Raw genomic sequence first — 69,374 nt, 5'->3', positions numbered from 1 at the left:
TCAGGCCAAACACTTTGGACACGAAGCACTTTTTGGGTCCTAATTCAAGCTTGAGCCCAGAATTCAGATATGCTCCAGATATGGAGCAGTGAAGCAACACAACAGTCCTCCTCCTCTTCCTCTCCACCTCGCAATCCCCATCATCCTTAGGGGGACACATGTTCCAGCAGGCTCCTTTGGTCCCCATCCCATAAGCTGAGACACCCCCAGCCCCCCGGCAGCCCCCTCCCCTGCCCTCTCCAGCCGTGCTGTCCCTACGCACACTCTCTGCTCGCAGCAGTAGCTGCTTACTCCTTTTGGCCATTCGCTGCTGGTTCCCATCCCATACATTCCCTTCCATTTAGAGATATTGTCAGTTGAGACTCAGAGCTCAGATGTTTGTTATTTCTAATGTAATTCCAAGCCAAAATACGAGGCAGCACTGTTTAGTCTTTCCCTCTGCTCTCATCGCTGAAGTATGGCAGCTGAGTCAGCATTCTGCATTACCCATCGTGGAGCATTCCCCACGGACAGATGGCAAACAATTAACTCTTCAAGCAGCTCCTAGATATTTTTACTGCCTATTGCTTTTTCACCTCTGTTTATTTTTCGAGCTGAAATAAGCAGAGTGATGGGAAAAAGAAATCTCCTGCAGAGCATCGCATCAGAGACCAGATTCCCATAAGGATTAATTTCAGGGAAATAGCAAGACCCTCATTTTTTAGCAGAGTGAACTCAGCAAGGGCTGAGTGAGCCCTGGATCCCCCAGCACAGCAGAGCTGGTTTTCCATGCTGAGCACCTGCGGACCCTCCTTTGGTCTGGCCTCCCTGCTGACCCCTTCCTAGGTCCAGTTTCTTCTCCAAGCAGTGTGAGCTCTCACTGTCTGTGGTGTTGGCTGGAAGGTGAGTGGGGATGGATGGACCCCACTCATCTCCCCATTGCTGGGCAGCATTTGCCATCCTTCCTGCACACGGCATCTCTGCCCAAGCTGTACCCCAGCCCTCGTCCATGCCTGGTGTGGCTCCTGGCTTTGGAAGATCTTCCTTGTTTCCTCAAGACCCCAATAACATGAAGACAAGGAGAAGCTCTCCGCATCCAGCCCCGTCCTTCCACATGAACAGGCTCTGGCCACTACAAATTGCCCTACAAGCAGCAGAGCATGGGGACCAGTGAGAGCTGTTCTGGAGCAAGCTGGTTTCTTCCCTTGTGCTGCTTTGCCTTCATATAAAGCATAAGAGAGCTGCTGCCTGCAGACTGCAGAGCACTTTCCTGGAAGATAATGTAACGCTTAACAAGGAACCTTGCTTTTTTTACTATTATTATATGTGTTATGTGTCAGAAGAGCCAGGTCATCTTTGACTCACTCTAATACTCTGAGCAGTAGAACTGGCTCTTGTGACTGATGAATATTTCTTACTTAGTGCTCATATCTGTGAATGGGGTGCTAATGCTAAGTAATATCCTGCAGCAATTTGTGCATTAGGAAGATGGAGAACGTTAGCAGAAACTTCTCTACTGTTTTCTCAGGAAAGGGAAGAGCTTTGACAGGCCGGGACAGACATGAGAGCCCATTAGCCTATTTCTCTTTAACTAAGAGAGTAAAGGGGAGCTTCAGGGCCTCTTTAGTAGAGAAGAGGTAAATGTGTCAAGACACAATCAGAAGACCTTGTTGATTCAGATAATCACTAAAGATGCTTCAAGTGCAGACCATCAGATAGCCAAGAAAGCCCCATCCAAATTGTCTTAGGCTTGTTTGAGTTAGCCTGGTGCTGATCAGCCGGGTCACCCCGGGGGTTTGGGTGGCTCTGGGCAGGCAGAGCTGACCTGACAAGCTCGCGGGCACCTGGCCACGCTGCGGTACCCTTCCCCGGCCAGAGACAGGCAGACCCACAGCATCCCTCCAGGCCGGCGCTACAGGAACATTATGGGGACTTGGGAACGTATGGGGATTTCCCATCCAGCGTTTTTACTGACTTCTGGGGTGGCGTCACGTGGCCCAAAGTCAAGTTCTCCGAAATTGGGATTGCATCACCAATTCGTGTCTCCCAGCAACTCTGCTTTGTTATGTGCTGCAAAGCAAAGCCGGGGGCCCAGCAGCTATTTTTAACCCCAGGCAAACCGTGGCCATAGGATGAATTCCCAGGAACAACAAAGACCTGACGCTGCTTTTGCTGTGCCATAGCTGAAACCCACTGAAGACAGAGCAAAAGTGGAGAAATCCCAGCTGGGAGGATCTGGGGAATGAAGAAAGAGCGCAGCTAGGCAGCGGTAAGATTGTGTTACTGTTTCCACCCTTAAATCTCAGAGAAATCAGCAAGACCTTCCTGAAAACCTTTCCCCAGAAGGAAACAGGATCACAGCAAGAGATGCAGACGTGCCTTTTCTGGGGCCACATTAAAACCATCCTTTGTCTGGATTGCTCATCTGGGAAGGGAAGCTCTTATAAGAGCTGCAGTGAGGCACACAGCACGGTCCAGGGGCCCAGAGAGCTGCCGCAAACATCAGCACACAGGGCTGCACATCAGCACTGGCACAGGGGAGCTGGGGATGAGCTGCTTTAGAAATAAGCTCTTCACATCTCAACACAAAACTCCTGTTGACACACACCTGCCTCACTCCTGCCAGAAGAGAACAAGGAGCCACTTTGATCCTTCTGTGTGAGCAGGGATGATGCTGGAGCCCAGCATCAATAAATTAATGGAAAGAGAACTGCCTTTGGTTTCGAATGGAGGCACTGCAGATCTCGGCAGGCCCATCACAGCTTTCTGCTATTGCCTAAATGAATATTCAGCTAGCAGGGAAATTGCAAAGATGGGCTCTGCTGACACCCTTCTGGGACACCACGGCAGTTCTGCCCTGATTCTGCGGTGTCCCCTTTGCAATGAGCTGCCTTGAGGCTGGCCCAGAGCCGTTCTGCAGCACATGTCACGTTGGTAGAAACAACGTCCTCACCGCCCACCATGGGGACCAGACCCGGGAGTCCAGCCGGCTCCGGGCCCTCCATCATTTCATTAACACCCATCAGTGCAGCAAGCCCCTGTTGACAGCACGGACCCTGGGGCAGAAGCCGTCTTCCCAGCCTTGTGCCGTCTTCCCAGCCTCGCTCCATTCACAGGCAAAGGCTCTACCCCCTGCTTGCTCCCCAGAAGCAGTCTCCCATTGCCAGTCCCCTTTAGTGGCTTATTTAGCCTCTGGGGTAGCTGGACTCCCACAGCCGTAGGAAAAAAACGTGTCCTCTGTGCTTGGGGCCAGGGCTGTTTATTTGCATTTGAAATCCCATCCATTTGCCGGTCCACCCCAAGCCTGGGCAGCGCGGTGGGCTGTCAGGGACACAGCACGCTGCCGCCAGCAGCCCGTGACAGCCCCATGTCTCCTGGCCTGCCGACCAGGTACCACGAGACACAGCTGGGCAGCCTTCAAACCAAGTCCCAGACAAGATTCTGGGGAAATACTTTGCCCTGTCCAGCCACTGGCCTCCTCCCTGCTCACAAGCAAGACGTTTTCCCATTTGTGCTAGTTAATAGGACCTTGGCTCAAATGCCGGCAGCCTGATTGTCTAGCGATGGTGGGAAGAGGAACAAAGCAAGCTGCCTCTGACCGCAAAAGCTTACAATTAAGAAACAAAATGAGCAACTAACGGGAGGATACACCTGAGTGGCACCAAGATCCATGGGCTGAGCAGGGCTGCAGCCCTGGCAGCCAGCACAGCCAACGGGCACCGGTGGGAAGCAAGGGGAGGCAGCGGATGGCTGCGTGCAGGAGGGCTGAGGCCAGAGAAGCAGGAGAGGTGGGAAAGCAATGCCTGAAGCAGCATCCGAGTAGAAGCAAGCTGGCCCACAGCGAGTTTGTTGAGACCAAAAAAGGGATATTGCAGCAAGCAGAGGGGGATGTGATGAAAGAGCGGGTGGGAGTTTAGCTTTAGGAAAGGCTTGGCAAGGTTACGCAAGCCCTTGAGGTGGCCAGGATATGAAGACACACGAGGAGGCAGGAGATGAAGACAGCACTCAGGTTCTGGCAGAGAAGCAGCATCCTGGCATTGCTGAGCTCACGGAAACACTGAGCTGAGAAGGAGAGGTTAAACGCTCTGATTTTGCCATGTTGTGCTTGAGCGGGTGGCGAGACATTCACGAGATGTCAGAGAGCTCCTCTGAGATACGAATTTGGACAGGGAGAGGAGAGCCTGGAGTAGGGATGCATGCCTCTGAGTGAGTCATCACCATAGAGATGGTATTTGAGTGTAGCTGCAATGAGATTACCCAGAGACACAGCGCAGAAGGAGGGACACGGCTCTGTGAACTACTGGGGCAAACAAGCCTCTGGCAAAAGCCCAGCTGTTAGCCACCAAGGGGGACAACAGGTGGCCAAAACTGAGACACGCTCCAGGCAAGGCTCAGAGCCAGACCACAGCCACGGCCCTGCCTGGCCTCCAGAGCGCGATTTGGGCTCTCTTCAGAAGATGTCCGTCTCTTCTCCATTGGCCACGCAGGAAATCTAGGTCCCCAAACCATTAGACACCAAACACAAGCACTTCAAAGGGGACAGAGCTGAGCTTCAGTCCTCCCTCTGCAAAACAGGGAGAACCCCGCGCTCGCACCCCGCAGGGGAGTCACGAGGGAAAATCCCAAGACAGCGAAGTGACCACTGGGGTCAGGGTGAGGGGGCAAGAGGGACCTCAGAGCAGCGCCGAAACAGGCTGCTGTGAAGTGACACAGCAGCTCCATCGCCACTTGGCCAGGAACAGAAACCCCACGTAGAGCAGAGCTGATGGAGACTGAGACCTCTTGGCCTCCTCCTCCAGCATGTCCTCCCTGATTTCCAGGACCTGGAACAGCCATCTCTTCTCCCGCTCCAGGCAGGGGTAAGAAGAAGGGCGTGCAGGGTGCTCTGGGTATGGCACCCAAGCATTTTGCCCCCAGGCTTCATGCCCCGAGCTGTGGTTAGTCCTGGAGAGTCTGACCAGAAGGTGGCAGGCTCAACTCATCCATGGGTGATGCCTCTTCTGCTGGAGGGTCTGGCCTTGGGACAAAATCGCTGGTAACGCAGTTCTAACCCAGCAGCTCAAAAGGAAGCCAGAGCATCGAAGTGCTGGAGTAAGAGCAGAAAAAGAGACTGTCTGAGCTTCTCTGAAAAGCAACCACAACTTGGGAGAGCCGTTTCTGCTATCAAGGCCGATGCCTATCAGGGACACGGTCGTGCTCAACGCCAGGGCTAGCGTGGGGAGAATGGCCAAGCTGGTGTTGTAGAAGACTGTTTCTCTCTGCTCCCATTTCAGATAACTAACATGAATCAATGGAGCGGAGGAATACGTCTGCATTTCCAGCCATCCCTCCCCACCCCCGGCGTTCTGGTCCCTGGGAGAGCATTTGAAAAATTGCAATCGCTATAATTAGAAGTAACACTCACTTTCCAAGAGGAAACTGTGCAAAAGGTTGACTTCCTCTTTAATGCCATTTCAACTCGTTAACAGCTACATATCTGCAGCTCCAATGGTGAGGGGATTTGCTGAGCAGCAGTCTGGATCACTAACAAGAAATAAGAGTTTCCTCCCACTTTGATGGGGATTACACACTCCTGGTGCAAGACACCAGGTACTAAAATGCAGAGGAGACCATGATAATCTGTCTTCTCCCTTTGCAAAGAGCAGAGGCCAGAGGCATTTTCAGTTACTCATTATCTCGTCACTATTATGCATTGCCCCCCAAGGCTAATTAACACTGCTGCATGCAGCACTGGTTTGGGAATGCCAAAGACATCAGGAACTTCATTGCTAGAGCTTTCAACAGAGCTACAAGTCACAAGCAAGCTCCTTGTGATTCCATACAAGGAAATATTCACAACATACAATAAAAATAGCCTCCATCACTACACGTTATAATCACATCAGGGAGTTTCCAATCTCTGCAGTAATAAATGATGCCCTCCCTCCTCACCAAAGCATTCACCCAGCACGCTCTGCAAACACTGATTAACCCTCCCGACACCCAAGGATGGGCACAGACCACAGTCAGCAAAAAAGCACGGCAGGGAGTCAGTAGCAAAGCCTGGACAGTAATGACCATTTTCTCTTCTCTGATAATCTCAGTAACACAAGGCAAGTTTACAGTGTATCTTGCCCTTTCCAACCTTTCTGAGACCTTAAGGCCAAAAGAAACTGCTACATTTTCTCCCTCTTCAGAGTTATTTTTGTGCTGAGCCCAGGAACTTGTGATGGATAAAAGCACCTCCAGAAGGGTGGTCAGCCTTAACTCAGAATTATCAGGAGGTAAAGAAACTCCCCACTCCCCTTGGCAGAGTGCTCCAGTGGTTAAATCTCTTGCTATTCAAAATGTTTGCCTTATTTCTAATTTGAACTTATCTGCATTTTGCATCCAGATGTTGGTCCTTACTAAGCCCTACTCTGTCACATTATAGAGCTTCCTACTCCTGTGCAACGTTATTCAAGCACCACAATCAAATCTTTCTGATAAGCTAATGGCAAAGGGCACTTTCATCTCTCATTGCAGAAAGATACCAGACCAGTTACTGGAAATGCTCCTCCGGCCATAGCAGCTCACGATGACTGAGCCTTGGGAATTTCTGCAACAAACTTTCTTGCTCAGAGCCCCTCAGCCCCTCATTAAATTCACCACATAAACTCAGGATCTCTTTCAAACCACCACTGACATGAAGGGCATTTCAGCACTCAGCCCCAAGATGGTTTTCTTAAGACAGAATTAGGCTCAGTTCATTTATCTACAAAAATCCCTTAAGATAATTTTCCCAAACTTTTTCAGACAACTTATCCGACCACATTTTTTTCACTCATGTAAATCCAGCCTCAGAAGTCAGATGTGCCATCCCCATGTCATTCGTTGCCTTTGACCTCCTCTGCAATGCCAGAATTAGATGTGTGTGTGTCAGCCCAAGCTGCCGATTCCTCCTGCGTCCCCCAAAAACATCTGCAAGGCAGTGAGCGGGTTTCTATGAAAGCCGTGGCTCCCATACAAGGCAACTTGCTTCCCGGCCAGCAAAGGACAGCTGGAAAGGCTTGACCAAGTAAGAGATATACTTGGCTGAGCATCACTTAATTCTCTACAATGGAGGGGAAGCAAAATACAATCGGGTCACCTAAAAAACCAAAATATCATCCTGCGTTGCTTGTTCCCAAAGGGCGCTTGAGTTTCTGCAAATGTCATGCTCATCCCCAGACAAGTAGGGAAGAAAGTCTATCTGGTAGTGAGTTAAATATCTTCCCTTCTCCCACTCACTTCAGAGGGAAGAGTGCCTTGGATGGATAAGTCCTCCACCAAATCTGCGGGTGTTTGTTTCATGGGTTGTACCCTCTCTTAGAGCAAGCCTGCATCACCAGGTATAGGCAGGTACAGGCTCCTCTGCAGCAAGGCTGAGCATCAGCTCGTACCCATTGTTGGGCTGCGGCTGGCAGGCAGCATGCAGGACTCTGGGGAAGCTCAGGTCACTCCACACGCGCCTGTGCAGACCTGGCCTCGTAGCGTTTTGAAAGAGAAAGGCGATTGCACATGTCAGGCAGATTAGAAGGTGATAGATAGACAGACAAGCAGACAGGCTGCCTTTTAGATAGTCTTCATATTTTTCCCATGACATCTGTCTACAAGAGTTTAAATTATGATTCTTACTTACAGCTTTGAAAGGATTTAAAATGCTTAAATCTCTGTTAAAAACTAAACTACCAGAGCCTGGCTGGATACTACATTTTTTAATCCACAATGAAAATAGTGCGCTGGATTTTAAGGGCTGCAGAGCTCTCGTGGAAATACCCTGCGAACACTGAGTTCCTCCTAATGATCAAGTTGCTATAAAAGTGATTTGGTGCCAGATTCAGATCCCAGCTATATCACAGCTGTGCTGAAGTGAGTCCACCGAAACTCCCCCCTCCTTCTGGGTGACAGATCAGAGTCTGGATGTGCAGTTCGTCCTGTTTTGAGACACTACACAAGCAATAACTTTGACATAGAGGGCCCAGATGCTGGCAGGGATATGACAGAAGTCATTTAGCTGCCTCTCACCCCAGTGAGTGCAGGGAGAGAGCAGCAAGTCCCAGAGCTAAATGCTTTCAGCAGGACAAGCTGCTGCTGCCCCCCAAGCAAAACAGCCATACATCCTATGTGCTCTGCTTCCCCTACACCTAACTGCGGCAGCATGGGGCTCCTGCGGTGCCTGGCAGCCTGCTAACATGGCCCGGCACTGTTGGGATGCTGTCCAGCTGCAGCTGGGTCCAGAGGGTCTCTGTCTGAGCGGGAGGCAGGAGGGTCTGCAGAGGGGTCCTCAGCTCCCCAAGCCGGAGTAGCCCTGCCAGTCCCCCCATGCCCAGACACAAGGGGGACGTTGAAGGTGAGGCAGGTTCCCAAGGGCATCACTAGCCCAAGCCTTTGGAAAAGCCCATTCGTAGCATAAACAACAGACGATAAAGTCTGAGGGGAGACCTTCAGTTCCCATTAGTCTTTATTTATCATCCTCTTTTAAGACAGCCGGTGTAACTTCCACCTTCCCATGCTGAGCACAGCCTGCTGTCTGCAGGAACTGCACTGCTTCCAGGCCAGCCCCAAACTTCCCAGCTTCTGGCCAAAAACTGGAGCATAGCCAGAGCATGAGCAAGCACGACACCCCATCAGCCCTGAGACCATCACCCTGCCCACTGCCTGTACTTGTGCCCTTCACTTGGTCTCCTGCTGCACCGTAGGAGAGGAAGCTCCATTCTGGTTTATCTAAAACTGTTGTGCTCTGATGGGGAATTACAGAGGTGGATCTACCAAGGAGGGTGAAAAAAGGGACAGGGGTCCACCGCCTTCAGCAGCAGTGCGCTGTGATATACACGGGGACATCCTCGCCATGGGGACTTCCCCGCCAGAGGAACATGATCACTGCCAGATGCAGTGCCTGTTCCCCATCCAGCCTGCAGCTGGATCTCATTGCCGGGGAAAGGCTTTTGACTTCTGACTATTCTGTTTATTCTGCTAAAGACCATAATCATTCTGCTAATTGTTTGGGTTTGCTTGGGTTTTTTTAGCAAGCTCCTATTTTTGTGAGCCCATGTGCTGCACTCCCTCTGCTGGCAGGCTCACTTCGGCTGGAGGAGAGGCTGCTGGGGAAGGGGAAAAACAAATCCCTGCTCCAACTGCCTGCAAAATGTCACACCACAAACCCTCCCCAGGCTCTGGCTTCGCTAAATGTGAGTGTTAAGACCTGAGAGTGGCATTCTTCTGCCAGCTTTATTCCTCAGGCCTGGTTATGCTGAGTCTTGTCAATAAAAAAAAAAAAAAATGGGTGGCTTGGTAAAATTCAGGTAATCTTTGCTTTAGATGGAGAAACTCTTACACTTGAAAGTCATGTCCACAGCAAAGGGACGGGCTTGATGATTGTTTTGAGCTGTGGTGTTCAAAGGAAGACCCTCAGCATGAGTAATTACACCCATGACAAATTGTGAGCAAAAACATGAAAGCAGATCTTGAAAATCTTGATTATAGAAAACCTCCTAAAGGGCAGAAAGCATCTCCCAAGGAGACACAAGGGGATGCTTCAGAAAGGCGCCTTCCCAAGCCCCGTGTCAGGAAACACACTTCACAGCAGAATCTCAATGGCATGTTCTCCTACTTCAGGCTGCATTTTTGTTTCATACGTGTGACAGACAACCATTAAACACACCACAACACAGCGGCTGTGACACACCTTGTACTTCTCTGTCCCATCACACGGCAGAAGTGTTGCCGACCCTTACAGCCCAGCACCACAACTCACGTCCATCTCAGACAGCAGCTCGAAGCAACACCCATGGGAAGTGTTAAAAACTCTGCCAGTGGATTGACAGATATTTGGGGGTGGGAGCAGGACCTGGGGGTCAAACTCTTCCTCAGGACTCGATCAGCCTTAGGGGTCCCAGCATTATGCTATCCCAAAAACGACCCTACAGCATTCTGTTTTCCTGTGGGGTCCTTATATTCTTTGATGAGTTGAGCAAAGCCCAGTGCAAGAAAATCCCTTATGCTTCAGAGAGCGTTTCTCATACACGGAACTGCTATTGAGAGCCTTGGAGCCACCTCCCATTTCTGGAAAGGCGGTGAATGGGATTAAGCGCAGGGTCTTGCAGCATTTACAGTGCTACTTTCATCATCAGAGGAGTAGAGAAATCTTTTGATGGACATTAGTATAAGCCAGCAGCCAAGACATTAACTTAAGAGTAGGAGAGTTTTTCATCAACCCTATTCAGCAGCAAAGTTAGGAAATGGTAAGGGCACTCTTAAAATCAGTCAAATAAAAGGCAAGACATCCCCCCATATAACTACTTTCTTGCTAAAACTATTAATAAACATTGCATATTGCGTCAATCTCTGAAGGTCAAAGCAATCTTTTTCCCTAATGGAAGCTCTTACAGAGATTTTTGAGCTGCATTTTATGCCTAAATATGCTCTTTAATGAGTGCAATTTTACATCTGCTCAGGTAAAACACGCTCTTGTGCATTTGCTTTCTTCCATGGTTTTATTATACCTATTTGGGTGATGATGCCCAGCCAAAAGAAATGAAAGAAGCTGGGAAATAAAAATGGAGTTCCTGCAAGCATTTGTCTTCATAATAAAAAAAACCCCAAATCAGGCATATGAAGCAGCATGCTTCAGTACCTGTTTACTGAGATTTCACTGTACACCTTTTCCTAATATAAAAAAGCACTTAGCTAACATAAAAAAAAACTTAATTCTTCTGCTAGACGAGCCATTTGCTTCCAGCTATAACATGCAAAGGAAAAACAAGATGGCTGTGAACTGCCCAAAGGGACACAAAGGCTGCCTGACACAGACACCCTGCTGCAGAGCCTCTTAATGAAAGTACCCCACAGCTGGGGCTCGGAGCAGGGAGTCAAGAATATTAAATACAGCCCAGGCCTGCAAGCAGGAGCCGCTAGTGGAAACCTCTCTAAAAAACTCCAGTACACAGCAAATTAAATCATACAAAGTGGCTCTTATCTCTGCTGGCAATAAGAGGGCAGCGGAGAGAGCAATAGATGAGAAAAATTCAAATGAGTTTGCCCGTGAAAATAATGGTAATTATGAAATATTATTGCTGCTAAGCGCCAAGAGAGGGCCAACAAGAGCTGGGCCACCACACTGGGGCCTACGCAGTGCTTGACGGGCAGCCTGCCCTGCCGGAGCCCAAAAATGTTCATTATCATTATCAGGATCATGACAAAGGCTCCAGGGGAGCTCAAGGGATAAGCCCAGAGGGCCAGTGGGGTGGACCGGCTGACCAGGCCCCACAGAGAGCTAGGCCAGCCCTCGCCCCAGCACCCACCGCCATTTCCCCTCCACAGCACCGCCGCCATTTCCCCCACGCCCGTAGCAACCGCCCCCTTAGCAACGCTGAGCCACGCCCCCTCCCTGCAGCCACGCCCCCTCCCTTCAGCCACGCCCTTCTCGTCTAACCACGCCCTCGCAATCACGCCCCCTCCGTCTGTCGACGCCGCGCTCCCGCCGCGGGGCGGGGCGGGGCGGCCGCCGTCACGTGACGGCGTTGCCTAGCAGCGCCGTAGCCATGGCAGCGCCCGTACACAGGCGGCGGGAGCAGGCCGCGGCGGGTCGCGCAGGCGGGAAGGGGGACGGGTAAGAGCGGCTTTTGGGGACGGGGGGGGACCGGAGACCCCCAGCCGGCCTTGGGGGACCGGCCGGCGGGACAGAGGCCACGGTGAAGGGCGCAGAGGCCGCCCAGCCCAGCGCGCTGCCGTCGCCGAAGGCCCTGAGGCCTCCTTGCACTGCCCTGAAGTTCACGGAGGGGAGCGGGGAGGGGAGAGGAGGGAAAACCCTGACAGAAAATAACCCCTCTGCGGCCGGGAGCAGCCCGGGCCTCGCTCCCTGAGCACTGTGGTGGGCCGGCCAGGCAGGTGCTAATGCTGTTACCATGTGTAGACCTCAAAGGAAACCCCAAATCTGTGTGTGGGGAAGGCAGGGCGTGGGGAGCCGCAGCAGGCCGCGCCGTGCTGGCTGATAGGGTTCTCAGAGAGACCCTGGGGTGGGAAGGTATGGTGTGGAGGGGTGTTGCATGGAGCTGCCGTGGCATGGTCCGGGTACACCGCTAATGGGGCGACAGGTCCTGTCCCCAAAAAGGAGCTTCCTTTTTGTCTCTTTTTACATAAATGTATTGTCTGCATAATGGTGGGCAAGAGCCTCTGCAGTTATACAGAGTTTCAGCCCAACGCTGGCAGCAGGGAGATGTCCCTGTGATGCCTTTTCCCAGGACACTGAACTGTGGGATACCAGGATGTAAAAGGTAATTTCCCAACAATTTTGAACCAGGCTGTGTTCCTCAATCTGTGGCTTCTCCCAGGGCCTCCTTGGGGGGGGGATAATTTAAGAAAATATACTTCCAGCCTATTTCTTCAGTGTCCATTGGAAATTGGACTCATGGTGTTTGAACCCAAATGTCTGCTCTTGGGGTTATTCTCAGGCAGAGTTAGCACTGTCCGAGTCAACAGGCTGGCCTGTGAGGTTGCCTGTGGCTAGCTCCAGCAATGTGTTAGTTACAGCGGTTTTCTAGAGAGCTTTGCTGGGGTTTCGGGGTTGAGGTTTTTTTGAGTCTTATCATGTTTTATTTAGGAGACATACTTACTATAAAGGATTCTTGAGATAGAAAGGGCTTTTTGCTGTCAAGAGCAACATCACAAAAATTGGATATCTGCAGCTCTCTTCTCATACCCTATTCCCTTTGTCTTATTGGTAATTACATAATGTTAAAAGAACCTTAAGCAGAAGATGTAGGAAGACACAATCTCTGCTCCCAAAACCTACTGTTCCAAGTTACAGAAACAAGAGGAGTGAGTGACAGGTGGCAAATGACATGCTGGAGAGAAGGCTAAAAGAGATCGCTAATTCTATCAATTTAATGAGTTCTTTCCTTATCAGCTTCAGCCCTTGTCCAGATCTGCTAAGTAGCTTTTCTTAGAGATCGAATGACTATGAATTAGCATGTGGCAGCTCCTTTTGTTACACAACTGACCAGATTTTTGACAGTTCAATCTCTAAAGAGCTGAGCTGTTTTCAAAGCCTGGCCGCTAAAGCAAGCTTGCAGATGGCAGCTGAGCTCTTCTGAAAATCAAGCCTCATGCAGGGCCAGATTATGAGGCTATGGGGCTTCCACCCACCCAGGCAATACCCAGGGCCCCACAGGGTCCCTCTGAGAAGTTTTCACCCTGAGACTTCCCTGGGGTGGAAAGCCAGCTGGGGGAGTCAAGATAGCCACGATGCTCACAATGGGAGCCTGTGTTCAGATCGAACTTGTGTGGCTGCATCCACACCAAAGCAGCAGCAATCCAGACTGTCTTAGGAGGTATTTTGCACTAGCCTAGGAAATGTGATGCAGTGTTTTCAGGGAAATCTGTCTTCCCTTCATTTGCAAAAGTGTTTTCTGTCTGGGATTGCAGTGCACTGCAGCAATCCTTGCTCTCCACTCTTCCACCCAGGGAATGGATCTAGCTCAGGAAAGGCATCTGTGAGGATAACCTTAGCCCCAGGTCTTCCTGCTCCAGGGCTCTTTGGTAACTTTTAGAATAGTGCTGTAGAACAAGGACCTCACTTGTCTCATTTCTACCATCATGAAAACCAATCTTGTTTTACCTTGGACCACACGAATACCAGAGGCTGACCTCCTCTTGAGAAACTGGATAAGCACTAAACCTCAATGTGCAACCATTTGTAGAGCTTTAACCCACACGAAGGCCACTTCCATCAGCAAAGAGAAACCTTGAAACTAAAAAGCCAAACTGCAGGTGGACCTTGTTTATTAGGCAAGGGTACTTTTTTTTTTCAGCAGATTTGAAATTGAGTTGTGTTTTATAAATTGCAAATGTAAAACGTGACTATATTTATTCCTATTTGTCCATAATATTTTCATACTGATGCAAAAGCTTTTCCCCTCAAAGTTCTTAAGATGTTTTTTGCTTCACTACAGAAGTCAGGAAATGAAGCCACATTTTGCATGGAAGACAAAGGCACTCAGCACATTTCACGTGCACGAGGACAGGTAGGGCAGGTGCTGCTGAAGCAAGGGACCTTTTGAGCCACACATCTCAGCGGGGTTTTTGCCTCTCTGAGACTCATCCCTCTGATGCTTAGGTGACACTTAGCAGGAAAATACATTTCCATTTTGTAGCAGGAGTTGACAGAATTGATGCATTACTGCGTTTGGAGATTTAAGACACATGAACAGGCAGCTAGATCTGCACTGGCTCTGATTAAGCACTGTGGAGTCAGTCTCCTGAATTTCTGTTCGTGAGTGACAAACAGCGTGGAAGTGAAAGCCTGCATTTTGTTATAGGCTCACCAATATAATATTTTAATGAACCATTTATGAGCGAGCCTTATGAATAACTATTTTACTCTGAGTTTAGATTTATTTAAGGGCACTGATAGAAATTTAAGATTTTTCAGCTTCATATGGCTGCTGACCTGAACTTAACTGCTTAAAAGCTATATAGATTAGCCGAAAATAATCAGAGCTACATTTCCTATACAGTAAAAGAAGCATGGACATAGACTTCATGCAGAAATAGACAGGCACCTTCACTGAAAGTGTGCCAAATATATATAGAGAGAGATATATACACACATATACACAAATCTGTACACAAATTCTGTAGGTGCATCCATATGCATTATTTGTGTGTGCAATTATTTTTAGGTGTATTCAAAACTGTAGCAAATGACTAGCTAGAACTGAAACTGTTTTCATTTGCAGTTACAGTAGATGCACACGCTATCACAGCAATCACACAAGGCTGTGCACATGGCAGCCTTCTTAGAAACTGCCTCATGCAACTTCTGTTGAGGCAAAGAGGTATTGTGCTGGTGCCTTTGAACCTGTACACCACATCAAGAGTGAAAGGAAAATAACACGCCAAGGACCTCAGTAAACATGGATTATCTTGTTTACTGTAACCACTTAAAAATGGCAAAGGCAGCCTTGTGTTCTGCAGAAGTCAAATACTTTGCCCTATTTATATAATAAGGCCTTCTCATGCATTGCCGGCTCCCCACATGAAGTGTCGTGAGTCAAACAGGACTCTGAGTAGGTGGGGCCTTCACCAGACAGCTCGCTAAAACTTCAAAAGTTTCAGTTCCTGAACAGGTTTTGTAACAACACCCTGAAGCAAGAGATTACGAGACAGTTTGGCTGTGTTGAGTCATGAGCCACAGAGGCTTCAAATAGAGCTCCCCGAGTTGTTCATTGTAGTGTGCGCTGCTCCTCTGGCAGCAGAGGCAGAGAAAGCAGAAGCAGTTCATGGTATAATAAACTGGTAGAAAGACATACGCTTAGGTATGTCTGGCATCCCACTTGCAGAGTCCAATGTCATCCTTAAAACCACTTCCTCCTTCTCATCAGCAGCATCCTGTGTGATTTCCTGCGTTGTTTTGTAAGAGCAGTTCAAATGAAAGGATTCCTCATTTATAGAAAGCCATTTTCTGTCTTCAGCAGCTTTTCTTTTCAATCTACTTACAGAACCCCTCTTTAAAGCATTTTTCTAACAGGTTTTCTTTTTTCTTTTTTTTTTTCCTTTGTTTTTTTTTCCTGGAATTCAGAGTATTTCTCTCTACAGTCAAAGTCCTTTTCCTGGCTTTTTGTTAGTTTGTTTTGTGTTTTTTTTTTTTTTAAATATAGTCATTGTTCACATAGAAACCCCAAAATTCACTACTTCTTTTACAAAGTATATTTTCTGAGATACAGCACAGCAAAGTTTTTATTGCATGCACAAGAGCTAATTTTTCACTTAAATCACTTACTGATCTTAATGACTACCAACATTTTGGGCTTTATTTCAAAAAGAAGTTAATTTCCTTTCCATCCTCATCCAAAATCCACTGTGAAGAGCAAATGTATTCAGAGTAATTTGCATGCACCATGCACCATTCCTACTATTGTTAGGATATCACTCCCTCCCACAGGCACGTAAAGCTGCTTACTCAATGCTTAAGGCCAAACTCTAGTGCTACTTTGATGGATCTTAAACTGAGGTAAGTTGGCATCTTCTGGCAGCTCCTGAAACTGAGCTTTGGCAGAAATTTAACCTCCTTTACACTCAATTAAGATTCTTTTAGTCTCACTTAAGCTGCCACCCACCTTCCATTGTGTGTTATAAACCCTCCAAACACCCTAAACTTTCTTCTTTTGTGTTAATATGTAAATTAAATCAATTTACCTTCCTGCTAGTCATGTTCATCAGGGTACAAATCAATGTAAGGAGAACCCAGCTGAGGCAAAGGCAGACTGCTTATATGCCACCATATCCCTCTGCTCTGAACATGTTCTTCTCCGTGTCTTATTGGCTTGTCTGCTTAGAGTCAAACTAATTTACTCTATCTCCTTTGTTATTAAGAACACTGTCAATGAAATAAACCTGAGGATCTGTGTAGCATAGACAAAGTCGAAGGCTTGTTAGCGCTGTGGGGACCAAACGCATTTGTTGCTCCTGACCAGCAGCATTTCCTGTGATAAGAATAGTTTCTGGTTACCACAGGCTGTCACATATTTATGCACAAATTCCAGTTTCTGAGAACTAAACGAGTATGTCTCGGGCTGCCCTTCGTGTGAAACTTGACAGGTTTGGTTCACACGGCCTGGTGAAAAACAATCTTGGCTCCCATAGTTTGTCCATGGGTTTGTACTCATTTTCCCCGGGTCTTTCAGCTCTGGCAGGCACCTCTCCACACTTCAGCCATAATACTGTGTTTAATCCACCTTTAGTATAATTTTTACTTGCAGTCATTGGCCACCTTGTGCTAATCTGCAGTCAGCTATGTTTTACACTGAGGGTTGAAACCAGGAGCTAGGCTTCAGGTTTTATTCTAGAATACTGGTATGACTGCAAGGAACCTGTTTTGGTAGCAACAAGCTAAATTCAACAGTAGTTTCTATTTTATACTGACTGTTTTCAGAAGTTGTTGACCTAAACCTGCCTGTCTAGGCTTCTCTGTCGTGATGACATCCTAAATGTGAGACCCCTGTGTTTGTGTGGCAGTCATTTATTCAAGAGCTGTGGTTTCTCAACGTTGGGATTCTGGCCAGTGCTCCCCAGCTGCAGTGTGTGCTGCAGGTACATGGCAGCAGCAGCAAGTGATGAGCATAAGACCTCTCCAAGTCCCAATTTGAATATGGGTGCTGATGTTTGCAGTCTTTAGTCAGCTAATTACCCTTTGTGGTGTCAGTAAAATGAGGATGGTGCTACTTGGGATCTTCCCAGGCCTCTTATAAGGATCAGTTGGTTAATGTATGTGGAAGGTTAGAATATATATGATGCTTTCTGAACAACAGATGTATTGAGACTTCTTGATCACCTGAGTATTTGATGTCCAGTGCCTTGTACCTTCTTCATTCTCTCAGCCAGAAGTAATCAGCACAGGCAAGGCAGTACCTAGCATCTTTGCGCTTTTTATACTTGGCAAGGTCGTCACAGCCTTTTGTGGCTTTGACTCATGCCCTCAGCTCATGCTGCAGCTGGGATGGCCACTGGTAACCTCGGCATTTGGACTGAGATTGAACCACAGTTCCAGGAACGCTGCCTGGCCCGGCTTCCCTGCTGATGTGAACTGTGGAGCTGCACTGACTTACTCTGGCCAGTGCCTGGCCGCCTAGTTCCTTCCTTAGATTTTGGGTTGGTTTAGGTCACAGACTGCCTTGGAATTGAGGAAGGCCATAAATCTCTCAAGATACACTTAACAAGCTGACATGGTCTGAGCTACTAAAACAAAACACAAGCCATAGAAGACTTTCCATGTGATCCCTGAACATTTACAGTCTTCCTGGTTTACTGTGCAGGTGAAATTATTCCCTGTTAAATTGTGTTTCTGCTGCAGGTATTCTGCTTCCATCCAGAGACAGCTTTTCTCAGAACTTGAAAACATCGTTCTTTAATCAACTGAATTGGACTTTGAATCTCATGAAGTGGCAGAGACTAAGTACACTGTGTCTATAATGGCCCATCTGTCTTCTGTGAAGCTGTACAGAGCACAGCCAGAGGACCTTTGGGCTCAACTAAAAACGTTACACTCGAATGCAACCTGAACTAAAAATAGTAATTACTGGAAAACAAAGGGGACAACCTGACCCCACAGTTGGCAGTCTTAGTACAACAGCAGTGATATGTAATTGTCTGCATATTTCTAAACTACACTTGGGAACAGCTTCCAGGAGCTTCCAAGTAGAGATGCACGCACAGCTCTGGCAGATGGTTTCTCCTTGTGGGAGAGAGGGGTCCTTGGACTAGCCAGGCCTCATCCCAAATACGGACCAGGCTCTTTGGCATATTGCAGCTCAACTACCTGCAAAAGCTGTCAAGTGGACCAGACCTGACTCTTTTCCCTGACAGCAGAGGATTTGAACAAAACAGTGAAGCTCTAAATAACCCTGATAAAATAAGGCTGGGTCACTGTAAGAGTGATGCCCTATGCAGTGGTAGAAATCCCAGTGTAGGTCAGGGTCCGGTATTATTAGGCAGTGAACAGATGTCCTGCAATCAAGGTGGAGAAAACAGGCATAGTATGAGAAATGACAAAGATTTGAGTTTGCTAGGGTTAAAGGACAGGTCAGCATCAAAGCCACAAGCAAGTTGCATATCTTCTGAGCCTGAAAGCAATACTTTTATTCACTGGCCATACTAAAGAAACTATTGGTACTGTAAATTAGTACTAATGTTAGTGAGATCTCTTCTAGCCACTCCCCTGGCCAGATGGCCTTTATATTTTTTCACGTAAAGTATACCAGGTAACTCATGAAACCTCTGTCCTCATACACAAATATAATTCTCCTGTCATCATCTTCTTTTTTTCCCCTTTAGGTTGCTTTGCAGTTCACAGCTGAAATAAAGATGACTTCAAAACAGAGATACTCACACACACAGAGGACTATTCCCAAACCAAAAGCATCTCTCCATTTAACACAGCCCAAGAGAGGGCAAGGTATCTGGTTTTCGCTAAATCCACTGCTGAGAAAATGAAAACTGTGCTGGCCTCCCACATCTTCATGATGGATAACAGTTACTTCAAAGAAGCCAAGCCTAGCATAGACAAAGAGCAAAAGAAAAAGGCCAGGGTCTTCAGGCTGCTCAGAGCTGCAGAAGCCCACAATCACCTCGAAACCTGAGACTCTGCTATCAGGAGTTGGGGTAAGTTAACCACCAGAGGATCTCCCAGCAGGGATCAGGCTGTAGCAGTGAGAGGCAGGGCTAATGAATGCAGTGTATCAATCAGACTTGTTCAGCCTATCCTGAAATGTCACTTTTCAGATGTTCTCTGTACGATTAGAACCAGGAAGAACAGAAGTAAAAAGTACATTTATTTTTTCTCCGTGTGTTCAAGTTTCTCCACTGCTTTTCATGGGGGGCACCCTCTAATCTGTGCTGTGAAATGGCATTAAACTGAGGGAAAACTTTTCAACAATTATCATAGACATTTGCATGTGGCAAAATTGTCTTGCCTTACATTAGAGAATACATGAAATTTGAAATGGAAGTTTGTACCACAATTCTATGGTCCTTTATACCAGGTTTGAGCACTACTGAATCATTTAGCAGAACAAATTCAATCCAGATCATGCCTGGGCACACAATTACATTTCTGTTGAATTAGCCAGAGTACATAATACGGCATTTATGCTGGCTTTATGCCGGCAGCAGGAAGAAAGACAATATCTAATCTGGCATAAAGCCTACCAATACAGACTTAATGTCATAACTTTTTGAACAATTTTGAATGGGATCAGTGCTTTGGGTTGTGTGGTCTAGCATTTTGTATCCAGGAGCCCTAGAGCCAGATTTCCAGTATCATCAACTTACGACCATTTTTGCAGCATTTAAAGTGTCTGTTTCTCCATAAAATTTTCTCTTGTTATGCCTCCTCACATGAGCCCCTTGTCCCACTTGAAGTTCTTGTTGTAGTCCATTATAGCGCTGTACTGTATGTAACATGTATTCAGGATCTCTCTCACAACAGCCTTTCACTGTTGCTCCTAAGGTCCTGCAGAATTGTACGTGCATGTAATTGTGTGTAAATTTTGTAATACAAATATCACAGTTGTTTGTTTGACTGGACCAATGGATGCATGCTAGCTGTCATTTGCTTGTGCAGTTACTATAATGTTGCCCATGCAGCCATGGGAACTGTCAGCACCAATCTCTCAATCCATCGTTCTAATGGTCATTAGTGGCATCTGATTTCTGAAGGGACCTATGCTTCTGCATGTCTCCGTAATACAGAACTTGGGTTGGAAAAGTCTATGCTTGCTGTCATTCACGGAAGGTACTGTTTTCTAAGAAAACCGACAGAGTGCCAGGCTGTCATTCACTGAGGAACTTAGAAGAATCTACCCTCTGAGCTGTTTTACCTGCTGACACTTCTCATCCAGTCAGTTTTACCAAAGTAATCCTTCTAATTTACAGCTACAGGCTGGAGTTTCTCTGTGTAGTCTTTGGGAGAAAACCCATTCTGGAGAAGTTGCTTATTTTAGAACCCACAGCTTCAAGGAAGATATTTTTCCCTAATCCTAAACTAAATGATATCATACTTGGCTAGTGCTGTAACCATGGTACTGAAGTTATTTATGACTCTGAAATTAATGCTATAGTTAGCAACACTGGAACAGGGTTTCTTCTATGCTACTGTCCAACTGCCTCCCGCTCCCAGCCCAAGGCTACACTGGAAAGCAAGACAGAGTGTCTCCAGAGGGTCTTTAATTTGCAGTAAACAATGTCAGCCTTTGCTGATTTCAAAAACTTGGCAACACACAAGTGGGTATGCACAAAGATGCATCTTCTAAGGAAAACAAAGCACTTGGCTATGTTTTTATTGATCTTATTTTGTTAGGAGATTTATTTGTTTTTGTTTATTTTAGTTCTTAAAGTAAATGCTAATTTCCGTGAAAGGACCTGGAACTGCAGTGTGCAGAGCCAGGACTGGCAGGAGGAGGGAGAGCTCGGTTGTACACTACTCATCAGCTCTAACATCAGGGAATCACTGCGGGGGCAAAGAGGAGAGGTCAGCTTTTATGCCTGGGACACTCTGCGAAAGTCGCCTCATAGAAATGGATAGCCTGTGTATACAAGATATCTGGGGACCAAACCAACATTATTCCAGTCTGATCCCTCTGCAAAGATCCCAGAGAAGGTTGGGAAGAATCCAGCAAAGTAGAGAACAGAAGAAACACAGAAAACCACACAATGCTGAATCCCTCCTGGTCAAAGATCAGGCGGCTCCCTGCTTCCACAGGGCAGACCGCTGAGAGAAAAGCTCACGGCCACATCCTGAGGCTCAGATGGCAGCCTAGTGACCCAGGCACCTCTCTGCTCTTCCAGGGGACTCGCGCCAGCAGCAGGAGCTTCTGCATGCCTTACACAGCAGATCACCTCTCAAGTCAGGGAATGAAGAGAATCGTAAAACACCACTGCAATAAAAGCTTTGCAAATAGAAAAATAAAGGGCAAAACACAAAAAGAAGAAAGTGGAGGAGGAGAAAGGAGAGACCAGAGAGAGCCAAGAAGTGTGAGAATTGGTGTAATACTGCACTGGGATGCAAGGGTACAAGGGCAGCCCATCCGCTGATCCACGACAAAGGGCAGTTTGTGTGAATTTAGACAGCTCATGTCACAAAGTAGGCAAGCCTGTCTCCATCCTCAGTGCCTGCTTTCAGATAGCAGACTGGCAGCGTAGCATTTTTGGTGGCTCATGCCACTACCATGCTTCCATTTGATATAAGTCTGTCTTCGTGTCAGTTCTGCTACTTAAATTAACCTTTTTATGCTGCCTTTGAACACCAGTTGACACAGCAGTCTAATTCTGGTCACCCCAAGAATAATGAGAAGCCAAATAGTTACCCCCTGCTTTAGGGCTTTTCAGATACTCTGGGCTTGGGCCCAATCTGATTTACAGCTCAAGCTGATGGAAGAAAGTCTTAAGGCCTTCACTGAGAGGTAGATAAGGCATTCTGGGAAAATGTACTGGGGGAGAATACAGCATTTATTTGGGGTTTCAGTTTTATTTTGGTTTACAGTCTAAACTTCTAATTCCCAGAGCCACAATTCTCCCATTGCTTTCATGGGATTTATATTGGAGTCACTTGACCGGGTTTTGCTATGTCTAACATAATTGCCTTCTTTATTTTTTGCTTTTTTTTATTTTTTCTCCTTTTGACCACAGGCGAAGGAAATAAATCATCCAATACCCTGCCAGCAAACTGCCATAGGCGCTTTGAGACGGGAGGCGTTTCTCCAGCCCTGAAAGAGCATTAAAAAAGAACTGGCTGATAACTTGGACAGGGTTCAGGTATGTTTGTGCACATACCAGCAGTTAAACTGATTTCTTCTACTATCTTATCTGTCCATTTCTGGTTTTAAAGAGGAGGAAGTTTGGCAGGCAAGTTACTCTTGGAATGCACTCAGTAAACCATGGGCAAGAGAAGTGAAGAGCATAAATAGAAATAACCATAGGTACAGCAGCTGGGAGCCTGACTGCTGGCTTCTATTCCTAGCTTTACCCATGACTCACTTGGTGACCTTAGAAAGCCACTTCACCTCTCCATGCTCCAGCTTTCTCACAGGCAAAATCACCCATTTCACAGGTTACCCCAGGTAGAGGGACCCTGTCTCTCCCAGCTGGGTGTCTTTGGAGGAAAAGCCTCACCCTTCTCCCTCTGCCAGCCCTGGGCCATTCCACCGCGCAGGAACAGGGCATTGCAGACGTGGTGCCTTGCTCCCAGAGGGGAGCTGGCAACTTTAACCGAGTGCATTTTGTGAAGCTTTTTGGGATCCTTCAAGGAAAGGAAAAGCACTATAACAAAATGTTGCTAATTATAGCATGACAGCATACAACACATTCCTGCTCCGGACAGAACTCTGATATCAGCCAACTTAATTATACATTACCTTTGCCCAGTTCCCTCCTTATTAACTGTAGCCAAAGCACTGAGCAAAGCCAATTTGCTGCTTGCTCTCCATTTCTCCTTACTCAAGACCAATTCCTTGACAGCGACAGCTAGACCGTGAGACTGTTACACTGGGCTGTGTCTGCTCCCCTGCCTGCACTCCCCCCTCCTCGCCCTAGCAGTTGTAAACATGTCTCTTGACTTTATTCCTGCCCGCCTGGAGCAGATTCCTGGGATGTTAATGGCAGATGCAGCCCTGGCCTTGGACAGGCAGTCCCATGGCTGGAGCAGGATGGAGCTGCACTACTGCATCGGGAACCTGCAAACACCCTGGAATGGGTCACTGGAAAAGGAGACCCCATTTTCGCAGGCAAAGCTTGTTAGTGGTGCTTGAGAGCCTCCTGCACCAGTCAGAGGGGCGACCCTCCATACATCTCAACCCCGAGGCTCTAGCCATGGTGCAGTGCAGGGAGGGTCAAAGGCCTGGTGCTAGCAGCAAGCAGGAAAGCTGCAGTAAAAGCCACAGAGCTCACGTACACTGTTAGCCCCTCTGCGTGCATCAGGACCAGCAGCAGCACAAAGGCATCCTGGATCAATCTAATTTCTGTATAAAAACAGGAAACTGCCCCTCCCTTCGCCAAAACAGAGGAAGAGCTTCATGGCCTATATCTGTGTCACCGAGAAAAGGGGCAGGGGAAGGAGCAAATGGCTCCCTTCATCTTATCCAGGAGCGTGTCAGAAAAAGGATACCTCGGTCAATTTGTTCTAGGGATACTTTTAAGTCTGTCCCCAGCACAGGTCTTGGAAAACAGAAAGTGAGAACATCTCTGCTCCAACAGGGTTCAGACCAGACAGGCTCAGACCTCTCCTAACACCCGTTTCCAGTAGGAGAAGCAGACAGGGGTTTTGCTGCAAGCAGCAGGGCAGGGGTGCCTCCCCGAGACACCCTGGGCTGCAGGCATTTCATATGGGGCCTCTGGTTCAAATTCAGTTTGGGCTCGTGGCAGCTGAACCCTAGTGCTACCTGATGGTTGTTCGGTGAGCTGGAGGAAATGAATCCTCACACACAAGCTTGCCAGCCCTCCCCTCCTCCTCCAGCAGTCACAGCAGGGAAAGCCGAGACTGATTCAAGACTGAGAAAAAATAAACCCTTTCCCTTCAGAAACAGCACCTCCCACAAGGTGCTGGACCAAGCATTTTAAGGCAGGGGGACAGGTTCTTATTTTTGACACTTCTGTAATGAAAAACATCTTAAGAGTGCAGGCATGTCAAATAATACCTTCCCTCTGTCCCACATCCATTACAGAAAGAAGAGGGAAAAGTGAGAAAACATCTGTATTCCTACTTCTTTTCTTTATTCCCCTGGACTGAGGCGAATCTACCAGCAACAGATACAGCTTGGGAACTAGCATCTGAGCCAACGTTTCCTCAGTGCACAGCACCCTGCTCTCCTTTACATCATCAGCTCACACCACTTTTGTATTACAGAGGAGTCACATAAGGCAATACTAGATGATGAAAGAAGTGGAGTATTTATTAGAAGACCCTAAAACTTTGAGGAACTCTTTAGAATAATTCAAGACAGCTGATGAATTGGGATGGGGGACAAGGAATAGCCAGATGTTTCAGCTACCGAGTTAAATAATTGTTTCCTAACCTGTGCAACAGCTTCAGCTACAGTAGATGGGCCTTCAGCGCTTGCAGTGTGGAAGAGCTAGAGGAACAGGCAGGTTGGCCACACAAGTTAGCCCAGGATCTTACTAATGTAAGATGTAAATGTAAATGTAAATCCTGCAACTTGATTGCATTTGCTCTGGAATTGCACACACATAAATCAGGCCATAATCCAAGCTTCAGCCATTTCAGTGTCACCTGATCAATCAGAAATAGGGATTGTATGGTGTTAAACCAAAAACCACATACAAAAATTGTTGTGCTTATAGAAGTTGTTCTCAGCTTAGCATATAAGTGAGAAACCTCAAAGTCATGAGCAGTTTTTCCTGACAGTGAGTCCTGGACCTTGCTGTCTTAAAACAGAAATATCAGAATGATACTTGTTCACGCAGTCATAACCATCATTTTCTTTGTCTGCTGTCTTGTAGCCAGCAGGTCATGTACACTTGTGTTTAGATGTGTCCACAGAGGAATCCAACCTGCAAATAAAGAGCTGCAACAGAAGTTGTGGTTTTGTTATTACTGCTCAAGACTGAGATTGTGTGAGAAAAACACTTTCCAGTTCAGGTGGAGGAAATGGAAAGCACAAAGATTCATTACTTTGCTATTCAACAGAGCAGATTTCTAATGAACTCTCTCTGCCAAACAATTTAGAGCCGAGGAAGTGATAGAGAGATGCTTTTCATACAAGTAGAATAAAAATCAGAGAATATAGTTCTTGGACTAGATTATGCAACCAAGAATATCTTTACCTTCCCCTCTTGTTCAAAGTATTTTCTTTTCATTATAGACACTTGACCTTGACCTCTCAAGCCTTCCCCTCAAACATGCTCTTCCCATCTCTAATCATCTACATCACCTTCCCCCTGCAGCCAAAGAGCAGAGACTTTCCACTAGTTCTCCAACATACCTGCAGGAGCTCTTCCACCTGCCTGTGGACCTTTGTACAGAGACCAGACCAAACCGTGCTCATTTTTACTTGTGGAAGATCTCCAAAGTGTCTTTCAAATCCTACATTTTCAAAAGTCAGAGCTGCTTTTGAACTATCACAGCAGACATAGGTTGGAGCAGACTGGATTTGGTCCAAATTTTTCCACTGTCCATCTTGTGATCAAGGAAAGGGCACAGCTGTCTAGATCTCCTCTGCCTACCTTAATTTCAGCCAAAAGTAGCCAGAAGAGTCCAGCCACCTCAGTTTTGTCATTATTGTCACCACTTCCAACTTCTGTCTGACATACTTCATAACAACTGTTCAGCCATCTCTCGAACAGTGATGAGAGTTTGAGAGAAAGTCTGTAGATCACTGAGAGGCTCAGATGAAAACCGTAGTGGTAATACAGATTAGTGCCCCCAAGGTCCTGCCAGCTTGTACCACCCGGCAGCAGAGCTGATAATTTGCAGCGATTCCTTCAAGAAGGACATCTCTACAATACCAAAGGTAGGCTTTGGGGCTGCAGTGCCTGTGCTGCTCTTAGTCCTATCCTCGAGGACCAGCACTAGCCCTTTTGGCTAAGACTTCTGCTAAGCTCCTTCTCCCTGCCTGCCCCCTCCCAGCTTGGCACTAAAAAGCAAACAAACAGCTCTGTGAGCTGCAGAATTTGCAGAGTCTGGCTTTCAACAGGCTGGCGTCTCTTGAGGGACTGACCTGGGTGCCTGAGAGGGCACAAACTCTGACTGAAGCTTTTCCCACGGTTTGGGCATCAATCAAATGTCGGAGCTGTGCAGATTCTCTAGTGTCTAATAAGGTCTGACAGCATGTGTTGGTCTTTCTCACAGTTGCAGCCCTGGCAGGGTCATTCTTTACCCAGCTGTTTGTAAATGCAGGAACTGAGCTCTATACCTCTGTCAGTTTTGGATAAAACTGCCAAAGGGTTAAAAAGTTTTTAAAGAGAAGAATTTGGAAGAATATGAGTGCACTGATATACAATGTGATTGCATAAGCTCTGTTACATTAGGAAATCAAAATAACCGACCCTTTTCCCTCTAAATGTGATAGAATTTATAGTTGTGTTGCTCCTGGTAGTGCAAAATTCCCTTTTAAACTTTGCTCTACAACCTGCGGAGAGCCACACTCCAGAACTTCAAGTTGTTGCTTTATCTTCAAGCTCGAGAGACAATCTTTACACTTCAGGCTCCTGTGGGAAAAGCCTGACCCCAACCAGAATGACTCTTAAGTCAGCATGTGAGCAGTCACGGGGAGCCATGGAGATACGTGGGTTTGTAGCACACCTGATAGCTAAGGTAGAGATCAGTATGGGAAATGCGGCTCTGACATTCCTCAGGAAGCTCTGGAGCCTTAAAAGAGCAAAAAAAGGCTATAAAGGGTGCACAGGTATTTCTCAAAAGGCAATAATTTAGCTGTGATGGGACTGCAGAGCCCAAACCAGGTATTCTGCAGAGACAGCTCTGCGACTGAGACACACAGCGTGGATTTACGCCCCGGAGCAGGGTTGGTCTCCAGGGCAGCTCTGCCTCCCGCACCCACACGTGCCAGCTCCTTGCACCCACGGCCTGTGAGGTGAGCATCACCTCGCTGCGTCCTCGGGCTGCCCTCGTCAGACAGGAGATGCATATTCAGGGACAGGATGAACATGACCTTTACAATCTCAGCTCTGACAAGCGCTTCCTGAGTGGTGACAGCTGAGTTGCTTCTCCTGTAACTCCCACTTGGGCTGTAGTAGCTCAAGTACTGTTGTTTCCTCCGAGCTCCAGGCCCAGGTGCATCTTTTCTGGTCATCTTTTTCTGGTCACTCCAGTCAAACTACCCTCCGCTGCTTAGAAAGCTTTAAAAGGCCCAGGTAGCTGGTGGGAGAAAGAGGCTTTTCTAAAGCAAAACATCTCAGCAGCCTTCATACATCCTCTTTCATTACCTGCCAGCCTCTCTCGAGGAGCACACAAGCTGGAAACACCCTGGGAGGGATCAGCCCATTCTGTCGCGCCAGCGACGCTGATGCTGCGGAGTGCTTTGGAGATGGGTGTTGAGCAACTGTTGACAGGATTTCTCCATCAAATGCTGCTTTGCAGACCCATCGGGAGCCTCGCTGTATCTCAGTCGTGACACAGGCCGACTCCTCTCAGGTACTCAGCAGAAGAGGCTTCCCTGGTCCTAGCATCCAGCCTGGAGTTACCAGACTTCTCTGTGAGGAGGAAAATAAGCTTTGCAGGTGCTTACTTTGGGCTATATTCTCTCCAGGCAGAGGTCACCTCTGCTCACACAGCACTGTCTTACAGCAACACCATCAGAAAAGTTAGAGAAAACACCCACCCAAGGCCCCGCTCTCCGCTTTCCGGAGCTTTCGGAAATGCCTATCGGGTACCAAAGGGAGGCTGCCCAAGTGCACCTGGGCTGGAGCTTCTCTGCAACACTCGGTAAAAGTCTCCGCTCTCTGTCCCGCAGAACGCCTTTCTTCTCCCCACCGGCCGAGTGGCCGGGGGCTGGCGAGGGGGGGACACCGAGCCGGGGCTGCGGGGCCCCGCCGAGCCGCTGCCGGCGGAGTCGGGCGGCACCTGCGGGCGGGTCCCGCTACTGCAGCGCCGGGAGCCGGGGACGGGGAGAGGGGTTGGAAACCCGCCGGAGAGGGAAAAGGCCGGGAAGGATTTGGGTGGGAGAGAGAGCCTGGGGATGCGGTAACAGCGTGGGGTGCAGACGGAGAGGTTGGTGCGGGACTCTGCCACCGACTCGTCATCGTTGAGCGCAGAAACGGTTTAAGGGAGGCTGCCGTGTCCTTTCTCGGTACCTCTGAGCGCGGGCAGGACGCTGCCTGTTCTCCCCAGGAGCTCCTGCTCCCATCCCTGCTTCACAGCCCAGGCTGGCACTGGGGGGGAAGCAGCTTTCCAAACTCCAAGCTGAATTGGAGCGGTGTCCCTGGTTATTTATCGGAGCGTTTGCAATTGCTGGAAAAGATGCGTTTCCCTCCCCACTGCGTGTGTGTACTTGTGTGTGTATTTAAAGAGGAGGAGGCTAGGCCCGGCTGTGGCACTGTGAGCGCAAACTGCAAACTGCGCTGAGTTTGGCTATTCATTGAACAGACTACTTTGCAGGTGATTTGGGAGCTCCAAACATTTTCTCCCAATCCACACTTTCTTTTTAACAAGGTAACTTCTTTTAAACCAAACACTAGTGGTCTTTCCACCATCCGAAGGGACAGACTGGCTCGAGAATCACAAGCCCAAATGTTCATGGGGATTTCTAAAAATCCCAAACACACACTACAAAGCAGTTCCAGAAGATGTGGGAGCCTTTATGGGCATTTGTGAGCTTCCAGTCAAATGAACCGCTAAAGCAAATTGGGAGGGCTGGTGGCCGGGTCGCACGGCAGGAGGGAGCAGCCTGGCAGCCCTGGCTCCGCACTGGAGCTGCTCCGAAGATTTGGAAAAGTTGCAATCAGAGAAAGGAGCCTGCTTTGTCCGCAAAGGTCCTTAGGTAGATCCTCCCTGGGCAAATGCTCTGTAGCTCCCACTGGTGTGAGCCGGATGGGTAAAAAGAGGAAAATCCAGAGTATTGGATTGAAATGGCGGGAGGCGCAGGGGGTGCCGTGTGATGCCGCCTGGATCAGCTTGGAGATGCTGCTCACATGGGCAGGGGGTCGGGGTTGGTGTTTTCAGCTGAGCTGTCACACATAGGGGCCTATTTTAAACACATTCCCAATGTAGCAGAGTGAACGTCTCGAGGATTGAAATAGACAGTGGTTTGATCATTGTCTCTCCCAGGGAAATGGGTTTTAATGAGGTTTTAAATAATAAAGTGGGATAATTTCCCTGGCTGGCAAGATCATGAAATTTTTATGCCTCCTTTCTCTCCCAAAGTTTTATCACCCTTTATTTTTAGCGATGCATAATCCCCCCTTTTGAAAAAAAAAAAAGCAAGCAGAGAAACCACTGATTTAGGGAAAGCCGCTCCTTGGAAGGGACCCTTAGCTGGCAAGCAGTCCCGGGGGCAAATCCACAGGCAGCCTTGCCCCACACTCTGGGGATGGGCAAGGACCCCGCAGGGGCAGAGGGGACCTCCAGTGCCGGTGCATAGTGCCAGTACTGGGTGCTGATGCAGGATGCCAGTATTGGGTACTGGGTGCCAATACTGGGTGCATAGTGCTGGTACTGGATGCCAGTATTGGATAGCTGGTGCTGGTGCGGCGTGTCAATACTGGGTGCATAGTGCTGGTACTGGATGCCAGTATTGGGTGCATGGTGCTGGTGCAAGGTGCATGCAGTAGGTGCTGAGCGCATGGTGCCAGTACTGGATGCCAGTATTGGACGGCTGGTGCTGGTGCAGCGTGCCAGTACTGGGTGCATAGTGCTGGTACTGGATGCCAGTATTGGGAGCATGATGCTGATGCATGGTGCCAGTACTGGATGCCAGTACTGGGTGCATAGTGCTGGTGCAGGGTGCCAGTACTGGGTGCATGGTGCTGGTTCAGGGTGCCAGTACTGGATGCCAGTATTGGGTGCATGGTGCTGGTGCAAGGTGCATGCAGTAGGTGCTGAGCGCGTGGTGCCAGTACTGGATGCCAGTATTGGACGGCTGGTGCTGGTGCAGCGTGCCAGTACTGGGTGCATAGTGCTGGTACTGGATGCCAGTATTGGGAGCATGATGCTGATGCATGGTGCCAGTACTGGATGCCAGTACTGGGTGCATAGCGCTGGTGCAGGGTGCCAGTACTGGGTGCATGGTGCTGGTGCAGGGTGCCAGTACTGGGTGCATGGTGCTGGTTCAGGGTGCCAGTACTGGATGCCAGTATTGGGTGGCTGGTGCTGGTGCGGCATGGCAGTACTGGGTGCATAGCGCTGGTACTGGGTGCCAGTACTGGGTGCATGGCGCTGGTGCAGGTTGCCAGTACCGGGTTACATGTTGCTGGTACTGGATGCCAGTATTGGGCGCAGGGTGCCAGCACTGGGTGCATGATTCCAGTGCCGGGTGCGTGCAGTAAGTACCGGTGCTGGGTGCCCATACTGGGTGCCGGTGCTGGGTGTGCGTGTGTGTGTGTGTGTGTGTTTTGACGTGAGGAAGTGCCAAAGCTGCAATTGCTTTAGGAAGTCAATCGCAGGGGCCGGGGGACGCGTGCGCAGTGCAGCCGCTCCTCTCCGCTCCGCTCCCGCTGCCTCTCCTTCTCCCTCCGGTGCCGAGCCCGGAGGCAGCGCAGAGGCGGCGGCCGCGGAGGGAGGGGGGGGGGGGCACCGGCGGCCGCGGACGGCGGCAGCAGCGCGGATGCCCGACCCGTGAGTACCCCGCGCCCCGGCCCGGGGCCGCCGCCGCCGCCCGTGGGATGCCACGGGGCGGGGCGGGTTGGCTGGAGGGGGGGGGGGACCACGACGACGGGGACACACGGGCCCATCGCCCCCTCCCTCACCCGGTACCCAACCCAGGCTGCCTCCCCGAGGGCTGCGGGGGGACCCCGCTTGCCCCGGGTGGACCCCGCTTTGCACGTTGTGTCGTGTGTGTGTGTGTGTCCCCTCTCCCCCCCCTTTGCACGCTCCCCTCTGCGTGTGCCCCCCGCCCCAGGCATCCTCCCTTTTACACGTTCCCCCCCCCACTCCCTCCCCTTCCCGGCCACGCACCGAGCACCGCGGAGCGCCGGGGTTGATGGCGAGGTCGGGCTGTGTGTGTGTCTGTCTGTCTGTCCGGCTGCTGCCTGTCACCGGCCCCATGTGCGAGGGCTGGGGGGGGTGTGGGGGGGTGGAGGGCAGCGGGATGCTCCGTGGGGACCCGCGGGGTTGGGGGGACCCCGAGCAGCGAGCAGGGAGGGGGCCCTCCCCGCCGCATCACCCCGGGGGAGGGCAGGGCTCCTGCGAGGAGAAGGAGGATGGAGGAGGAAGGAGGGGGGCACCCTCCAGCCGCAGGGCCGGCTGCACCGGGGTTTGCCCGGCCCGGGGGGGGAGCTTGCAGGGAGGATCTCCCCCCCTCCCCGGCCCAGGGCTGCCCCGGCCCTCCCTGCACCCACAGGTGGGTGCCAGGGTGGTGCTGGAGCATCCACGCACTGGCTCGGCCAAGCAGGCTCCCTCCCTGTGCAGCTCCCTGTGCCCCTGATGCAGAGGGGTGCCATGCCTCATCACGCAGAGCAGTAGCCGTCGGGAGCCCTGACCCGGCCGGCCGGGGCAGAGGGAAGCACCGAGGTTCGGGGAGGTTGGCTGAGGTCAGGGCGACGGCGGGCTCCGGTCCCCGACGGGTCCTCCAGCAGCGGCATGGCCAAAATGTTGGGCAGAGGGACTTGGCTGGATGGTGTCTGGGACGCGGCTTTCCCCCGTAGGGATGTGACATCCGACCGTCGCCCAACACGATCCCATCGTGTGGGCAGCGTCGTGGGATGCCGCGACTCGGCGTCGCGTCCCCGCGGCCGAGGGATGGAGAGGGCCAGGCGCGGCTGTCGGAGCTGCTCTGCGTGTGGATCACGGTGCGTCTCTGGGCACAGAGAGGTTCCCCCGGGAACCTCCCTCTCCCCGCCGCTTCGATGAGGCTGCTCTGGCGCAGATCCATGGCCTTATTTAAGAAACTAAACAAAAAGTGTTAAGTGAGTGGGAGGGATTTCCCTGCTGCGAGGGGAGTTCATTCCCCTCTGGATGCGTCTCCACCATCCCCGTCGATAGAGACGCTCGTCCTGTGTCATGCTGGATGAGCGGAGCTCGTGGCGTTTGCTGGCCTGGCGGGTATCTGTTTCTTTGGGAAAACGGGTCGCCCCAGTGGGCACATATTTCAGAATATCTCCCAAGGGAGAGCGCCACATCAGATTTCCCTACAAGGATTTTAGCTCCTCCGCGTCAGCCCTTCCCCACAAATGACTCAAGCCGCTAATCAAAATACAGTCGTGTTCTTCAGCAATTAAACAAACTCCACCTCATAAGATTATAGTGGAGAAGCAGGAATTTAGTGACACGAATATATCTCAATCAGGGTGCGGGTGCCCATTTTGGTATTGTTATTAAAAAAAAAATGAACTGAAGGCAGATAATCAGATAATGCAACTCAAACCCAGAGAGGGTAAGGGAGAAAAATACCTTGGCAGAGTAATTAATGCTGAGTCTGCCTGAGGTGCGGGAGCAGCACATCTCTGCCGCCTGCCAAAGTGCATCCTCTCCCGTCTTTGCTTATCTTTGGTTGTAGTCTCACTTTTAGGCTGAACTTGGGCTACAGCATCTTGAGTTTCAGCTGGGCTCGTGCAAAGGAGGTGGGTGAGCTCAGGGCTCAGGGCTCTTCCCTGCGAGCAACAGGTCCGGAGTGGCAAAGCGGCCGCTGCGCCGCTCCTCGACCTCTGCAGAGCATGAGCTCAACCTGCCGTGGCTTTTCCTCTTTTTTTTCCAAATTTTTATCCTCTGGATAAAATTATTTTGGAAAGTCAGCTCAAGAGGAGGTTAAGAGCCACGCTCGGTGCCGGCGCCGCTCCTTAGCCATCCCGCGGGGTGCCCTGCCTTTCCCTTCCAGCTCCTCCTGCTCCTCAGGCTGGTTTCTTGTACCAACCCCCTGGCCATGCCCGAGCACCCCAAAAGCAGAGCAGCCACGGCAGAGGGAGGCCGGCGGGCATCGCCGCCTTTGTGCCACTGTGCCACGCGCTCTCGGGGTTCGGTGCTTCGGGCTCTTGCCTGGAATAACAGCGGCTTCCGGGTGAGCCGGTGCCCACGGCCTTCGCCGAGACTTCCTATTACTCAGTTCCTTATTCGTCTCTGCACATCTCTCTATGCATTTCCATTACAAAAGCTTTTCAGAGCAGGGTGGATCTAAGCCAGTTGTTTATATACATTATTTCATAGCTACCTCTTAATTTGGGGGGAAGAAAAGGTACTGGACTTTAGCACTAGTTATTTTCATGCCCCAATGTGTTACAACATAGTTTTCACCCGTGGAGGGGACAGGGTGGGGGAAGAGCGTCCGATATCTTCTGTGGTGTAAGAGGGGAAGAAACTGAACTCGCTGGCTCACAAGGACTCCAGCAGCCCTGTCGCAGACTGGGAAGCTGCTCTGCGGTGGCCACCACCGCCCCTGCTCCAGCTGGCTCAGGGAATGGGCATCCAGCCCCACAAGCATCTCCCTTTTCATACCATCCTGCACCCAGCACTGCGTGAGCTTCCTCCAGCTCGTTTCCATCAGTACTGGGCTTGGCCAGCCCTTTTCTTTCCCCAGCTGCTCTGCCACAGCTTGCCCCACGCAGCACAGGGAGGGTGACCTGCAGAAAGTCCTGAATCCGTATTGCCGCGGCCATGCAACGGTAGCATTGAGCCGCAGCGTTGCTTGCGGCAAATAACTCCACTGGCCGGCTCTCCCCACCGCACCCACGGGTTTCGGGACACCCATAACTTTTTGCAGGGATTGGATGCCTTAAATCCAGCTGTGCATGGGCTGCAGGAGCTGCCGGCTCAGTGCCTTGCTGGGGGTGAGGCGTGGCCGTGCCAGTCCAAAAGTTGCGGGGTGAGTCCGTCCCCTGGCCGGGTGCTGCATGGGACCTGGGGATGCGGGAACGGGTGGCTTGGGAGTAAAACTATAGTGAAGGCAAAATCCTGGCTCTTGCTGGATCCAGAGCGCTGTGTAAAACAAAGCAGCAACCCCTGAGTTTTGATCGACCCTTCGCCCTTCTGCGAAAGCGCTCTCTGGGAGCACAGAGAATTATTTTATTTCTATTATTTTGGGCTGGAAATCCACTGGGTTCCTTCTTTGGCAGGGACTGGTGGCAGAGACCTCCCGCCTGTGACTTCCCCCCTCCCTGGCCACTGGGATGGGCACGGAGGGTGATGCTGCAGCCCACCCCATCGGCTCCTCCGGGTCCGTGGGACCTTGGCTGTCCCAGATGAGTTTACCGGGAGAGGTGGGAGCACTCTGCCACTCACCCGTCCCGCAAAACCTCCTGCTTTTGGCCGTTTTGTGGAAGCAGAGATTTAACCGGGGGGAGGGTGGAGCAGCAAGCAACAACAAAGTCCTTTGGGGTTCAGCTTTAACATTCATCTTAGACATGGAAAAAAGGGGGTTTCCTGACAGCAGGAAAATGCATGGTAGAGTTTTATAACAAGCTGCCCTTCCAGTTCTCTAACCGCTTGGGAAACAGCCTCAGTTGACCTTTTGAGGGCTCTTTGCTCAGACTGTGAAGATCCGCTGGGTTTGGGGGCCCAGCTTTGCCACGCTCCAGACTTGCTTGTCAGCACTTGCCCGCTCCGGAGGCAGAAAGGCCACGGAGGCTCCGGGACAGCAACGGGCACAGGGAGAGCGGAGCCCCCAACATCCCCATGCATGGCCGTGTCTCTGGGTGCAGGGAACAGGCTGTGGGTGCACTGGCAGCCTGCTCCGGGAGCTGGATTTACTGCTCGTTCAGTATTGAGGGGGTCAGGGAGCCAGCAAAAGGGTTTGGGGTTAAGGGTTTGGGTTTTCCAATTGCTCCCCCTCCTGCAGGCATGAACCCACCCAGGGTTAACTTAAGTAGTTTCCTCTGACAGAAGGCAAATGCCCAAGCAGCGTTTCAGTGCAAAGGGCAGGAGAAGAGCAAACAGGTACATATTGGCATTAGCGGGCAGGAACCCCGGAAAAGGAAGGGAGATCTTCAAGCTAGCCTTGGAAAACAAGAAAAAACAAGGAAAGATGCTGCCTGCAAGCCTGGTGTGGGTTTCACCACGAGGAGAGAGCTCGCAAAGGGGATTTAGAGCCAGGGAAACGTATTGCCGTGACAGTGGTGGCAGGCAAGCTCCTGTGTCCTCCGATGGTGCAGCCGAGCCCTGCAGCATCCCGGGGGCTCGGCAAAGGGCATCACCGCAGCCTGTCACATCGGGGTTCTCGCTGAGATCCCCAGCGAGGCCCACGACCACGATCTGAGCCCAGAATGCCTGTGATGGGCATCCATCCATGGCCAGGCTCCTGCCGCCCCGGCCATCTCCCACAGCCCTGTCTGGGCAGCAGCGTGCCCGGCCGGAGCGGGATGGAGCGGGATGCAGCGGCTGTGGCTGACTGGCACTGTCCTGGGGCTGGGGGCCACCTCTGTGGCACAGGGGCCACGCAGGGTGACAGCGTTTCCTTCCTCCCCCCGCTGCCAGCTCCTCTCCAGGGATGGCTGAGCCAAACCCCACCGTCTTTCTTCCCCTTTGGTCGGGTTTTAAATAACCAGCACGGCCGGTCTCCGAGGACACGAGTTGCTCGCAGAGCTCTCTGTTGCTTGTCATGGCTGGGGCAGGGCAGAGCATCACTGCTGCCCCGGCGCCCGTGAGGCTGCGGTGACAGCACAGGGATCACCTATGTCCCTTGGGATGCTCCGGAGCTGGGAAAGGGCGTTGTGTCACCAAATCCCCCTTGCCCTGGGTATTTGCCTGCAGGACAATCTCCTGGGGAACTCCTTCTGCAGTGTGTCACTGTCTTAACATAGGACCAAAGTCTGATGTGGGAGGAAGTTTTCTTACTGGTACAAGCAACAGCTCACCTCTGCAAGCTCTGGTCCAGGGACCCGTGGTGGCACTGGGTCTGAAGCCGGGGGGACATCCCAGCCCTGGGCGCTCACCAGCGAGATGTGACATCTGCCTGAAGCCAGACCTCGAAAAACATCTGTCAGGACTGGCAGCGTGCAGGCAGTGGGGCCCACAGCTGCCCGGGTGAATAAAAAGCTGTGGGCAAATATCCCCAGGGTGCAGCATTTGGGGGTGGTCCCCCTTGTCCCCAGCCATCGTGCTGGTGTAACCCCAGCCCGGCCGGTCCCACCGCTGGTTGAGCCGGCTGCCAGGCTCAGCCCTGCCCTGACCACATCAATGCCACGCGGGGCCACGTTTTGGGCAGGGAGCGTGGCTGGAGAGCAGGGCCAGACCTGTCCTCGGCGCAGCTGGACCCACCTCCCGCCTGCGCCGGTGCAGGCTCCCAAATCTCCTCCCTGTGCCCGGCTGGCGGTTCCCGTGCTGGTGCGGGTCTCCGGATGCAGCCGGCGGGGTTTGGTCTCGTGCCGAGGCTGGGGAGAAAAATCGCCCGTCAGCCACGTCGGGGAGCGCTCGGAGCCGCGGTAAGCGACCCCTTTGATCCAGCATTTCCCTGTGATGCAGGGTCCCTCCTTTTCATCCCATTCCTGGCTTGATTCTCTGTCTGGTTCCTCATTTCCTCAGAAAGGGCAATTCCTCGGATCCTCCTAGCATCCCTATCCCCCAAATTACCACTAATGCCCCCTCCTCTGCCCCCCGTGGTCCCTGGGGGGACTCGGTGCTGCCTGCACTGGCATGTGCTGGGATGGGGATGAGCGGGTCCTGTGCTGGAAGCACCCCGTGGACAAGGAGCACCCTGCCACCCACCCGGCTCAGCTCTTACCCTGGCCATGCTGATGCCCTATCCCTCCTTTTCCTCTTCCCTTCCGTCAGCCGCTGGGCTCCGTCCGTGTGGTGTAGCCCCTGCTGAGTATCGATTACCGTGATCTTTCTTGTCCTTTCACATAGATCATTACCAAACGCCTTAAAAACGCCGCGATACCTCTACTAATAGAAACATAATTGTCAGTGCTTGCCTTATTAAATCCCCCGGCTGATTGTCGTGGGTGCTATTTTTACGCTATGAAACTATTAACTCCATTTCAGTGCAAGAGCCGGGGCCGGAGGGGCGGGTGCCGGCAATGCTGCACCCATCGTGCCACCCAGCAGCCTGCGGTGGCCGTCTCGGCCGCGGTGGCCGTGCCAGGACAGAGCCGCAGGTCCGCTCACCTCTTTCCAGCAGGTGCTGGAGAGGTTCATGTGGTCCTTTCGGGAAGGCTCGTGGTGGGATTTGGCTCGGAGGATGCTCGGTGCAGAAATAGACCCCGGCTACAGTCGAGGAGAGGGGCAGGGAGCAGAGGATACGGCTGGTCCGGAGAAGGACCCCGGCATCACCCTCATACTGGCAGGAGAGGTGCCCACGGGGCTGTCGGCCCTCACGGTGTGAAGGACCGGGGAGATGTTGGGACACGCTGTGGTATCTCCTGGTTCCCATCGCCAGGACCTGCTTTTCCAGTCTCGAGGGATGGCAGAAAAATCACGGCCGGGCAAAGGAACTCCCCCAAAGGCATCCGCTCACCGCCGCCTCCGCCACGTGCGCGGGCACATCTGCTGGCGTTATCAGCAACACGCGCTCGGCGGGGACGTGGCCATGTGAGCATCGCCACCCCCTCGTCCTGGCACGACCCGGGGATCCCGACCCGGCCGGTGCCCGGGACCGCTGGCACCTCGATGCCGGTAGTATCGGGGTTAGCCCAACCCTGTCCTCGCAGAGTCGGGAGGCTTGAGCCTCGCCTCTTTAGTCTTTTTTTAATAGATTGCTAAAGCGGGGTGGAGAGGGGGGGGAAAGCTGGGTCTAAAAATAGCTCCCAAAACTTCCTGTGCCGCTGGCAGGTGGCTGGGGCAGGCTGCGGGGGCGGCCGGCAGCTGTGGGGCTCGGTGACGGTGCCTGCCCATGGGGTAACCCTGGCAGAGGGGGGCCCGCGGGGTGCCGGCCCCCCCATCACCTCCCCGGGCCGCCCGCGGGGCTGGCTCGTGTCTGGTTGCGCTCAGTGGCCGGTTTCAGCCAAATTTGGCAGAGGTCGGAGGTGCTGGGTCCCTCCCGGGAGAAAGGCAGGGAGGAGGCGGGGAAGCTGCAGGCTGGGCTGAACCCTTATTAGACACTAGAGAATCCAGCAGCAGGTAGCCGGGGCAGCCAAGATCTGCTCGTACTGATCCAGCATGGCCGGTCTCGCAGGCGACGGGTGTTTTCCAGCTCCTCCGAGGCACGGAGAGGGGCCCGATCCGGTGCTGCTCCCCACCAAGGCATCGCTGGTGTGTAGCGGGGGGGCTCAGCCGTGCCGGCAGCTTGGCCGGGGATGGTGTCTTCGCCGGCACCGGGGGGATTTGTGCATCGCCCCCGGCTGAGCAATCCCCGCGGGGGTCTGTGATGAGCAGCAAAGCTGCCCTCCAGGTTTTGACCCATAAAATACGAAGGGAAGGTCTCTCCTGGGGTGGAGAGCTCATACCGTGACTGGAGGTGGCCAGAGAATAAAAATATCCTCCGTGTCGGTGGGTGCCCCACGGCCAGCGAGCTGGGGGTGCTGGGGGGTCCTCCGTGGGAGCGTGGCTGCATCCTGGCAGCCTCCAGCTCTCGGAGCTGGCCCTGCCCGGCAGCGGCAAAGAGAATCCTGGAAAACCATCTGGAAAATAAATGAGGTTCAGGTGACTAGAGAAACAGAGCCCCACTGAGCGCCCGTGAGGACAGCAGCGATGGCGGGGTGGGTGTTGGCAGAAAAAGGAGCTGCCGAAGCGGAGGGTGATTTTTGGGTGATGGGGGGGTTTCCATCTGGACGGGGTGGAGTTGAGGACGGCGGCGGTGTGACCGCGTTGGTTTTTGGGTGCCGGGGTACGCGCTGTTGGAAAGAGAGGAGATAACAGCTCGGCATCCCCCGGGAAGGCGAGGGAAGCGGCTGCGCCGAGTGAGATGCTGGGCCGGGCTGATAACGGGCACGTGCCACAACCGGGCGCCTGGCCCAGCCCCGCGGCCCCATGGGAGCACGCAGGGGGTGTCAGCATCCCCCCCTCCCTCTTTTTCCCCTTTTCTCCCCTTTTCCACCTGCGGCGAGCCCGTGCGAGCGAGGGGCAGCCGCTGGCAGAGACCACAAACCAGTTTCGGTCGCTGGTGTGGTGCCAGGGCCGGAGCCCCCCTCTGCCCGCAGCGGTGCCGAGGGCACATTAAATCAAGGAAACAGAGGTTGGTCGTCTGATTTCTCTCTCTCTCTCTCTCTTTTTTTTTTTCTCAAGAAGAAAAAAACCGACCAACTTTGTTTGTGAGTCACTCTTGGCCGAGGGAGCCGGTGCTTCGCTCTGCACGGCAGGCAGACTGGCACATCCCTGCATGGCAGGGACGATGCTGCCGGGAGGCACCGCGGGAGGCTCTGACTCAGCCCACCCTCGGCCACCGGCCCCCTTCCCTCATTGCCCACCTCGCTGCCGAGCCGGCATCCTCACCCCACGGGCAGCACCGGAGCCCCAGGGACGCCTGGGGCACGGTGTGGTGGAAAGCACCCTCGCTTCCAAGCAGCTTCAGCTGGGTACCAGGAACCGGCCCGTGCCCACCCTGGGGACGTATCCTGCCCGTCAGTCCTCGGCAAAGCCGATTCCTTGGCCGTGGGGTTGTTCCAGTGCCGGCGTGCCCGGGCTATCTCCGAGATGCCTGGCTGCAGCTGGCATGGGGGGGTCAGTGCCAGTCCTGGTCGGGGAGCCCCAGCTCAGCTGCCCTCGTGCCTGCGGCAGCCGCTGGATCCGGCCGAGGGGTGGGAATCGGGAGGATGACCTGGCTCAGCCACCGGCGGGACTCGCTCTGTCCCGCTCCTGCCCCGTCGGGGCGGCTGGCCCCGCGGTGGAGCAGCGAGGAGAGCAGCCGGGCCCTGCCGGGGCTTTCCCAAAAAAGGTCTGAACTCTTCGGTTGAGTTTGCCACTTCCCTTACCACTCCCTTTCCTGTGAGAGGATGTGTTCGGCCGCTTTTCTTTTCTCTTTCTCTCTTCTTTTCTCTCCCATCTCCCTGCCCTCAGACCCGGCGGTTCCGGCGATGCCGCGCACCCCCTGAGCCGGCCGGGGTCACCCTGGCTGGCACCCACCGCCGCAGCGCGATGGCCAGGCTGCAGGTACGGACACACCGCTGCTGGGTCCCCCCCGGGTCCTCCCAGCAGCCACGGCACGGGGTCGGGTGGGCACGCCGGGGCCTCGGCGCAGGCTGCGCCGGGGGTGGGCACTGGTTTGTGCCCTGCTTTGCAGAGGCGGGGGTGGCCGGAGGGGGATGCCACGGCGCTCAGGGCATCGTCCCCGGCCGGGGCACTGGGGGCAAGTTGGGTGCATGGAGCGGTGTCATTCCCGTGGCCAGTATTTAGCATCGCCTTGGGTTTTGCCCATGTGGGCACCCCGATGCCACGGCTCCCACCGCAGCTGGCACGGGGCTGTTTTGGTGACTGCTTTGGCTGGGGTTAAGCCGGGCACAGGGCGCTTCGCGCGCGGCTGCGTGGGATCGAGCTGACCCAGCGCCCCAGCACAAGGAGCAGCCAGGTGGAAGGGGAGGTTTCCCTTCGAAAGTCATTTTAGGGAGCACTCATCTTGTCCGGTTGCGTGGGGGGTCCCCCCTCTCCCGTTTGGGGAGAGGACGGGGCGGTGCCAGGCTCGGCAGGGACGTCACGGCCGCGTGAGCTGGCGCGGTCCCGGGGAAGCCCAGCACATGGGGACTCCCAGCCCGGGTGCCGCAGGCACCAGGCGATGATGGCAAAAGCTCCTGGGGGGCTCCCGGAGCTCCCAGGGTTGGGGCGAGGGCAACTTTTGGGGCGTTTCTTCTCTCCGCTGGGGAAACGTCCCCTTTTTGTCATCCTTCCTCTTTTCACAGCCTCACGCGCGCGCCCTCGCCTTCTCTCCGGCGCTCATAGGCTTCCACCGACCGCCGGCACTTCCTTATCCGCCAGCCCCGGCGCAGACGGAAACGGCCCCGCGGCACGCGGCCCCCCCGCCAGCGCGGTGGGCTGGGGGGCTACGGGGGTGTTTAGGGGTGCATGGGGCTGGGAAACCGGCCCTGCAAATCCAGAGCGCGATGGCATCGCCCTTCAGCGCCAATCCGGAGCGCGCCGGCGTTGCCTTTCGGTGCCGTGAGCCGGGGGGGGGGCCTTCGCAGCCCCACGCCTCCCTTCTCTTCCCCGGCCCCCTTGGCGCAGCCCACGCAGCTGAGGTGGGTGCCACAGCACCCGGGATGAGCAGCGAGCCGATCCTGCATCTGGCCGGGTGCTGAGAGCACCCCATGGACATGGGGAGGGGATGCTCCTTGCTGGGGGATGCCGCTCCATCCCACGGCCTCTCCGGGGTGTTTTGGCTCAGCCGCTTGCGGGTCTGCTCTGGCCAAGGTGGAGCGCCAGCTGCAGAAGCAAAATGCCTGGAAGTCCCCCTGGAGCAATGCCACGCACTGTCCCCATGTCCCTGTCCCTCGCCCGCTCGACATCCCAGGGCCATGGCAGAGCCAGGGCTGCCTTTGCTTTGGGGTGGGCTGGGAGGAAGCAGGGTTTTCCCAGCCTTCGGGTTTTCCTCGTGCTTGCCCCGTTTCCCACAACCTCGTCACCGGTTGCTGTAATTAGTGCTGTGGCCCCGCTGGGAGCCGTGCCCTGAGCCTGGCTACCCCCGCACCACTGTGGGGCTGCAGCCCCCCCAGCAGCACTGGGCACCGTGGGGTGAGCGGGCTCGGAAGCGGGATGTCACCCTGGGTGGGCAGGGAGAAGAGCGGGTGCCGGGAGGAGAAGATGGTCGGGCCAGGGAAAGCAAAGGAAAAGGAAAAAAGTGGGGGGTTAAATGGACCTGAGGGCAGCGCGGTGCGAGAGGGAGCTGAGCCTGCTGCCAAGCCGGGTGACAAGGTCACAGCTGTCCTGCCAGCACTGGGAGCTATAAATAGGGACAATTGGGAGCGAAACACAGACTCTCTCCTTTTTCGTTCCTGCGGGAGCGATGGGAGCCGGCGGGAGGGTTTGCAAGGGCCCAGGCGAGGAGCTGATGGGAAGCGCTGCCAGGTGATGGCGATGCTGGGGAATTGATGAGACCTGGGGCAGCTCGAGACAGGGATGCTGGGGTCGAGGCGGCCGGGGGCTCTCCCTGCCCGCTGCCCCCCTCTCCCGTTCCTTCCTTCTGGCAGAAGAAGGACCATGATTGCTGCCCACCACCCTCAGAGGGGCACAGGGAGGCAGAGCCGGCTGTGACCGCATCCTTACCACCACCTGCATGGAGGTGGGTGCTCAGCACCCAGCACCGCTTCTGCCCAGGAGCATCCCTGCTCCAGGCTGGGCCGGCAGTGCAGGCAGGCAGGGACAGGCAGGCCTGCGGGCACAGGGGAATTATTCTGCAGCAACGGTGCAGAGCGCCGGACTTGGCCAACGCTTGGCATGGGGCGAGTTTTGGTTTAGTGCTGGGAGCTGTGAAAACTACCCCCCCCCGCCCCACACACACACCCCGTTTCCTTCCACTCACATGATGCCGTGGAGCGGGTCTGACTTCCCCATCCCAGCTCTGAACACACCAGGGGGGGTCCGGCTTCGCTTCCCCACGGCACGGGGTACGGCCGGGGGTGCACGAGGCCGGCACTGACCCCCACAACCTGCCCGGCCCCGCTGGTGTCTGTGGGGCTCGGTAGCACTGCCAAAGCGTGGGAAGGGGGGGTCCTGGGCGAAGCGTGGGGCTGGCAGAGCCTCTGCAGCCGTGTTTCCCCTCCTCCTTTCCTTCTCACTTCCTATTCTTGCACGCTTTTCTGTCTGCCTGCCATGCCACAGCTTGCCACCTGCAAAAGGGCTTTCCCCAGCATGGAGCAGCCCCCTCCCCGAGCCGCTCAAAGCCGGGGGGGGGGTCCCTCTGCGAAGGTAACATGAGTACCGCTCCTCTCCCTCCCCGCAGGCTCCGTCCAGGAGGCGGCAGGGACATTAGCCGGGGGGTCTTGGCGGCACGGCTCACCCGTGGACTGGGAGGAGCGGAGAGCAGCAGAAGAGCCCCCGAAGCACGACCCAACCCCGTCCACCGTGTATGAGGCTGGGACGCAGGTGAGGTGATGACCAGCTCGAGGCTGGCCGGTGGCCGGGATGGCAAATGGGAGCCAAAACTAAATCCCAGCGAGTCACTGCACGGGGGGTCCCTCGTTTCCCTGGGGCTGCTTGCGTGTGGTGGGAGATAATCGTTCGCTCACCCGCTCCCTGCCCTCCTGCCTTTCAGTACGCAGGACCCGCGTCCGCAGAGACACCCCTTCCGATGTCCCGGCATGAGACTTCTCCGACAACGGTGCAACCCGCCAGCAACCACCGCCCCAACGCCTGCTGCTTCTGCTGGTGCTGCTGCTGCAGTTGCTCGTGGTACGTCCCACCACCCGCCCCGGCCCGAGGGTCCCGCAGGGCGGCGAGCATCACCCGCCCAATATCGTCGTTTCATATTCAAGGGTCCCATAAGCAGGGGAGACGCGATGGTCGCCCGCGTGTTGCTGGGTCGCTCCGTGCTTTGTGCGGCACCAAGCACTTGGATACGGCTGCTGCCAGAGCAGGCAGATGGGGTTCCCGAGGGAGATGGGGTCCCGCAGCAGCCCCCACCCCTGGGTGCTCTGCAGCCCTTTGGTGCAGCTCGCGGTGCCCGCCAGGCAGTGGGTGCGGGAGGGCGGCTGGGATGGAGCCAGTCCCGCTCACCGAGCCGAGCCTCCGGGCCGCTTGTGTGCTTGGGTTGGGAATTGAGAGCGAATTGGGTGCTGTGGTTAGAAAAGGTGTAAATGGTGTTTTGGAGCAGATGGGCATCGGTGGTGCTGCGGCGTGTTGCTCTCCCCCTGACGCGGAGCCTGGTGAGCCCGAGCCTCGCCTCGCTGCACCGTGACTCCTGCCCGTCGGCCAAATCTTTTAAAATATATAGAGCAGAAAGCAGCACCGGGAACCCCTCTCTTAGCGCTTAGCCGAGCTGCCCAACCTCTGCCTCCCCAGCCCACCCTCCCAGGGCACCCGGCTGTGCCCGGGCAGGGTGACGAGGCTGGGCAGCAGGACCCCTGGGTGCAGCACTGTGCAGACAGGATTTTGCTGCCTGTTTCAGGCAGGTCAGGTCAGGAGGAGAGCTAGGTTTCCTTGCCCAGCATCACGCTGCCTTCTCGCAGCTGCAGTGTGCTGCCCGAGGTGGACCCCCCCTCGTCCGTGGGAGCCCTCCTGTGTAGCTCTGCCTCAGAGCAGCAGAGTCCGGCCCTGGCCTCCCAGTGCTGCCCAAAGCCAAGGACATAAGCAGCTGCTTGCCTGCAGCTGCATCTTCCATCCTCTCCGAGGATCCCCAGCTCCTTACTCTCAGATAGCCCAGATTTTGGAGAGCCCGTCTGCTCTTCTCCATCCTCAGCGTCGGCCCTTTCTGAGATGATTGCTGACGGCTTCGGGCTTTGCAGCAGCTTTGGGCTTTACAGCCACCGACAGTGCTGAGCTTGGGGGAGCAACAAGCCCTGGAGCTGAGCTCCGTGCAAACACGCGATACATCCCCAGCACCGATATCAGCCCCGTGCAAACCCATGGCGCATCCCCAGCACTGATGCATCGGCCCCGTGCAAACCCCCGCTGCGTTCTTGGGGCCCCATCTCGCCTGATTCTGTCTCTTTTTCTTGCATTTGCAAGGCAGCGAGGGTGGCGATCGGCTCCCCTCCCAGCCTGCCCTGAACATCTTCCTCCCAGGCACTGCCCAGGGCTTGGTGGCATTCGGTTGTGGGCAGGGTGACCCTTCCCTGTGTCCCTCCTCCATCTCTGCAAGAGGCCATGAGCATAGACAGGGCAGAAATCCCTCCCATATCCCGCTCCCGGAGCAAGCAGTGGCCGGTGCCAACCATTTTGGGGCTCAAGCGTGCCAGGCAGCGAGCGCCGGGGCTGGCGTGGGCAGGGACGTGCCTGCAGCTTTTGCCCACCACAGCCGCCCGTGCTGCCGGGGGAGAAGTTTGCACATTTAATCTTGTGCGAGCGGCGAGGGACGGTGTCGCAAGCAGGAAGCGCTGCGGTCAGTGCTGGGCACCGAAATTCGAGGGAAGTTGGCTGGAGGCCGCTCTCCCCTTGCACCACCGGCACCCCTGGGGGTGAAGGATGGGGGGACACACAGGGGATGCCGGCACCCCCAAGCCCTGGCACCTCCATCCCACGCTCGGCCTCTGGGCTGGACCGGTGCTGGGTTGTCCCGGGGGGTGCAGGGTCCGGCGCTTCGCTTTTCTCCATCTATCCCAGCCACCGGCTTCCTTGGCGAGCTGGGGCCATCACCGGCTGGAGACCGGGATAACCAGGCACGGGATCTGAGCAGACCGTGGCGCTGAGCCCCGACGGCTGCAGTCCTGGGCTCCGCAGCCGCCCCCATTTATTTATTTATTGGTGTTTATTCGTGGCGGTTCATGACAGCTTTGCCGTGGGCCGAGCCGGCACTGACCTCTGCCGGCTACTGCCACCCGGCCGCTCCGGCTTGGTCCTGGCACACGTCCCGGTGGAGCGGGTCCAGGGCCACGGCAGTGCCCGAGCGCAGGAAAGCCCCTTGCACGATGATGGCAAAAATTGCACAAGGGAGCCGGGGTGCTGCCAGCACAGCGGGTGCCAGGGCGGGCAGGGTGCTGGGGAGGATCTTGGCGGGGCGGGGGGGTGGTGCTGGTGCCCACGGAGGAGATTCGGTGGCCAGGGCCAGTTGGGGGGTCAAGGTGGGGGTCTGGGTGCATCCCCAACGCCCCTGACTACCTTTCCATCTCCCCGTTAGGAACGAGGACCGGGAGCGAGCATGGAGGGCGTCCCGGGAGACCAAACTGGAGACCATCCCAAACTGTGAAGCATGGTGAGCGCAGGGGCAGTGCCGGGGGGGGGCAGGTGGGGGGGGGACACCAGCATTGCACAGCACAGCATGTCACGGTCCCCGCTGCCACTCTCCGTGGCACCCAGCCCGACATCCTGCCTGCTGGTGCACACACGGGGAGCGGGAGCGGGGCACCAGGACTTGGGGGTTCCCGGTGCCACTTCCAGCAGCATGTCCCTGGTTCCCACGGAGAAACGGGGAGCCCGGGAGCCACGGGCTGCAGCACTCTGCAATTCTGGCCCTCGGACCCCTTGCAAAGGGAAACTGAGGCACGCAAGGACCTCAGCAGCTTTCAGGCTGTGTCCCAAGGGCAGAGCCTCGTCCTGCAAGCACCCTGCTCTGGGGATGCCCTGTACTGAGCACCCACTCCCTGGGGGATGGGTATGACCCCCCCCCCCCCCCAGCCCAGCTGTGGGTGGTCTTTGCAGTGCCTGGCACAGCAGGGTTAGGGGGTCAGACATGCTAATTAGCCACTGATAATGATTGCTCCTGCCCTGCTTTAGCAGGTGGTGACTATTTGCAGGTAATGGCTATTTGCTGGGGAGCAGCCTCCCTCCCTCCCCCAGCTGTGAGGGATGATGAACCAAGGTCAGTCTCTCTCGGGTCGGCTCAGAGCTGCTGCTCTGCAAGGGAAGGGCTTTTGCTCCTTTCTGGGTTTGTCCAAAGCCGGCACCAAAATACGCCTCAGTTTGGGAAATTCAGCTGAAACCAAACCCACGCTCCAGCCTGGCCAAGCGGAGCCGGGACAGATGCCGTGAGCGAACTCCCAAAGCCTCCGTAATAACCGGAGCCTGAGCAGGAATGGCCTCGGCATGAGCACCAGGGATGCGTTCGGGCACAGTCCCTCTGGGATGGGACCAGGGATGAGCACGGCCGAGCGGCTCGGGGAGGGATGACGCAGCGGGGAGCCCGCAGCCCCCCCGGGGCTGACCGTAACGCAGTTCCTTTGCCTTCTCCACCGGGATCCGGCAGCGTCAAACCCACTCCGGAGGAGGTGCGGGGCTGGGCACAGTCCTTCGACAAGCTGATGAAGAGCCCGGCGGGTCGCAATGTCTTTCGGGAGTTCTTGCGGACTGAGTACAGCGAGGAGAACATGCTCTTCTGGCTAGCGTGCGAGGAGCTCAAAAACGAGTGCAACAAGCACACCATCGACGAGAAGGCCAGGATGATCTACGAGGACTACATCTCCATCCTCTCGCCCAAGGAGGTATGGGGCAGAAAGCCTGGGGGGTGGCTCAGGCTAAAATGGGGGGTGGGGGGGAAATGTTTTTTTAGGGAGGCAGCTCTGTCCCAGCTGCAGCCCTGCAGCAATTTGGGGATGGGGTGGGTATTTGAGGATGGGGTGGGTGGTTGGGGGTGAGTTTGGCAGGGTAACGGGTTTGCTTCATGCTTGTGGACGGTGGAGGGGAGGCCATCCCCAGCCCCCCCAAAACCACCCTGGGAAGTGGCCGGCAGCAGGACCACGGGCCGGGTTGTGCTGTGGGGCCAAAACCTCACGAGGGCACCAGCGGGCCGAGGAGATGCTGCATCCCAGCTCAGCGCATCCCCCCAAAGTGGGGGCACCCAGGGGGGGAGCACCCCATCGCACCTCCCTCTGCCCAGCAAGGGGAAACAGGGAGGACCCGGAGACCTCTCCGCAGCTCTCTCCAAAACACCCTGGCTCCGGTGCACATATACTCCGGGGTGGAACACGCTGTGGTCTCCCCGCATCTGGCCACAGTGCCGTGTTGATACCCAATTTCCCGTGAGAGCCTGCGCAGGGGTGGGTGCTGGGACTGGGGTTTTCTCGTGGGGGATCCCTCAACCCCCCCCCCATTTCTCTCCCTGCCACCCAGGTGAGCCTGGACTCGCGGGTGCGGGAGGTCATCAACCGCAAGATGCAGGAGCCGTCCTCGCACACCTTCGACGATGCGCAGCTCCAGATCTACACGCTCATGCACAGAGACTCCTACCCTCGCTTCCTGAACTCTGCCATATACAAATCGCTGCTCCAGAGCGTCTCCCGCTCCTCCTCGGAGTCCTAAGGGCGCCCGCCGGCCACGGGGACGTCGGTGGGGACGCGGTGGCTGGCGTGGGGGGGGGAGCTCGGTGCCTCCTTCCCTCCGTCGCCCTCCCTGCCAGCCCCCTCCCCAAGTTTTTAGCTTTTTACCTATGAACCGTCACCCCGGTTTCTGGGCCGTTCTCCAGGACTGTCCCCGGGGCTGATGCCGCTGCGGCAGCACAGCCCAGGCCGGCTCGTACTACTGAACCCCTGCCCCGTCCCCGCCGCTGGCCGGAGCGAGCCGGGGAAGCTCGCGGGAGCGCGCAGAAGAGCGCCTGGGGCCTGGCTCCCCCTCCCTGGCTCCACCCGCACCCCGTTTTGAAGAGGTCACTTTATCCCCTCTCCACCACACCTGGGGACACAGCATGTCCCCGTTTCCCACCTGAGACCCAGTTGGGGACTGGGTTGGGGGTTTTTTGGGGGTGGGGGGGAGGTCAATTGTTGTTGTTTTTTTTTTTTATTTTAAATGCTTCTTTTGTTGGCTTTTATTGGGGGACTCGAGGGGTGGGAGGGGGGGTTTGGCAAGCGTCTCTGTACATATAAAAACTTGTCAGGTTTACATCACTCCTCCGTCTGTTTGAAGCGGCCGACGGCATGGGGAGCAGTGCTGCAGCCCGGCTGGATGGAGCAGAGGGCAGGCAGCACCCTGGGGCCATGGCCCCCCATCTCCAAAGCTGTCCAAGGGCCTCTGGAGGGGCCAGAAGGGACCATGGGACCACGACGATGTGCTCGGAGGGTGGGCAGAGGCTGCCCTACAGCCGCCCCCTCCACCAGTCCCCATTGCACACATCAGCACCGGTCCAGAACCGGGACACCACATGCTTGTCACCCCAAACCCAGAGCGTCCTGCACCCTCAGTTCATGGACCTCAGGGAAGGGGAAAACACGCTCGCAGGCCATGTAGGTGTTGTTTACCTTCCCGCAGAAACCCGCAGGCACCAGGACCCCCAAAAGCAAAGGCTCCTGGCTGGCCCATGCCTGCCCCGCCAGTGGGGAGAATCCCGAGGGTCTGCCCTGGTCCCTCAGGAGCAGTTTGGCACCGAGCAGCAGGCAGGCAGGGCTCCATGTGTGATGGGAAATGTCACAGGGACGATCTAAAATATCTATGTGATTTTTGTATGGCGTGAGGAATGGTTTACTGAAGCCCCAGCACCCAGAATTAAAACATTTCCGCCGGCAGCCCCTGCCCTCCACAATGAAATGAAGCCAACACCGGGGTCCTGCCACCCAGCTTGGCCACGCACCGGCTCAGCCCTGCTGCAGAAGACCAATGCTAGTCTTTGCCTTTCCTGACCCAGAGCAGCCTGTGGTTTCCTATTTATCTACCCCTTCCTCCCTTCTTCTCTCTTCATCCCTTTCAAAGAAAAAAGAAAGGGCACTCATTCTTTTTATTGAAGATATTTTTTAAACAAACAAACCAAAAAATTCACTTGGCTTTTTTGTTTCCTTCCTTCCTAGTGGCATGACTACGTGGAAATTCATGTCAGTAAAGTTAGCGTTGTTTGCCAAGCTGGAAATACAATTCAAGAAAATGTATTTTTGAGAGAGACCAGAGATAGCTCATTTGTTCAGGAATGTCGGTATTGTTATTATTTGGTTGTTATTGGCAGGTTTTCCCCTGCAAGTGCCAAGCCTGCACAGCTACAGCCCCACAGCATCCCCACCCTGTGCTGGGGAGGTTTTAGTTTTGGGTGCTTGGTTTGTTCTGTGTGTAAAGGAAATATCTTGAGGGTGGGAGGTTGAACATCCCTGAAGCCATTCTGGAGTGCAGCAGGGGTGTCAGAGCCTCTGCACACCATGGAGGTCTCAGTCCAGGGAAGACCCCGCTGCCCCCAGATAATCTAGTTTGTCTCTTGCTCCCAATCCTAGCATTAAACACCCTGTAAGCAAATCTTTACTTCTGAGACACCTCTTTATCCAGTGGCCTTCCCCTCCCTGGTGTTATCCCAGAAAATAGCACTGTAAAATGCCCTGAGACACAGTACTTTTCTCTCACTTCCAAGGGGCTCCTTCTGCCTGAGACTCTCCCTACCTAATTCAGGACTGTCAGCAAATTGTACCCAAGCTCAACTCCCCTCCTGACAGTAACACAAGAAGAAAGGCAACAGCAACTGGTAATTAGCTGGCTCCTGTTCACAGCACACAAGCCAGAATGCCTTGGCCAGCTTGGGTTTCAGATCCTGAAGCTTTTTTTAAGCATTACTGCAAGGACACTGTTCCCTACCAAGCCTGGCTTGAATAATCCCATTCGCCGCAAGACTTGTGAGGCTTAAACGAGTTGTCAGCATCTTTGAATCTTTTCCTTCTTGGGAGACTTGGCTACACCCTGTAAAGTGAAAGCCCTGAGCAAAGGATCCTCTTGGGATCCCTGCCTCCAGAGAAGCACAGCCCTCAAAGGGGCTGCGAGCACGTTTTTCCATTGCTTTCTTGTGGCTGCTCACTCCGCTCTAAACATCTCCAAGGTCTCTGTTGAATGTCTGCTGTCTGGCATGCTGAAAAGCCAGTGGAAATACTTGTTTTTCACTCTGGAACAGGGGAGCAATGCCATAAGAGATGGGACAGCAAATGCTCCTGCACTGCTTGTCAGCACAAGAGCTGCAGTGCACAGGACTGCTCCTGAGCAGCCTCAAGCTCAGAGGCCTTACTGGGGTCCCCCAAATGCTGGGTCAGCCCAGTTAAAGGCTAGGAAAAGGAAATAAGAGGGATTTTAAGTCTCAGGCTGAAAGCTGTTACAAGGACAGACAGAATTTCCCCACCAGGTTCTAGTTACCTCCCAGAAAGAGCCTGATCCTGCAGGTCCCCTTCACAAGGTCATGTTTGCAGATGTGGCACCTGAGGCTTGCTTTGCTACTAGCTCCTTTCTTTATCACTCCTTCCAAGCACTAGCTCCGAGCTCACTTCAAACCTCATCTGTTTCTAGAGCTAACAGCTCCCACCGATACCTGTAACCCCTACCTCCTCCAGGTCCAAGCCTCTGGAAAATTTCCTGTATTTGCAGCATTTCCCCCTCCTCCTGAGCCTCTCCAGCAAGTCCTTCTGAAAATTCAGGCTGCCTTTCAGCTGTCAAGCTAAGAGCAGAGCATACACAAGCAGGAAAGTACCTGGGACTCCCTTTTAACACCCCCACCGGCCAGTGGATTCCCTCCACCTCCTTCCTGTATCAACTGTTCCCAGGTTCCTTGCATGATGGCCACATCAAGGCATAGCACCAAGGAATAGCACCAAGCTGCCAGCCCCCTCCCTGCAACAGCCCTGACCTTCCCTGCTCCCAGCTGGGGAGCAAGGGAGCCCTTGGCTACAAGGGTCTCCTTCCACACGGGGATGGAATGCTAGGAAATGCTAACCTCACATGGGCCTAGCACACCTTCCTCCCTGTCCTGTTCTCCCAGATCAAGTTTGGCATTTTTTTTTTGTGGCTGGTATCACCCTGCTTTCAGTCTGTTACAACCTGGGCAGCACATTCTCATCTTCACAGCAGCCTATGCTGTTGGCATTTAAAGGCCCAAGATGACAAGGTACACATCACTACAAAAATCAAATGAATGTTGCCAAGATGGAAAGCAGCATCTGATCTGTGCCTCAAAAGCTGTGTTCCATCAACAGCTCTCCTCAGCCAGGTGAGGAAGACCAGTACTGCCCACCCAGCCACCCCAGGACTTGGCCCAGTGTTTTAGATTTCATGACTTGACTAGGAACAAGCCTTCACGCACTGAACATGTACCTACAAGTGGCTTCTCGCTTTCTGGTGGTCCACGCACTGTTCAGTCCTCATCCACCTGGACACTGACCATCTGTCAAGCTCCCATGCAGTTCCACACCACAAAAAGCAAAGAGCTGCACACACACAGTTCAAATAAAAGTCAGAAACTGACAAAAATGTTTAATATTAGTTTTGAAGAAAAAGTGACCATACTCGCTTAGATGAGAAAATAACAACTAAGTGTGTTTAGTGAGCTCTCCTGCCAACCTGTCAGCCCACAGCTGTGGCTCTCCACTGAGACCCAAGCGGAGAGGCAGGCCTCCCCGCAGCTGCTCTCTCAGCGCGTGACAATGCAAACTCACTTGGGACACAATACACAATTGCCGTGGGAGCTGGCGTATGGAGGTTGCACTCTGATCTGCGTTTGGCTGCCGCTCTCGGGCCATGGCACATATCAGCAGAACTGCAAGAGAAGGGAGTTTAAACCCCGATTAGAAAACCTCACTGCCAAGGGGAGTTGCAGGTCATGCGCGTGCTGCCTAGAAGAAGATTGGGATCCAGGTGATGGTCTTGTTTCTGAAGCTGGCCAGGGCTTGGGGATTCTGCAGAGGCAGGGCTCAGCCCCCAGATTAGGGGTCAAACAGAGCTCCCATTTCAATCTCTCAGCTGTGGCTCTTTGGCACTTGGTAGCGGTGCCATTTCTGCTCGCCTTTGACCAGGAGATTTCTGCTCACCCCCGAGCTCTGTGCGCAGTATAAAAGAGCAGTTTTAAAATCCTGAATGTCATCACCACCATCTCTCAGGGGGCAGAGGGAGCATGGAAAGCACTGTGAAGCTGATCATGGCAGAAGAGGGAATGTGAGGAGGGAGGCAGGGAATGTGAAAGTGAGACTTGACCCCAGCTGGTCTGCAGAGATGGGATGAACCCAGGAGCTCTTGCCTCTGGGCTGGGAGGAAAGATCACTTGCTAGAGCCAGTCAGCATTTGGCAAGCACCTCTGAGGGCAGCAGCTAAGCGTCTGCAGCATCGTGGGTGCAGCTACCCTAACACCCCTCAGTGCCAGTAATATCCTTGGTGCGCTACCTTCCAGCGATTCCCACACTCGTTGCACACGACGAAGGTGGTCATGGGCTCATCGGAGCTGCGGGTCTGCACCTGGAGGAGGACATGAGGGAAATGAGCACCGAGCATCACACATGACCCCGTGGCAGGTTGGGGGGGTCACAGGGAGCTCCCTGTCCCTCTGACCACCAGGGATTTGTGCTGGGGTCACACTGTCAGAAATCAATGAGAGACTGAGGCTTGGGAGGGCAAAAGGAGCTTCCCTGTAAAATGAGTCTGGTTATTGTTTTACACACATCTCATGACCTCTCTCTCCCTCCTGACACTACCCAGAGTGACATGTTTTAGGGCAGCAGATTTCCCTCCTCACCCCCTCTGCTGCCCATTCCTCGCAGGTGGCTCCGGAGGTAGACATACCCACAGCCGGTCCCTCCCTGTGCTGTCCCCAGGGGAGGGAGGCAGCCAGCAGCGAGACAACAAAACCCCCAGCCCATCCAGCACGTGCGACACATACAAAAAAACCCACTCAATTCATTCCCGTTTATAGACCCGTCCTATGTCCTGGCCTCACAGGAACATGCTGTGGGTTACCAGGTTCTGCACATTTCCAGTCTGTTTTGCATTTGAGCCATGAAGGAACTCTTGATATTTAACCCAGATGTGACTGCTGCCTCTGACAGGCTCTTGCCAGCAACACATACTTTGCTAAAAATCAGATTTTCATGGCATTTGAATACCACAAGGCAGATCTACACTGAAAATACTGGCACTCCCTGTGCAAGTCAGCAGAACTATGCCGAGGGGTAATTATGGTGATCTACATGTGTAATTACCCAATACACAAGAGTCACAGTATTCGCATGATGCAAATTAAGCATGTTTTGCAAGCATGCTGGATAGATAAATTCTGTAATTCTCACCCAACATTACTGCCTGGCTTCCAACACTTCATAAATGCCAGTTCATCTACTTGGAACTTAAAACATCTCAGCCACCAAACAGTGATTTCACTGGAAAACTAACAAAAATACAGAAAACCTTCTGATATTTCTATTTAGAAGACACTGTCATCACCTGCCCCAATTACAGGCAGCCGGACTCCAGTCCACTACAGGTGGAGACAGAGTCCCTTGTGCTGCTGAGGCGAGCGAGACAGCCCAGGCAGTGCTTCCAGCTGACTTAACTGAGATGCACTCACAGAGCGAGGTCTCTCGCCTGAGCCAGCCTGTGGGATGCAAGACTGCTGCTGAGCCAAAGGAAAATCCCTGGTCAGCTGCCTGGCTCTCATCTGCATTTGCATGTCAAGTCCAAGCATATGAAGGAGTTTCACTCGCCGCTTGCACATGCAGTTTGTGCGCACCCACTCAGTAGCAATCGCGTGGTTGCTGGTGCATTTTTGGGTATCTGTGCATTCTAAAACACTGACTCACAGCAAAGGCACATTTATCTCCAGATGCCTGGCGCGAACATGGGAACTAAAAAGCACTGGTAATGCACAAGGCTTCCAGCAGCTGTCCATGGAGAAGAAAAATCCCCTCTGCCTGTTCACATCACTGCTTCCTTTATTCCTTATGTTTCAGCTGTTTCATGTTGTTTGATTTTAAATAAATTGAGATTTGTCCAGCCACAGCTTACCTACATTCTTAATTTGCACTTTTAATACCATCAACATGCCCACCTTGGTTTCCGCAGTCTCTCTCCTCTACACTACCCACTCCTTTCTTGTCTGAGTATCCACATTCCCAGTACTGGTTTTCGATGTGCAGCTTTCCTGAGCTGCACAGCAAGCAGCACTACTCTGCTTTTGAAAGCATCCTTGGGGCTGCACAACCCCTGCTCTTGTACAAATGAGCCAAATAAAAGTTACACAAGCTCCAAGGAAATGGGTGCAAAATCATTGTGCAAAAGCAGTAGATTTTAGAGAGCATTGAGTGTACAAAAAGGTTCTCTCCATCAGTGGCAAAATTTGTGCTGTGCCGCAGGGCCTGTCATGGAGCAGTAAGAGCTCGTGACCGTGACAGATCATGTCCTGTGCAGAGGTCAACAGTGTGGAAGCTGTAAGAGCAGGAAGACTAACCTGGGTGTAGGTGCAGTTCTTCTTCTTGCATTTCCCACAGGTGAAGAGGTCAGTCTGCGTCCCTCCTGTCTTGGCCATCTGATGCTCCCGGATTGCTTCTTTCGTCATGGCTTTCCTGATCTCTTTCAGCTCGTTACTGGCCATTTCCTTTCAAAAAAGCAATAAAATCACATCTGTCCAGTTTCACCACCACACCCACTACAGTGGAAAGAGTCAACAGGACAGGATGGTCTAACAGATGGGTATAAAGACAGAAAAACTTTCATTCCCAGTTTCTGGTTCATACCTAGGCCCCCATGATGATCTGAAGTACCAACAGACTACTCTCCATGTTGCAAACCCCATTGCTAGCTCACTCCCCATGCACTCTGGCAGCAGCTGCTGAGAAATCTGCAACCCCAGCAGCCGACGAGCCCCTTGCTTCAAGCTAAACCACAGGACACATCCCCTGTAAGCAGCAAACCCTGCTCCTCAGGCTTCCTCACCTCCGAGGTCATCACCGCGATCTGCTCAGGCGTAATCGCCCCACACAACACATTCTTTTTCAGCTCAGGATTTTTGGAGTCCTTCAGATTCGAGATGCGGCTCCTCACTCGGTTTTTGTATTTCATGTCGGTGTTCTTGACATCTTGGTATATGCGTACATCGTAGTCAAGGAGTCTGCAATCAACCCAGAGACCTCTGAGCACTTTCTACACCACTCATGAACAGCAGGGAGTGTTAACTGCTGCCAGGACACAGATAAGGGTGCTGGGACCCAACAGTAGTGTCTGCTCCGGGAGGTTAATGCTGTATTTGAGAGCAGGCTTATACCATCCCAGAGTCCACAGGCTTTCAGTTCTGGCTTTTTCACTGTGCTGGAAATAATATTTATTTTCAGTTATGCTCAGGTTCTTCAACTTGCTCTTTCAGCAAGGTAGCCACAAAACCCTCCACTAAGAGAACCCAGCTGCACCTCCTACCCCACAGCCCCCCAAACCAAGCAAGTTCCTGCCTTATCTCAAATCAACATGCAGCTTGATCCTCATTGCTCCATCCTTCCCATTGCTTTTGTGTATATCAGCACACTCTCCTCCACAGGGAGGCACAGGGAAGTTGCATGTATCTGGAAGCAGAGCTGAGAGCAGGAAATATCGTGTTGATGGGAAGGACAAACTGGGAATTACAGTCCATTATGGTGCGAACAGGAAGGAAATAACCATGTCCATCACACCAGCAAGGGGTCTGCCCTGAGCTCCCAACACCACACTGGTGGTTCGTTAGTGTCCCAGGAGTCAGCCAAGCAGAGCTGGAACCAGACCCAGAACCCTGACAAGCAGAGTTGCAGCAGAACATTTATGCAAAGAAAGACTGTCCCATTTTTTCTCAGAGCACATTCATTTCATGGCCTGGAGACATGCAGGCCCTCGAGGAAGCCCCATACAGTAAGGATATATTCTTCAATCTGGGCTGCTATGTGCTCACAGTCAGCACCAATGGCAATATAGTCGTCTGTAAGACAAGAGAAACATGAGGTCAATGACTTCCAGCCACACAAGGGGTCCCAAGGCTCAGTATTTCTGAGACACAAATCTAGATAGTTTGCTATTTTGATTTACATGCTCTTTCCATCAAATGGCATCTTGGCCTTTGCTCTAGCTACCCTTTGACCCTTTTGACAAGGGCAGTGATGAAAATAGACCAGTCCAGCCAGTCTATGCCCTCTGCCTCTCTAGGAGATGGACTGCACTAGAAAAAGGTAACAAGAACCTTGGCCTCAGAACATACAGTTTTCCAATATATTCTTGGTATAGTTGAAATCAAACATATATAGGCAGGAATTAAGTCTCATCAGATATTGGTGACAATGAGAAGTAGCTCTACTCAGACCAACAATCTGTCAGGGCCCGAAAAAGCATGCAGCAACTGCATCAAGCCTTCATTTCTCTTCTTACCTCAGGACTCTGTCTGCCCCTCCCCTCTTTCACACAGCAATTAAACAGCATCATATAGAGAGCAATAACTGCTATGAGTTTGGACACCAGGTATAACCAACACCATAAAGCAGGGAAGATAGGGCAGAACAGGGCTGAGGTTAGCAAGACTCAAGGGGACTCCTTCCCAGACTTCATACGGAAAGGGTTTCTCTAAGAGTTATACAAATATTTAATGCAGCATATATAAACACATGCATGCACACAGGAAGGCTAGAAATAAAGACTTTGTGAACTTCTCCATCTGCTGTCTACATTCCTTGGCTCCAAATTAAGAAAACTCTGCAGTGCTTAGACCCCAATTTTCCAAAGGGATCAGCAATTTAGACACAAGTATGCGTTCAGCTTGAGGTATTTAAAATCTGACTTTCAGAGATACTGAGCACCTGCAGTTGCCTCTCATTTTAGATGGCATAGTCTGAGCACAAGACAGACCTGTTCCACCCCAGATCCACAGAGGAACACAGTGTTTAAGGGGCTCCAGTCTGCAAAGGCAGGGGAGTCTAAGAGCAGATGGTGACTGGCATAAGCACCATTACCAGCCAATTCCATGTATTGAGTTGAAGCTTCATTTTGTGCCCCAAGGATAAGAAGAGATGACAGCTTCACTTTACAGCCAGGTCCATGTGCAAGTGTCTAAAAATGCTGCAATACCAGCCAGTTTGTCAAAGGGATGACCAGTGGCTAGACTGAGCTGATGGCAATAATCCTTTGACAAGGCTGCTCCAGAAGAGAATATCTAAGAGGAGCTGGCACTGACCTGCCAGAATTCTGTCAGAATGCACCAGGAGCTGTGAAGCACTTTAGGCAATGCAGGGTTTCCCCCAGCACTTACCATCAGCCTGCAGAGCTGTTGTCAGCATTTCTCTGCATTTGTTGCGGACAGCATCGCAGGTGACGGGCGCTGGAGGGAAGGTGGTGATTTTGGGGGTGGTTGGAGTCTTCGGAGGCTCCTGCCTTTTGTTGGAGCTAAAAGAGAAACTTCACCTGTCAGAATGTCTCAGTTCAGGTCACTGAGAGCAGAGAAGGGATCAGCAGGTATGTGGCCAAGCATCCTGTTAATCATAATACAAAACCAGTCAGAGGCAAACAGTGCAAAGACACTTGCCCCAAATCAGCATATAGCGCAATACATCAACCAACACCACCAACCCAGATACGAGCTCTCCTGGGGACTCTGTCAGCTGTAAATGGAGGATTTAATCCATGAAGCAGGCCTGCCAACCAACTTCTGTTATTCAACATGTATCACAACTGCTGCATGATTGGGCATCAAGTGAAAATATTACAAAGCTGTTGGACACCATCAGTAACTCAGATACACTCAGGACTTCCCAAGACCATCAGGACTCTCTCAGTCTGGTAGCATAGTCCACAGATGCATGGTACTTTATTCCTCTCTTACTTAGCAGGATACCAAGTCCATAACTGCTCTCAGCAGAAAGGGAGCAGAAGTCACCACTAAGGTTAATCTCAGCTGGTTCCTCATCTCATATCCTTTACTGCCAAGATCTCAGCAGCAGGAAAGAGAACAGCTAAAAACAAAAAAGCACTCTAGCTCTCTGTAGCCAACAAGGAGTGCAGCACACTGCCTTCTGGGGCAGAAATCAGAGAAGCCTACACTAACCCCTCCAGAAGAAGGAGCTGCCATGCTAAGGAAAAGAAAGAAAATGGCTCCTTCAGCTCCAATATTAAAAAAAACCACCACAACAAAGCATAACACATAAGAGGATCTTCCTTTTTCCTGTAATCTGGACAAGACTCTTTGACTACTCATCTCACAGAAGAGCACCCCTACACAACCACACACAGCTTGCACAGGTGCCAGGCTAGCACAGGACTAATAAATACTGCTTCAATCACAAAAATAACTTCATTTCCACCTGCAAGCAATCATGGGCACAGGCAAAGGAATGCAAACACCTGCCTGCTGTGGCTGCCTCAGCCAGGTCATCTGCCAGGGGAGCTGGCTGGAGAGACTGAAGGCACAGAATCACTGCATGATGCAGGCAGGCTGAATCACCGCACAGGCTGGGCTTGCACACACTGCTGCGAGGTTTGCATGCTGGAGAAGTAACTTCACTCAGCTGGGTGTACGCCCGTAGTGTTGAGATGTCTTGCCCGTAAAGCCTAACATCTGCACATAGAGTTAGTTAGCCCTGCAAATACTGCTGGTAAAAGATTTGGGCTATTATGATTCCCAGATGATTTTATAGAGCTTTCCCCAACCCCCCTTAAATCTAGGCAGCAAAACAGCAATTTTTTCAGCAGAGATTGCTCTGACTTTGGTGTTTGGGCCATAAAATGCACTGTATTTATGGCCAATGCCTGGTAACATTAATGCAGTAAGAGACAAAGGGGAAAAAAAAAAAAGAGAAGTCCTGATATTTCACCCATGCCATACTGGCACCATGTCCTTGATGATCCAACTGGCTTGACAATTTCTGGTAAGCTGGGTCACTACTGCCAGTTCTTTGCCATCAAAAATAAATCTGTTATGAACAGGCACTTCCACTACACTGTCCTGGAAGGGATTAGTCAGCCCACAGCAAAACAGCGCTAAGCTGAAAACCTTCTGAATCTGCTGCCACACAAGCTGAGCCAGACAACTTCAGGGACTTATCCTGGGAGACCCTGCTGCTGCTAGGTTCAAATCCAGTCTGGCTCTGCAGTGCCTCAAAGCCCGTAGATCACCATTAGAGCTACTGGATTTCCACAGTTCAAAACCTCACCAGGCCCTTTTAAGAAGCATCCACCAGTGCACCTTCAGGAAATTGTTCAGCTCAAACCATAGCAAAAGATTAATTTTGTGCTCAGATGAAATAGATGCACTCTACAAGGGAGATTTTATTGCTTGTGTTTCTCTTTGACCACTAGCTGAATAAAAACATTTTTTACCAGCTAGTTTTACTGGTCAGCACTGCAGGAGGCTATTAAGGAACAGATTTGTGACCAAACAGCTCAAAACATTCAATAGGATTTACACTGCACATATTACAAAAAGAAACAACTTAGCTTGCAGATAGTTAATTAGATGATGATCTTCTCCCATCTGGGATGTACAAATTGCCATCAGGTACTTTTGTGCTTAAGCAGCTATGCACAAATCACAGGCAGCACACGTGGGGGTGTATATAGCAAAGCATACACAACTCAGGAATAACTCATCTAAAAGTCACAGCTGATCATGTTGCATAAAACAGTTTGGAAAAATGAGACTTCCCAAAGGACAAAGGCAAAAAGCCTAGAAAACATACCTACAATAAAAGGAAAGACTGAAGGAATCGGAGTGGTTTGCAGCAGGGAAGACTTAGAGGAGACAAGTCCTGAAATACTGGAAAACTTGTTACAAAGGAAGATGGTAGGAAAAATCCTCCATACTTGCTAAAGACGACAAAAGCATGAAGAAATGGTCTTAGCAAGACAGGTTTTGACAGAGAGCAAGTTTCAAATTGTAAAGGTGAGTTATGAATTAGAAGATACTGCCAAGGGCAGCTGTGGAAATGTCTTACTCTGAGGTTTTTTAGGGTTGTCAAAGAAGAGCTTAGAGAAAGGCCTGTCAGGGACAGCTTGGGCAGAGGTGGTGCTCTCCTGGGAAGGGGTGGCAGGACAAGCTTTCCCAAGAGCTCTTTTAGCTTTAACTTTTGTCTCATTTTGCAAGCAACAGTGACGCTAAGGTATCCCAGAGCAAAACACTGCGTGTGAACTCTCAACACTGACCTTCACCACATTCCGTACTTAAAGCCAGGTCTTTAAACTAATACTTGCACAGGTAATACTTGATTTTCAGGAAGGTCCTATCTGCAAATGCTATTGACTTAAATATTTAGATGTTTATTCCCTGGAGGTAGAAAAAAAGCTAGACAAGACACATGGTTATCCCACTTCTGTTAGCTGATGAGTAAAGACATATTCACCTACATACACATATATATCATACATACCCTGAGATGACAACTGATCACTCATGAATTAGAGGAAACAGACTTCTCAGCCATTCCAAAGACTGTACAGAAAGTTATTCATTAAGCTTTAGAAGTTCATTTATAATTAGAATAGTTGGGAAATAGAGCTCAAACACACCTATAAGACTTATTTCAGGAAATCACTGTGGTTCACACTGTTCCTGTTAAACAGGAGAAAGAGCTTGTAAATCTACCCAGGCAACAAAAGTTTATACATAAAAAAGGCTATGCTGGAGCAAAATGGTGGCAAAGCAACAGCCAGGGACTGCAAGCAGAACTCAGGGCTACACTGGAAGAAAATCCCATGGAAGAGCTGAATTCAGGCCACAGATCCAAAACCTCCTAATAAAGGCAGTTTAGAGAATCCTGGAAAAGAAAAAGCTCATGCTGCCAGAGACAGAGAAACATTAGATATAGCCCATTAAAATGTACCACACCAATGGTCTAAAATACTACAGCACAACAGAATATGCTTTGGATTACAGTAATGCAGTATATAACTTCACAGGTGCCAGCACCACACTGGCTGGCTCAGAGCCTTCAGGTCTTCAGTGCTAGCTCTCTAGTCACTACAGAGGGATTTCTACATCTGTGTTCCAGAAAGCAAGACAAGTTTCAGGCCAAGAGCTATTCAAGTTTTTCTCCCTGACAGAAGAGGAAGGCCTAGCCAAAAATCTAAGTGGCTGAAATATCTGAATACAAGCTGATCTCTTTGTTGTCTTGATAGCAGCCTCATCTGAACCAGCTATCACACACTGAGCAACTAGTCAGACTCCCTTCATCACAGCCTGTGCTTCAAAGAACAAAGACTCTTCACTGCTAATAATTTATTTTTTTTTTTGTCAAGGCAGATTAGCAGCTTATTTTGCAGCACTAGAGAATAAGCATTCCTGTCTCTGTAAAGACAGCCTGGCTCAACAGACTGACACCAGGAGCTAGCCACTTCTGCTGGTCTATGCTACACTAATCCATTTGCTTCTGTTTATCCTTCACAACCAAGGGGATGCTTTGCCATTCAGAAGATGGAGGCTGAATACATGTAGAAAGCATCAAGGAGGAAAAAAAAAAAAAAAAACACCTGCAGTATCTGCAGCACATCAAGGCACAGGGGAGCATTAGAAGCACAAGCCAAAAAGCTCCACTCCACATAGCCCACACTAACTGTCTGACAAAGCAAGGAGACAGTGGGGTTTTGCCTCTCTACCTACAGCCAGGATCCTTTTCCAAGTGAAATTACTACAAGCCTCAGCCTTCAAACCAGATGCCCGAGCAGGCCCAGCTCATTTGCTTATAACATGCCTACTGCCACTGTGCCCAGGGAATGTCTCATACTTCCTTCCCTCCAGGCTCCGCATTCTGCAAGGTCAATTTTCCAAAGGTTAAGTCAGAAGCTTCCCTTTTTCTTTGAACTGCAATACTACTTCCTGGCTTGAGCAGTACCAGCCAAGTTGGTAATACTTGCCTTCTTTCCCCATCAGGAACAGCCAACAAGTACCTCCATGCAGGCTTCTGCCCTTACCCTGGAGGGAAATCTGCCTCCCTTTACCAGTAAGGGCACGCACAAAGGCTCTTAGCCATGACTGACTCAGTTCCTACCCTCATCAGCCCTCCAACAGATCTTTTCTGTGTCCACACCCTAGGGAAGGCAGTACACCAGTCTGCCCTTTAGAGTATAAGATCATGAAGAGAAGGTATTTGCATCACAAGGCTGGTGATACTGCTCAGGCCAACTCTCTCAGCTTACACAGCAAACCTTTCTCCACTACCACTGACTGCTCTTTGGCCTCCAACTCTCATCTCCTCTCAATGGAACAAAAGGAAACAGCAGCTGGGAGACTCCATCCTACTGCTTTTACCCCTGTACCACTGACATACCAGACTGCCGCTGGATGTGTGATACACACAGCTCTAGACAGCCCCAGCTCCCGCGTTGCACTGCATCACTACAAGACTCAATTCTGGCTGTGACATCTCCCCAGTACTTCCATTGCAATACTTAGCAAATCCTTTTTCACATTTTATGGAAGTGAGATAACCAAAGATGCGTGTCAATTGAAGTTATGTAGCTCAGCATCAGTAGCCTTCTCCATCAGCAGCTCTGTATAGAGCTGCAAAGGCTCACACCAAAGTGTCAAGCCTTGAGAGATCCGAGCAAAAAAGGACAAGAAAAAGCAAAGGGTAGAGTGACAAGAAAGTGACCAACAAAGACAGGCTGCAAACACAGAAGAGCCTGCAAACTAGCAGGACTACAGCCTTAATACTCTAAATCTTCTGGCAAACTTGAGAAATTGGCTAAATCACTTCAGGGTCAAACCTACAAGGCACACACCCTCCTGGGATCTGAGGCTGAGAGAAGTCTCTCACCTCTAGAACAAAGCTTTACATCGCATTTGCCCCCTGCCCTTTGATCACTGCCTCCACTCAACAGCTTGGCAAGTGCAGTAGCAGACAGTGGAAATGGGATGCAACATTCAAGGCATGGCAAGAAGCAAGCATGCAGCAGACCTGCCAGATGGGTGGACATCAGTCCAGAGTGAAAAGAGGACTTCTGCTGGGACTTGTCAAGGACAAAGAAATGGAAGTTTTACTCTAGTGATGTATCAATCAATCCCATCCATCACTTGAGATTGCAAAGGCCAAAAATAATCTTCATTCTAAGGAGTTCAAAGTTAGAAATAAGCAAAAATATATAAAAATGCAACCCAAAATAGAACAGAGGAACGTTTTACTAATAGAAAAATCAACACATAACTAAGAGTAGAAAACCAAGAAATAAGATGTGAACAAAATCAAAAAACTCACTAAAGCCACTATATTTTATAGATGTATATTTCTGCATTACAGTTTATTAAAAACACCACAAGGATCATCTCTGAAGAAGTCTACACTTCTGGTGCTTCTGACCAGGAATTTGACTACAAAAAATTCACAACTCAGACATTTAAAAATAAAAATTAGTGTAAGGTGCCTTAAGAAAACTCTGTAACATAATAATTCTGTAACAGCATCATCTTTGGTTAAAGGAAAGCATTACCTTTGGTCTCTTGAGTTACCAGTCTCCTTCGAGGAAGATGTTGGCAAGGACAGGCTTTTCTTTTTCTCCTCACTTTTTTCCTCAGAAGCATCTATATTCAAAAGAAGAGAAATTGATGATAAAGGGTTCAGAACAGGTCTTTATGCTACAACCCTGCATACACTAATCAATGTCTTAACACTACACAGCGTTGGCCTAAGGCAACTTATTATTCTCCAAAAAGAATCAGGAGAAAGAACACCTTTATGGCCTTCCATGCTTTCCAACAGACCTTTTGCTTGCCTTTAAGTAGAAACTAATTCAAACAAAAGCTTTCCTCACCAAACTAAAGAGCAATCACCTTCCCTGCCTAGGAGATAAGCCTCCTCACAAGACATGCCTCATCACAAAAGTTTCTTTCAGAGACACCCTGGCTGCTGAGTAGAGATTAGATCAAGTTCTCTAAAGCACCACTAAAAGCAGCATTTCCAGCCAACACCACCTGAAGGGCCAGTACAGGCTAGTCCTTCTGGGAATACAACTTCTAGTGTTTCCCAAGTGCTGTTGAAAGCCAACAGCACAACCCTGGAGAGGACTTTCATGACACTGTAGAACAAGTTTGACCCAGAGGTAAACTATCTCAGCATAGCCAATACACATCAACCCTAATGTGGAAGTGACAGTCCTAGCCAGGACAGAAAAACAGTGCTTCTGACACTCATTTAGCCTATCAAGAAATGGGGAGCCCTGGGGTGCAGACTAGAGCCAGCCGCACATTTCACTTAACCTCAAACACCGCATCACTCTTGTTCTTTGTTACACGCAGATGCCCAAGAGATCAGTTTAAAAAGTAAGGAGTGTTTGAATTTCACATTGGGGTACTTTGCCACTAGTATAGAGTGGCAGACACACAGTCTTGCTAGCAGGACACAGGTGAAGCTGCCCTTCCAATCTTGGTGCTGCAGATGCCTCATTCTTTTATCACAAAGGTAACCACTAAGACCATATTTGTAATCCCTCCATCTGTAAGTTCGACATTAGTTTGTGCTATATCAGCATTAAGATTTCTCAGACAGAATTACAAGCTTCTGCTTATCAGTGTTCATCACCATGAAAGCCTCCCCAGCAAGCAACAGTCCATGTGAATTTGTCTACAAGGTGTTAAACTAAGTTCCATCTCCAACTCATCACCCAAAATGCATTCCAGCATTTCTCTTTCCGAGCCGTTGCACGAGGCTGACAGCACATGCTGTATTAATGCCACGCAGCACAGAAGTGGGGGCGGAGGGTTCAGAGGGCAGATACTGTTTCTACAAATAATGCTCCTAATTATTATACAGACAGGTACACGTTAAGAATAGTCCTGAACCTTTCAATGCTCTTTCAAGGATGAGCTAGCTGAACAGGAGCTAAATCTAGAGGAATGCATGGTAGGAGACAAAACTTGAAAGACAGAGGGTGCAATTGTAAAGGCTTATCCGCTAGAATATTCTATTCAGATCAATAGATAAGCTCTCCTGAGAAACCCAATCTCCCACTGAAGCCAGATCCTTCACAAGTTGGATCTGACAGGAACATGCTGATTTTCTTACCTAAAAGTTTTTTCCAAGATTTGATGAGGGATTTGGCAAGCGATATCACTTCTTCATCTGTGCTCTGCTTTCTTAGTGCATTTACTGACATCCCAATGCGTGTGGACTGCAAGTGAACATTCAAATGAATCATTCAAGAACAGACTCGTTATTTGTTACTAACTGAAATCAGAAATAAACATGACAAAGTCAAAGCAATGACCAAGATATGAAGTATCCAAGGACTTGCAGAATGATTATCTCCTTTCAGCATTGGAAGAGCGAGATGACGCTCTCCAGCTTAAACCAATCAGAAGCTAGACATCCAGTCACCCACAAATACCTTCTCTACATATCTAAATATTACATTCTAGCTTAGAGTGAAAAATCCAAGATACATATCTTAATCTCTGAATTGTAATTCTGTTCACACCTCCCCAGTATCCTGAATATCACCATTACAAAGACTTAAAGAACTTCTCCAATGGCTGCCCTTTGTGTTTGCTACTTTAATCTGGTCTTTCCTCTTTTTGAAACCTAAGAAAGGATTTGAACAGTTACCCACATTTCCCTCATCAGCTGTGCACAAGTTTCAGGCAGCACATGGTGGTCCAGTACTATTTAACTGCCAGTCCAAAACCCAGGTTTGGTACTATCTTCTGGATTTAATGTTTATTTTGATGCTTTGAGTGAGACAAGTAGTAGGGAAAGCTATTAAGTTTATTTAAACAATATTTTGGACTCATCAGATGCAGACTTCAGCTTTCTACCCTAACCGTGCAGCTCACCTGCAGTAAGTCCAAAGTCATAGGCATACTTTTCAGTTCTTTCAGTAAATCCATTGCACCATCCTGGAGAGGAAAAGACAAACAGAATGAGTGCCTCAGCTTTTAATAAAGAAAGGCAACAGCTTGGGAATAAATTCAGAAAGTTGAATTTGAAGGGAAAACACACCAACAAGCCTTCCCTAAAACATCAGCAAGATTACCTCTGGGATTGATGTTCCAGACAGACAGTAGATCCTACAATCTGGAAGCGCCTGAGATATTGGAATGGGCAAAACAGAAGAGCAGTGGAGCGCTACAGATCTTTGTTGGTGTATGGTACAACTGCAGCATGAGCTTATTATCCTTACCTGGCAAGCTTAACATTTTTAACACCTAAAAAATACACTCCGAATCACAACTGTCCCCTCAGCACACCACTTAGCTTCCAGGAGTACTCCTACCATCAGACTCACTATTTTGGGGGCCCTGATCCATGGTGTTACTAGCTCGCAATAACAGTTTAGCAGAGTTGCAAGAACTTCAGTCACCGCCCACCTAAAGCTCAGAGTCATTGCCCAGAGACAGAGCTAAAAGTATCCTCTTTCTACAGCGTGAAACTTAATGTAGCTGTTTCCTAGTTTTCGTGTTGGTACCCCACTCTGCTCAGGACAAGAGCTGATACCAGGAGCAAAGCCATCAAGCAGTGACACTGAAGAGCTGGTCACTTGACACTCATTATATGATGTTTCCTTGCATCAGCTCTGCATCCCAGAACCTAGATCCAGGAAAAAAAAAATCTGACTAGGCAATCTGTAGATACCTAAAATTGGTAGTCACTCAGAGAAATGGCAGGGACAGAAGCACTGGCCAAGTCTCCCTTCAGCAGCACTCAGCAGATCACAGCCTGGAGTATGCCTTCTCCATTCAGCTGGCTCTTTCCTCCCATCCCCCTTCTACCAAACAAGGCCTTCTAGTGTTCACATTTAACAGCTCATTTAAAACACCAACCACTCCAAGCCCATTTGCAGCACAAGACCTACAGAGCCTTGAGTAGAGAAGCAAAGCAGCCTGCACTGACAGACCCTGTCCTCAGATCCATTCCTCCCTACGCAGAAGGGCCGCTTCCAATTCAATGCAGGAAGCAATCCAGCTGCCAGTGCCACCCTACAGAACAGATGCTGAGAAAGCCAAATCAAAGCAGAGTCAAAGCTTTCAGCGTGCACACAAGCAACTCACAGCAGCATAAACCACACGTTACCATACCCAGAACAAGCGGCTTCCCACTCAGGGAGTTTCACACCTTTCCGTTCCTCCGACAGCCAAACGGACTCCATTAAATCCAGCCCTTAACATATAAAATGACCGGGTGATTCCTGTCTCCTTTATCAGAAATGGAGCCACTTGGCACAGTGGCAGCAAATGGGGATCCATGCAAAAACTAGAGCAACAAACAGGTACTCCAGGCAACCATCCTGCAGGAAGAGTTCGCAAATTAGCCGATATACAATAAACACGCTACGGTTCAGTACCATATAAAATGCCAACCAAGAGGAAACATTGCATACCGCTCATTTAAGAAGCTGCCTCTCAATGAAGCTTGGAAGCAAATTCTGCAAAGTTGCTCCTTTCCTATTTCAACAATGGTGTTGAAAACCTGCCATCAATGGGAACAGACATCACAGGCTGTGGTTTAGCCCAAACACACTTTCCTGGGTTGTTACAACAGCTACGCAAGTGCCAGTGCTCACCCCTATAGGCGGCTGGCAGAGCCGGTCCAGCATCCAAAAGTTCACACGACAACCGCACCCAGCATCCCATTACCCAAATACCACATTCCCCTAATCCCTTCCCCTCGTCGCCCATCACCTCCCACTCCCCGCAGCCCTCCCTGGCCCCAAAAGCCCTCTCCCCCACCCCAAACACAGATGTACAGCCTACCTCCATCACAAACCCTTGTCACCCAGCTCGCTGCCTTAGCACTGGCGTGATGCTCTTTGTACTCGTATGAGCACCAACTGCCATATCCCATTAGGCAGGGAAATACTTGCTACTGTCCCCCCTAAAGAGTCACACCGGTTACAATACACCCTGCGAGACCCCCAGTGGGCAGACAGCAGCAAGACCAGCCCTCCACACTCGAAAGGCCACATGAGAGCGAGCAGAAGTGGTGCTTGCATGGGATGGGGATGCAGGAGGCAAATACAGAAGCATTGGGGTTTTCCCTGAGGGCGTAACAGAGCCCCAGGCCAGTGCTGGGGGGATGCGTGAGGGTCCCCATTCCCAAGGGGGCTCCCAACGGGACAAGGGAGGAGGGCTGAGGATGCTCCCCAGGAGGAGAACGCCCCAGCAAGGCAGCACAGGGTGCTGAGCTGTGGGGCTGGGGGTGCATGAGGCCTGGGGTGGGGGGCACAGCGTGGGGAAAAGGGGCTCCCACAGCACCCTAGGGGGGGAATATGGAACCCCCCCCCCCAGTAACGGGCACTGGGATGGAACGGGGTGGATCCCACACCGCCGCAACGGATGGGGGCCCACGGAGAGGGAGACCACCCCGCTGCAACCAGGTCTGGGGGAGGGAAACCCACCTTGGGGGGGGGGGGGGGGAAGGCTTGTGCTCCGCCACGGTAACGACTGTATAGAGAGGGAGGCCCCCAAAATGGGGGCAGGGGGATGCCCCCTCACAACGGGCACTGAGGGAGAAGCGGGGGGGTCCTACAGCACGGCAGCGAGGACGGGGACCCCCGCGGAGAGGGAGGCCCCGGCCGCCAAACCAGAAACCGGGGAAGGGGGAGGCCCCCCCACCCCGCTCCCCCTCACCCCAACGGGGCTGCGGGGGCCCGGCCGCCGCCACTCACCGCGCTCTTCTTGGCCACCATCTTGTCCAGCCGCCTGGCGATACGTACGATCTCCTCCTCCCCTCCCATCGCGCCGCTCCCCGCGGCGGCCGGTCCCGGGGGCCGGACGGGGGCTGGTCGGCGACTGCCCTCTGCCCACCACAGCCCCCGGTACCGCAGTCCGGGCGGGCGGGCTGCGCGCGGGGCACGACGGGAATCGTAGTCCTCTGGCCTCCCGCCCGCCTCTTCCCAACGGGCGGCGGGACTACAGCTCCCAGCATGCCCCGCGCCCGCCCCCCCGGCCCCCGCCGCGGGGCACTATGGGGGCTGTAGTCCGTCCCCTCAGGAGCCGCAGGCCGCCGCCCTGATGGCCCGCCAACGGAGCGGGGCAGAGCGAGGGGGGAAAGCCCTCTCGGTCCTGTCGCAGCTCCCGTGGTCTCTCCCCCCGCCGTGCTGCTTCAGGGCTCCCCGAGGCAGCAGGGACGCGTGTGTCCCAAAATTGTCGTGGGGCAGCAGTGGCTGGGCCAGGCCGCCTGCCCTGGCATCCCCACCCCTCAGGGAT

General features: G+C 52.2%; 2 protein-coding genes and 1 long non-coding RNA gene across 8 annotated transcripts; 2 read left to right on the top strand and 1 right to left on the bottom strand.

Moving 5' to 3' along the window:
• The first annotated feature begins 11,481 nt into the window (after window positions 1–11,481).
• Window positions 11,482–25,060, top strand: LOC128140814 (uncharacterized). Of its 2 annotated transcripts, none has more exons than XR_008234831.1 (4): window positions 11,482–11,587; window positions 18,808–19,134; window positions 22,159–22,284; window positions 24,189–25,060. It is a non-coding gene; the product is annotated as an uncharacterized LOC128140814 (long non-coding RNA). The 2 variants fall into 2 exon arrangements; XR_008234830.1 differs by lacking the exon at window positions 11,482–11,587 and adding an exon at window positions 12,069–12,251.
• Window positions 25,061–30,715: 5,655 nt separating this feature from the next.
• On the top strand, window positions 30,716–49,396 carry RGS19 (regulator of G protein signaling 19). Of its 2 annotated transcripts, none has more exons than XM_052785110.1 (6): window positions 30,716–30,772; window positions 42,888–43,030; window positions 43,200–43,336; window positions 45,720–45,794; window positions 46,785–47,019; window positions 47,648–49,396. In XM_052785110.1, the coding sequence occupies exons 3-6, from the start codon at window positions 43,236–43,238 to the stop codon at window positions 47,834–47,836; spliced, it is 600 nt and encodes a 199-aa protein (XP_052641070.1). In that variant the 5' UTR covers window positions 30,716–30,772; window positions 42,888–43,030; window positions 43,200–43,235; the 3' UTR covers window positions 47,837–49,396. The 2 variants fall into 2 exon arrangements, with proteins under 2 accessions (XP_052641070.1, XP_052641060.1); XM_052785100.1 differs by lacking the exon at window positions 30,716–30,772 and adding an exon at window positions 39,278–40,108.
• Window positions 49,397–51,701: 2,305 nt separating this feature from the next.
• TCEA2 (transcription elongation factor A2) lies at window positions 51,702–69,015 on the bottom strand. 4 transcript variants are annotated; one of them, XM_052785079.1, is made up of 12 exons: window positions 68,834–68,968; window positions 67,547–67,635; window positions 67,245–67,453; window positions 66,003–66,065; window positions 65,236–65,341; window positions 63,665–63,755; window positions 57,501–57,634; window positions 56,127–56,183; window positions 55,178–55,332; window positions 54,693–54,839; window positions 52,637–52,708; window positions 51,702–52,016 (listed from the first exon to the last, which is right to left on the bottom strand). In XM_052785079.1, the coding sequence occupies exons 4-12, from the start codon at window positions 66,054–66,056 to the stop codon at window positions 52,008–52,010; spliced, it is 825 nt and encodes a 274-aa protein (XP_052641039.1). In that variant the 5' UTR covers window positions 66,057–66,065; window positions 67,245–67,453; window positions 67,547–67,635; window positions 68,834–68,968; the 3' UTR covers window positions 51,702–52,007. The 4 variants fall into 4 exon arrangements, with proteins under 4 accessions (XP_052641039.1, XP_052641045.1, XP_052641030.1 ...); XM_052785085.1 differs by lacking the exon at window positions 67,547–67,635 and having other exon boundaries at window positions 68,834–68,923; XM_052785070.1 differs by lacking the exons at window positions 67,245–67,453; window positions 67,547–67,635 and having other exon boundaries at window positions 68,834–69,013.
• Window positions 69,016–69,374: the final 359 nt, after the last annotated feature.

The sequence above is a fragment of the Harpia harpyja genome, chromosome 1, assembly GCF_026419915.1.
Source record: "Harpia harpyja isolate bHarHar1 chromosome 1, bHarHar1 primary haplotype, whole genome shotgun sequence".
NCBI lineage: Eukaryota > Metazoa > Chordata > Aves > Accipitriformes > Accipitridae > Harpia > Harpia harpyja.
The sequence above is the reverse complement of the archived record's forward strand: the minus strand, read 5'-3'. Positions and strand labels throughout refer to the sequence as shown.

Coding starts and splice junctions, on each gene's coding strand:
- RGS19 (XM_052785110.1), top strand. CDS start 43,236: ATGTCCCGGCATGAGACTTCTCCGACAACGGTGCAACCCGCCAGCAAC. Junction 43,337..45,719: donor TGCTGCTGCAGTTGCTCGTG/GTACGTCCCACC, acceptor TCTCCCCGTTAG/GAACGAGGACCGGGAGCGAG. Junction 45,795..46,784: donor ATCCCAAACTGTGAAGCATG/GTGAGCGCAGGG, acceptor GGGATCCGGCAG/CGTCAAACCCACTCCGGAGG.
- TCEA2 (XM_052785061.1), bottom strand. CDS start 68,902: ATGGGAGGGGAGGAGGAGATCGTACGTATCGCCAGGCGGCTGGACAAG. Junction 55,333..56,126: donor AGCAGCCCAGATTGAAGAAT/ATATCCTTACTG, acceptor ACTACGATGTAC/GCATATACCAAGATGTCAAG. Junction 52,709..54,692: donor AGAACTGCACCTACACCCAG/GTTAGTCTTCCT, acceptor GTCCTCCTCCAG/GTGCAGACCCGCAGCTCCGA.